Below are 72,089 nucleotides of genomic sequence, written 5' to 3' on the forward strand. Positions count from 1 at the left end.
AGGCGGTTCGGAGTCCGTGGCCGGAGAAAGATCCAGCAGTTTAACAATACGGCTCTCGTGCAAGGTAAGGTCGATATTCAGCTCGATCGCCGCTGAGGGTAAGGCCTCCATGGCGGGGTCCATCCACCCATCCATGGATGGCGCAACTGGCTCCGAATTAAGGGTCGGAGCGGCTGTCGGTGCGATCTCCTGAACATTGTCTGATGGTAGAGCTAAATCGTACTCATCATGACCGCGTGACGCACAAGGCAGAGGCTCCAATCTGTCGAAGATCAAGTCTCCGCGGACATCGGCCATGTAGTTTAAGCTTCCAAACCTGACCTGGTGGCCAGCGGCGTAGCTTTCAATCTGCTCCAGATGGCCAAGCGAATTGGCCCGCAGTGCAAAGGCGCCGAACACAAAGATCTGTCCGGGGAGGAAAGTCTCACCCTGGACTGCATCGCTATCGATGATAGTAGGAGCCATCAAGCCTAACGGCAACGACACAGAGGAACTCTCAATGAAAGCACCAATGTCGGTGTCAAAACCAGCGGATCTCGGGTAGGGGGTCCCGAACTGTGCGTCTATGGCGGATGGTAACATGAGGCAGGGAACACGATGTTTTACCCAGGTTCGGGCCCTTTTGATGGAGGTAAAACCCTACGTCCTGCTTGATTAATATTGATGATATGGGTAGTACAAGAGTAGATCTACCACAAGATCGGAGAGGCTAAACCCTAGAAGCTAGCCTATGGTATGATTGTATGTTGTCCTACGGACTAAAACCCTCCGGTTTATATAGACACCGGAGAGGGCTATGGTTACACAAGGTCGGTTACAAAGGAGGAGATATACATATCCGTATTGCCTAGCTTGCCTTCCATGCCAAGTAGAGTCCCATCCGGACACGAGACGAAGTCTTCAATCTTGTATCTTCATAGTCTAACAGTCCGGCCGAAAGATATAGTCCGGCTGTCCGGAGACCCCCTAATCCAGGACTTCCTCAATCACTTTTGCTAGCATCATAAACAACAACTCTTTCTCATAAAATTCATCTTGATAAAGTAGCAGTCAATTTACTAGTTATGGTTCAAACAGTGCATTCTCTTGAAACTTAACAACCTATATTCTTAGTCCAAACATAACTCATTATGTTGTCTTCCTTGTCCAACTTCAACTAATTTGATCAAGGTTGAAAATAATTAATGGGTAATCACAATCATAAAAGATGTCCAACATAATATAATTGTATGTAAAATTTCTCTTTCATATACTAATCATTCATGAATTTCTTGTATGACCAATATTGTGATTGTCAACTTCAATAGATTTTACTTTATAAACTTAATGTGAAACTACTACTGGGCAATAAACAAGTATACAAAGCACATATATTTTCAACTTCATGGTATTCAATTCATTCAAAATTTTACTCTTAGGATATACTCCCTCCATTCCGAATTACTTGTCTTAGATTTGTCTAGATACGGAGGTATCTAGCACTAAAATGAGTCTAGATACATCCGTATCTAGACAAATCCAAGATAAGTAATTCGGAACGGAGGGAGTAAGTGAAGCAAAAGAGTAAATGACAAACTACTCAAAAAGATATAAGTGGAAATCAATGAGAAGTTAAATAACTAAGTAGCTATGTGAGGACTCTCTCTAATTTAAAACATTCAGATCTAAGTATTTTATTCAAACAACAAACAAAAATAAAAGGGCATCCAAGAATAGCACATATCATGTGAATAAATAAAAACTTAGGCTCAACCAAAACTAATCGATAGTTGTTGAAGAATAAAGGTCCAAGCTTAGATGCTTGAGACTTCTTGGAATATTAACTTGAGATGCCTTGGGCATCCCCAGGCTTGAGCTCTTGTGTCTTCTTAATTAATCTCATATCATGGTTTCTCCTAAATCTTAAAAATTTCATCCACACAAAACTCAACAAGAACTCGTGACAAAAGATACTATAAATCAACTCAAAACCTTAACATTGTCTACTGTAGAAAATCACTAAAATTATTATTTAACATTGCATACTAAATGCCTCAAATAGAATCATTAAACAAGCAAACAATGCAAACATAACAGCAATCGGTCTAAATAGAACGATCTGTAAAGGATGAAGAAATATCCATGCTTCTTTAACTCAAAAAATTCTAAAAAAATACTAAAAACTAGAAAATTTATCATAGCTTACTATGTAAAAATTTCAAGATTTTATCATGTTCTGACTATTCAGGAATATTCAAGAGATAACAGGAAACTTTCTATTTTCAAATAGCAACACATACATTTGCAAATTGAGCATGGTAAAGGCTATACTTGACACTTTTATTCAAATAAAAGATACCAACATTATTCTAAATAACAACAAGTAAATCTCAACAAAATAAAATGAGGCTCCAAGCAAAACTATATCATGTGACGAATAAAAATATAGCTCCAAGTGAGGTTACCGATAATGTTGAAGACGAAAGAGGGGATGCCCGCCTTCCGAGGCATCCTCAAGCTTGGACGTTTGGGTCTTCCTTGAATATTACCTTGGGGTGTCCTGGGTCCCCAATATTGGGTATTTTCACTCCTTATTCTCCTCATATAGATATCTCACCCAAAACTTGAAAACTTCAATCACACAAAACTCAATCGAACTTCGTGAGATAGGTTAGTATGATAAAGAGCAAATCATTCACTTTGGTACTGTCAAGAGAATATTCATAATTGTTCTTGCATAATTATTACTTTACTTTGTAATTTCCAATTTATATTGACCAATATAAGCCATAGAAACTATAAAAGCAAGCAAACTATGCATTGAAAACATAATCTGTCAAAAACAGGATAGTTTGTAATGATTTGAACAAACACCATACTTATGTTACTCCAAAAATACTTAAAACTTAGGAAAACGTAGGATTTTTTTATATAAATCATGTGTAAAAACTTCAGAATTTTATCACATCCCAGTGAATTATAGTAATTCCAGCACTGGGCGCAAAAGTTTCTGTTTTGCACAGAATCAATTCAACTATCATCCACACTATCCCACATGCTTTACTTGGCACTTTATTGAAACAAATCTATAAAACATGATTACTATAGTAGATTAATCATGTGAACACACAAAATATATATCTTTCAAAGATTCACTAAAAAGACAGTTGGCGGGTCTCTTTGTATGTCTTGTCCGAAAGAGGAGGACTTGATGATTATTCGTTCACCGGAACCAGAAGTAAAAATTGTTGTGGATAGGGATCCTGTAAAAACATCTTTTGAGGAATGGGCTAGACCCGGCCATTTCTCAAGAACACTAGCTAAATATTGGGAGGTCTCCCAACAAGCGCTTTTCTTTAATGTCTTTTTAGTTAGGCATGACGATTTCAATGATGCTCACATAATAATAGGAATTGAAACATGCAAGAGAGCATAATGAATCACCTGGGAAGCACATTTAAGCCTAACACACTTCCTATGCATAGGGATTTTGTGAGCAAAGAACTTATGGGAGTAAGAATCAACTAGCATAGGAAGGTAAGACAAGCATGACTTCAAAGCTTTCAACACATAGAGAGGGAACTTGATATTAGTGAGATATGTAAAAGCATATGTTCCTCTCTCATAATAATTTTCAGTAGCATCATGAATGAATTCAACAATATAGCTATCACATGAAGCATTCTTTTCATGATCCACAAGCATAGAAAAAGTATTACTCTCCACGTACATAAGCAAATTTCTTCTCATTCATAGGAGTGGGAGTATCATATGAAACTCGAATACTATAAATTGTTTCCACATGAAAAGAGTAATGTTCAGTAACAGGGTATTCGTAATTATGACAAGTTTTATAATAATAATTATCACTACTTTTTATAACATAAGTATCATTAAAATAATCATCATACTTAGCAACTTTCTTCTCATCATAATCAATTGAAAACTCTTCCGAGATAGTGGAATCATTACTAAATAAAGTCATGACCTCTCCAAATCCAATTTTATTATAATAATAATATTCAACACCCTTTAAAATATTGGGATAATTATTATCTAAAGTTGACGCTCTTCCAAACCTACTTGCATAAATAATATTGTAATCATCATAAATAGGAGGCATGCAATCATCATAACAAATTTGATCATTGAAAGTAGGGGGGACTAAAAAGATCATCTTCATTAAGAATAGCACCCCCAAGCTTAGGATGAACATTAATTGCAGCAAATAAATTCTCAAACATGTCATTATCATCAAACATAGCATCCCCAAGCTTGTGGTTTTGCATATCATTAGCATAATCACTCTTTTCATTAATAGCATGAATAGCACCAATACTATAACAATTACTATCATCATAATTTTCCAAGTTGGGGCCAAAAACATTTTCAAGATTATAAGAAGTGTCACTATGTTCCCAATCATAATTATCGCAACAAGTAATACGTATAACAGAATCATCTTCAATAGTTCCTTTGGACATTGTGCCATAAGACCAAAAAACAATATCATCATCAAGTGTATCATCTTCCACAATTATTTTTGATTCATTCTCATGAGGCACAACAATAATAGGATCAACATCATTTGCGATAGATACCTATTTACCTTTGCCTCTCCTTCTTTTCTTATTCTTCTTCTTCGCCACATTATGTGTGGGTTCAATCAATTTTTCTGATTGGTCGGGTAGGAAGCTCCTTCTCGTCTCCTATTTCATCACAAGAGACAATAGGAGGGAAAGTGGAAATCTTTACCCTTTCATAAGTATTCCTTTTATATTCTATTGGTTTTCCTGTCTTTCTATAGTTGGCAATATAAGCATTCTCATTGCAGTTTGCCACACAAAACATATAGATTTCATGTAGAGTAGTTTCCGTATAGTCTATGAATATGAATGCTTCAAACCAACTATTTTTATGTGACAATTCTTCACACCCCAAAAATAAACAAAATTCATTATAAAGTTCAAGGGTGATTAAGTTATTACAATATTTGGCCATGATTCGATCATGCAAAAGCATGCATTGAAAATTAAGATGACCAACTTTATTGCAAAGTTCACGAGTAATGGGATAAAGAGAACATAATTTTGTAGCAAATTCATCTATCACTTTAAGCCACCAATTGGTTTTTTCATGTTTATGCTTCTTACAAAATATATCATCCCTATAAGGCATGTCTTTGCAAAGTTTACGCACTCCACAAAAATTGACATGCTTATAAGAAACCTTTTTATCATGACTAGTGCAATCAACATTAGTTTCATGGATATTCATAGCAAGCATACTAACAACATTGTAATCATGCTTATCATTCAAGAATTTTATGCCAGACATTTTATTGAATTCTTCTTCTAACACTTTGGCACAATTTTTCGATTCATCGTTTTCAAGAAAGACATTATCAAGATAAAGCATTTGAGGCAACCTCAATTCCATTTTTGTAGTTTTCTTTTATAAACCAAACTAGTAAATAAACAATAAACTAAAAGATTCAATTGCAAGATCTAAAGATATACCTTCAAACACTCATCTCCCTGGCAACAACACCAGAAAAGAGCTTGATGTCTACTACGCAACTTTTATTCTTGTAGATGTTGTTGGGCCTCCAAGTGCAGAATTCTGTAGGACAACATCAAATTTCCCTCAAGTGGATGACCTAGGGTTTATCAATCCGTGGGAGGCATAGGATGAAGATGGTCTCTCTTAAACAAACCTGGAATCAAATACAAGAAATCTCTTATGTCCCCAACACACCCAATACAATGGTTAATTGTATAGGTACACTAGTTCGCCGAAGAGATGGTGATACAAGTGTAGTATGGATAGTACATATGGGTTTTTGTAATCTGAAAAAAAGTAAGGTAGCAAGTGATAAAACGGAGCACAAACAATATTTCAATGTTTAGAACCAAATCCTAGGGTTCATACTTTCACTAGTGCAATCTCGCAACAATGCTAACATAATTGAATCGTATAAAAATCCCTCAACGTGCGAAAAAGAATCACTACAAAGTTTCTATCAGAGAACATAGGGTGAAAACATGTATCAACCCTTATGCATAGATTATCCCAATGTCATGATAATCCGCAAGTTGAATACCAAAACATACATCAAGTAACTCGATAGAATACCCCATTATCACCGCGGGTATCCACATGCAAGACATACATCAAGTGATCTCAAATCCAATATTCAATCCAACATAATGAAACCTCAAAGAGCAAGACTCAATTCATCACAACAAGAAGAGAGGGAAAATCACCATATGATCCGACTATATTAACAAAGCCCATGGTTACATCAAGATCACGCCAGATCAAGAACACGAGAGAGAGATAGAGATAGAGAGAGAGAGAGAGAGAGAGAGAGAGAGAGAGAGAGAGAGAGATCAAACACATAGCTACTAGTACATACCCTCAGCCCTGAGGATGAAGTACTCCTTCCTCATCATGGAGATTGCCGGGATGATGAAGATGGCCTCCAGCGCTGATTTACCCCCCCCCCCCCCGACAAGGTGCAGAGAAGGCCTCTAGATGAGTTCTCTTCAGTACAGAGGCTTGCGGCGGTGGAGTGGAAGTTATTGGTTTGTTTTGGGTTTTTTTGGTATTTATAGGAATTTTTGGGGCCGGTTTCATGTTATGGGGCCCATGAGGAAGTGAGAGCTCAGTTGGCGCTCCCTTGGGGGACCCGCGCCCTGTGATCTTGTCGTGTCCTCGTGGGTCTTATGCTCCTTCCTTGAAGCTTCGGTGGTCTCTTTTTTTCCTTAAAAAATCTCCGTAAATTTTCAGCCCATTCCGAGAACTTTTATTTCTGCACAAAAAAACAACACCACGGTAGTTCTGCTAAAAACATCGTCAGTCTGCGTTAGTTCCATTTAAATCATATAAAAGTGCACTAAAACCATATAAAATTGTTGTAAACATGGCATGAATACTTCATAAATTATAGATATGTTGGAGGGTATCACTGCCTAAATTGGATACATTTGTTTTGCTTACAAATGAAGGGCCTAACATGGACAAGAAGGATGAACATTGGAGCATGATGAAGCATGGAGATGATGACGCGTGCAAAGGGAACCAGAACGGAGTTTCTGGTGGAGTTTTCAGCACTTTGGAGCCACCATAATGACATACGAGTACATGGACGAAATATACAAGATGGCCTTTCATAAATTTTGTCCATAACTTAATATAGGTGTCGCGTCACCTTATTTTTGGGCCAGGCCCATGTAATTTTGAAATACACTTAATCGGCTGGTTTTAGAGTCTGTATTAATAGGGAAAACGACTTAGGACATAATTTGGTTCCACCTTGCCAAGGATGGACGAAATTCCTCTCTGTCTCCCTATAAATACAGCCCTTTGGTTATCATTTTAGACTTGGGTTTTGTTTAGATTAAAGTTCGCCATAGCTGCAACTCGCGTCCTTCGTTTGTGTTCAACGACTAGACCAAGATGTCACATAACCCCACTTGATTAATAAAGCTTTCCTCTTATATTTGCAATATCCAGATTGCAATCTCAGTTTCTTGCTTGTTCTTTGTTTGCTTACAGGAAATAGACCCTCGTGGCTAGGTTGATGGTGCTCCAACGTGGTCAATAACCTCTCAGAGTTGGTTTAGCGATTGCTAAGGCGCGACATCTTCGCACGTTCGTAGTTGGATCGTCCAAGTCGACTTCCACAGAAAATGATAGCTATCTCATCGAAACATCATGACACCTTTGCACTGATCAATCTGAAAAAATCACTCAACCAGAAAGCGAAAAGAGATAAATAGCTCTGAATGAGGTGTTCATCGAACAAAACATAAGAACCAATGAAAGGCACAAGGGGAAATAGAAAGAACTAAACACGACGAGAACAAACCAACACAGAAAGAAAAACGAACGAGCAAAAACAAGCACCAACAATTAAGTCACAGGGCTAAGGATAGACATTAGATGTCCCTGAGACAGTTCCTACAAGAAGGGTTAGTTGGATTTCACCACCCACACTTTTGTGGTAAGTGGAGACCTCATTTGTCTCGGTCGAACAAGAGATGTTTTCTTTTGGTTTCCTCTGGAGTTCACCTGTGTAGTTCGAGTGTAATAATATGAGTATGCATTAAAGTTGTTTCCAGAAACATGAACATAATGATTTGAAGAAGTACACATTTAATCCTTCTAACGAGAGTTCAACTAGTTCCCTTTTGAAGGATATGTAGCTTCTCTCTGTGAGTGATATTCATCACCTCGAAGAGAATTGCGCTGCATGGTCAAGTTAGCAGAAATAGAGAGGTTACCGATGATGGATTTCTTCACCCAGAGTTGCTTCTTGGATGAACCTATTCTGCAGTTAGTTCTGACATACCGAGCAAATACCTTACAATTCTATTGTTTGAAGAATTTGCAGTTTGAGTCGTTAGACTCATCAATGTCAACGGGAATGGAAAAATCATATCCCGAAAGTAGTGGAGCCGAGAGTTTTGCTCTTGGCAAGAACCCAACTTGTTCGAGAATATTGCTCGAGGGTCCAGTATGTTCCATCTGCATTGAGTTTTCTCTCGAAAACCAATCCTTCCTTTCTGGGATTTTCATGCAGAATAGACTTCTTGAGCACATCACATAGAGTTTGATGCCCCTTGAGGATTTTTAGCATGTCTGTCTCAAGCAAGTTCTTCAACCTAGAATTTTCATCAGATATTGCAACAAATTCCTCCAAAGAGGGGTTAGATTCACCATTCATTGTAGTTACACCTCTTTCGGTGGTAGCAACAGATGTTTCAGCAGTGGAGTCAGCATTGTTACACTCTAAACACTTTAGGCACGGACGCACAAAATCATCAGGAAGTTTTTCCGTTTTCTTGGCGAAGAGAGAAGCATTTTCTTTCACAAGCTCATCATAAGAAACTTCTAGTGATTCGAGTTCTTGATTCCTAGTTAGGAGATCATCCGATAAACACTCATAATTGACTGAAAGAGAATTATAACGATTGGAAAGTTCATCGAGGGTCGAATAAAGAGCTTTGTGCTCTTCATTCAGCTCTTGAATTCTTCTCCATCTCTTCGACCAACAAGGCTTCAGATTTCCTAAGGTTTTTCTCAAGTCTCTCAAGAGCATCTTATTGAGATTTAGCCATTTTAACATTCTATGGAGAGACTATATGTAGGTCAATGGATTTTTCGCGTTTTGATGATACTTGATCTCTTGAATCTTTTGCCATGAGGCAGAGTGCAATAGGCTCGTCACCACTTAACGCATCATAATCGATATCTGAATTGTTTGATGATTCAGGTGACTCATATGCTACAAATGCATTGCCTTGGCCTAGATTTTGGTAGAACTCATCTTCACCTGACTCGAACTCTGAGACTTCATCTTCGGAGTCCATTGTCATTCCAGCATATACACCAGTCAGCTGAGATATCCTCTTCATGTTGGATTGGATCATATATTTGGCATGAATGTCAGTGAATGGTCTCATTGAAGAAGATGTGGATGATTCACTCTTCTTCGAGAGCTTAGTATGATGGTTTGTGTGCATGAATCTTGAGCAGTTTAGTGCATGCCATCTTTTGCTGCGCTTGACATCCAACTCCTAGATGGGACAACAGGCAATGCAATGACCATAGAGTTTGCACTTATAGCACTTCGTATTCAAAGGTGATAATCTTCTTGAAGATCTTGATGATCCATCCCAGGTGCATTATATAGGCACAAATTCTGTATCCTGAGGTTGTTGAGGCGCTTTGTGAGCATTTCAAGTCCTCTTGTGATGGAGTGTTGATTTTCGACATCATCTTCTTCTCTTGTGAACTACCATAGTCAGGAAGGATTTATCCTTCGGCTTTTGAAGAAGATTCCGATTCACCTTTTTCCTTCTCCATCATTTCTTGATGTATAATTGCTACTTGTGGAATGCATTGGGATTTGCCTAAAGGAGAAGGGTGAAGTAATATAGTAGCGAAAAGTATTTCCCTTAGTAAAGAACCAAGGTTTATCGAACCAGTAGGATGATTATCCAAACAACCTTTAGCAGTACCTACACACAAAAGCAAATACTTGCACACAACGCGGGCAAGAGGGTTGTCAATCTCCTTGTACTCATTAATTGCAAGGATCGAAATGATAGTAGGAGATATATCAATTGCAAAGTAAAATAAAAGTAAATAAATTATAGCAAGGTATTTATGGTTTTAGTAATATGATTTAAATAGACCCGGGGCCATAGTTTTCACTAGAGGCATCTCTCTCATAAGCATAACGATATGGTGGGTGAAAAAAATATTGTTGGGCAATTGATAGAATAGTGCATAGTTATGATGCTATTTATGGCATGATCAGTACATAGGCATTACGTCCGTGACAAATAGACCGACATCCATCTACATCTACTACTATTACTCCACCCCTCGATCGCTCTCCAGCATGCATCTTGAGGTATTAACTTCATAATAAACTGAGTAATGCTTGGAGCATGATGACATAATGTAGACAAATTAAGATCAACTAATATGATCAAACCCCATCGCTTTACCCTTAGTAGCGAAAATACAAATATGTGCCTCGCTACCGCTTCTATCACGAGGTGAGGACACCACAAGATTGAATCTACTACTATGCACCATTTCCACTGAAGATCTAATCATTAACTTGGCCAAAGATAACTCATAAATCAGAAAGCATTACATAGCTATAACAATCACACATAATAAAGTTCAGAATATAACTCAATTAGTTTCAATGAATAATCTGATCATAAACCCACAATTCATCAGATCACAACAAACACACCGCACAAAAGTATTGCATCATATTGATCTCCGAAGAGAACATTGTATTAAAAATCATAATGAGAGATAGAGTGTGTCATCTAGCTAATCACTATGGACCCATAGGTCCTGTGGGGAACTACTACAAATCATTGGAGGTGCAACAAGGTTGATGTAGAGGCCCTCCGTGATCGATTCCCCCTCCACCAGAGTATCGGCGGAGGCCTCCAGATGTGATTGCGAAAGAATAGAGGCTTGCGGCAGCGGAAATAATTGTTTCGGGTCTTGTTCTGGTGGTTTCTAGAATTTAGGGAATTTATGGAGTTGGAATTAGGTCAATTGTAGTTACGAGGGGCCCATAAGCTCAGGTGTCGCCCCCCTAGGGATGAGCAGTGTGAGCTTGTGTCCCTCTCGTACATCTTCTGGCCATCTCCTGAAGCTCCCGGGGTCTCTTCTCGTCCAGAAAAAATCACCGTAAACTTTCATCGTGTTTGGACTTTGTTTCATATTGTTTTTTTGTGAAACAATAAAAAATAGTCAAAAACAGAACTGGCATGGGGCACTAGGTTAATAGGTTAGTTCCCAAAAATGATACAAAATTGCATATAAAGCATACAAGATTGATAATATAATTGCATGAAACAATCAAAAATTATAGATACGCTAGAGATGTATCAATAAACAATAGCTCCATGATTTCTGGTGACTGAAGATCTTCAAAATCAGGTCTTCTTTTAATCTCACCAACTATTGGGTCGAAGGATTCATCAAGGGAGCAGCGTAGTTTGTTGACCACATCTTTGTTAGTAATATCTTCAACTCCACACTGTGTTGGGGAACGTAGCAGAAATTCAAAAATTTTCCTACGAATCACCAAGATCTATCTATGGAGAGACCAGCAACGAGTAGAAGGAGAGTGCATCTACATACCCTTGTAGATCGCTAAGCGGAAGCGTTCAAGTGAACGGGGTTGATGGAGTCGTACTCGTCGTGATTCAGATCACCGATGATCCTAGTGCCGAACGGACGGCACCTCCGCGTTCAACACACGTACAGCTCGGTGACGTCTCCCACGCCTTGATCCAGCAAGGAGAGAGGGAGAGGTTGAGGAAGACTCCATCCAACAGCAGCACAACGGCGTGGTGGTGATGGAGGAGCGTGGCAATCCTGCAGGGCTTCGCCGAGCACCTACGGGAGAGGAGATGTGTCACGGGAGGGAGAGGGAGGCAACCAAAGGCCTTAGGTATGATTGCTCCTCCTTTTCCCCACTATATATAGGGCCAAGGGAGAGGGGGAGGGCGCAGCCTTGCCCCCTCCTCCAAGGAAGGGGTGCGGCTAAGGATGGGGAGGAGTCCATCCTCCCCAAGGCACCTCGGAGGTGCCTTCCCCCTTTAGGACTCTTCCCTCTCCAAGTTTCCTTGCGCATGGGCCTCTTGGGGCTGGTGCCCTTGGCCCATGTAGGCCAAGGCGCACCCCCTACAGCCCATGTGGCCCCCCGGGGCAGGTGGCCCCACCCGGTGGGCCCCCGGGACCCTTCCGGTGGTCCCGGTACAATACCGATGACCCCGAAACTTGTCCCGATGGCCGAAACAGGACTTCCTATATATAAATCTTTACCTCCGGACCATTCCGGAACTCCTCGTGACGTCCGGGATCTCATCCGGGACTCCGAACAACATTCGGTAACCACATACAAGCTTCCTTTATAACCCTAGCGTCATCGAACCTTAAGTGTGTAGACCCTACGGGTTCGGGAGACATGCAGACATGACCGAGACGTTCTCCGGTCAATAACCAACAGCGGGATCTGGATACCCATGATGGCTCCCACATGTTCCACGATGATCTCATCGGATGAACCACGATGTCAAGGACTCAATCAATCCCGTATTCAATTCCCTTTGTCTATCGGTATGTTACTTGCCCGAGATTCGATCGTCGGTATACCGATACCTTGTTCAATCTCGTTACCGGCAAGTCACTTTACTCGTTCCGTAACACATCATCCCGTGATCAACTCCTTGGTCACATTTGCGCAAATGATGATGTCCTACCGAGTGGGCCCAGAGATACCTCTCCGTTTACACGGAGTGACAAATTCCCAGTCTCGATCCGCATAAAACAATAGATACTTTCGGAGATACCTGTAGTGCACCTTTATAGTCACCCAGTTACGTTGTGACGTTTGATACACCCAAAGCACTCCTACGGTATCCAGGAGTTACACGATCTCATGGTCAAAGGAAGAGATACTTGACATTGGCAAAGCTCTAGCAAACGAACTACACGATCTTTGTGCTAGTCTTAGGATTGGGTCTTGTCCATCACATCATTCTCCTAATGATGTGATCCCGTTATCAACGACATCCAATGTCCATAGCCAGGAAACCATGACTATCTGTTGATCACAACGAGCTAGTCAACTAGAGGCTCACTAGGGACATATTGTGGTCTATGTATTCACACGTGTATTACGATTTCCGGATAATACAGTTATAGCATGAATAAAAGACAATTATCATGAACAAGGAAATATAATAATAATACTTTTATTATTGCCTCTAGGGCATATTTCCAACAGTCTCCCACTTGCACTAGAGTCAATAATCTAGTTCACATCGCCATGTGATTAACACTCACAGGTCACATCGCCATGTGACTAATACCCAAGAGTTTACTAGAGTCAGTAGTCTAGTTCACATCACTATGTGATTAACACTCAATGAGTTTTATGTTTGATCATGTTGCTTGTGAGAGAGGTTTTAGTCAACGGGTCTGAACCTTTCAGATCCGTGTGTGCTTTACAAATCTCTATGTCATCTCCTAGATGCAGCTACCACGCTCTATTTGGAGCTATTCCAAACAACTGTTCTACTTGGAGCTATTCTAAATTATTGCTCCATTATATGTATCCGGTCTCTCTACTCAGAGCTATCCGGATAGGTGTCAAGCTTGCATCGTCGTAACCTTTACGACGAACTCTTTTACCACCTCCATAATCGAGAAAATTCCTTAGTCCACTAGTTACTAAGGATAACTTTGACCGCTGTCCTGTGAGCCATTCTTGGATCACTCTTGTACCCCTTGACTGACTCATGGCAAGGCACACTTCAGGTGCGGTACACAGCATAGCATACTGAAGAGCCTACGTCTTAAGCATAGGGGACGACCTTCGTCCTTTCTCTCTATTCTGCCGTGGTCGAGCTTTAAGTCTTAACTTCGTACCTTACAACTCAGGCAAGAACTCCTTCTTTGACTGGTCCATCTTGAACACCTTCAAGATCATGTCAAGGTATGTGCTCATTTGAAAGTATTATTAAGCATTTTGATCTATCCTTATAGATCTTGATGCTCAATGTTCAAGTAGCTTAATCCAGGCTTTCCATTGAAAAACACTTTCAAAATAACCCTATATGCTTTCCAGAAATTCTACGTCATTTCTGATCAACAAATGTCAACAACATATACTCATCAGAAATTCTATAGTGCTCCCACTCACTTCTTTGGAAATACAAGTTTCTCATAAACTTTGTATAAACCCAAAATCTTTGATCATCTATCAAAGCGTACATTCCAACTCCGAGATGCTCACTCCAGTCCTTAGAAGGATCGCTGGAGCTAGCATACCTTTTAGCATCCTTAGGATCGACAAAAACTTTCTGATTGTATTACATACAACCTTTCCTTACGAAAACTGGTAAGGAAACTCGTTTTGACATCCGTCTGCCAGATTTCATAAATGCAGCTAATGCTAACATGATTCCGACGGACTTAAGCATCGCTACGGATGAGAAAATCTCATCGTAGTCAACTCCTTGAACTTGTGAAAAACTCTTCGCCACAAGTCGAGCCTCATAGACGGTGACATTACCATCCACGTCCGTCTTCTTCTTAAAGATCCATTTATCTTAATGGCTTGCCGATCATCGGGCAAGTCCACCAAAGTCCATGGATCCGTTCTCGGATTTTATGGCCTCGAGCCATTTATCGGAATCCGGGCCCACCATCGCTTCTCCATAGCTCGTAGGTTCATTGTTGTCCAGCAACATGACTTTCAAGACAGGATTACGTACCACTCTGAAGTAGTACGCATCCTTGTCATCCTACGAGGTTTGGGAGTGACTTGATCCGAAGTTTCATGATCAATATCATAAGCTTCCACTTCAATTGGTGTAGGTGCCACAGGAACAACTTCCTGTGCCCTGCCACACACTAGTTGAAGAGACGGTTCAATAACCTCATCAAGTCTCCACCATCCTCCCACTCAACTCTTTCGAGAGAAACCTTTCCTCGAGAAAGGACCCGATTCAAGAAACAATCCATATTGCTTTCGGATCTGAATTAGGAGGTATACCCAACTGTTTTGGGTTTCCTATGAAGATGCATTTTATCCACTTTGGGTTCGAGCTTATCAACCTGAAACTTTTTCATATAAGCGTCGCAGCCCCAAACTTTTAAGAAACGACAACTTAGGTTTCTCTAAACCATAATTCATACGGTGTCATCTCAACGGAATTACGTGGTGCCCTATTTAAAGTGAATGTGGTTGTCTCTAATGCCTAACCCATGAACGATAGTGGTAATTCGATAAGAGACATCATGGTACGCACCATATCCAATAGGGTGCAACTATGATGTTCGGACACACCATCACACTATGGTGTTCCAGGCGGTATTAATTGTGAAACAATTTCCACAATGTCTTAATTGTGTGCCAAAACTCGTAACTCAGATATTCATCTCTATGATCATATCATAGACATTTTATCCTCTGTCAATGATCTTCTACTTCACTCTGAAATTATTTGAACCATTCAATAATTCAGACTTGTGTTTCATCAAGTAAATATTCTCAACATCTACTCGAATCATCTGTGAAGTAAGAACATAACGATATTCACTGCATGCCTCAGCACTCATTGGACTGCACACATCAAAATGTGTTACTTCCAACAAGTTGCTATCTTGTTCCATCTTACTGAAACCGAGGCTTTTCAGTCATCTTGCCCATGTGGTATGATTTGCATATCTCAAGTGATTCAAAATCAAGTGAGTTCAAACGGTCCATTTGCATGGAGTTTCTTCATGCATATATACCAATAGACATGGTTCGCATGTCTCAAACTTTTCAAAAACGAGTGAGTCCAAAGATCCATCAACATGGAGCTTCTTCATGCGTTTTATACCATTATGACTTACATGGCAGTGCCACAAGTAAGTGGTACTATCATTACTATCTTATATCTTTTGGCATGAAAATGTGTATCACTACGATCGAGATTCAATAAACCATTCCTTTAGGTGCAAGACCATTGAAGGTATTATTCAAAAATAGAGTAACCATTATTCTCCTTAAATGAATAACCGTATTGCGATAGACATAATCCAATCATGTCTATGCTCAACGCAAACACCAATCTCGGTGGTAGAGGGAGCGTGCGATGCTTGATCATATCAACCTTGGAAACACTTCCAACATATATCGTCAGCTCACCTTTAGCTAGTCTCCGTTTATTCCGTAGCTTTTATTTCGAGTTACTAACACTTAGCAACCGAACCGGTATCTAATACCCTGGTGCTACTAGGAGTACTAGTAAAGTACACATTAACATAATGTATATCCAATATACTTCTATCGACCTTGCCAGCCTTCTCATCTACCAAGTATCTAGGGTAATCCTGCTCCAGTGGTTGTTCCCCTTATTACAGAAGCACTTAGTCTCGGGTTTGGGTTCAACCTCGGGTTTCTTCATTGGTGCAGCAGCTGATTTGCCGTTTCATGAAGTATCCCTTTGTTCCCTTGCCCTTCTTGAAACTAGTGGTTTCACCAACCATCAACAATTGATGCTCCTTCTTGATTTCTACTTTCGCGATGTCAAACAACGCGAATACCTCAAGGATCATCATCTCTATCCTTGATATGTTATAGTTCATCACGAAGCTCTAGCAGCTTGGTGGCAATGACTTTGGAGAAACATCACTATCTCATCTGGAAGATCAACTCCCACTCGATTCAAGTGATTGTTGCACTCAGACAATCTGAGCACAAGCTCAACGATTGAGCTTTTCTCCCTTAGTTTGCAGGCTAAGAAAATCGTCGGAGGTCTCATACCTCTTGACGTGGGCACGAGCCTGAAATCCCAATTTCAGCCCTCGAAACATCTCATATGTTCCGCGACGTTTCGAAAACGTCTTTGGTGCCTCATACTCTAAACCATTTAACTGAACTATCACGTAGTTATCAAAACGTGTATGTTCGATGTTCGCAACATCCACAAACGACGTTTGGGGTTCAGCACACTGAGCGGTGCATTAAGGACATAAGCTTTCTACTGTCCGCATAATCGCTACTATCAACTTTCAACTATATTTTCTCTAGGAACATATCTAAACAGTAGAACTATAGCGCGAGCTACGACATAATTTGCAAAAGGTCTTTTGACTATGTTCAGGATAATTAAGTTCATCTTATGAACTCCCACTCAGATAGACATCCCTCTGGTCATCTAAGTGATCACATGATCCGAGTCAACTAGGCCGTGTCCGATCATCACGTGAGACGGACTAGTTAACGTCGGTGAACATCTTCATGTTGATCGTATCTACTATACGACTCATGCTCGACCTTTCGGTCTCCGTGTTCCGAGGCCATGTCTGCACATGCTAGGCTCGTCAAGTTAACCCTAAGTGTTTTCGCTGTGTAAAACTGTCTTACACCCGTTGTATGTGAACGTAAGAATCCATCACACCCGATCATCACGTGGTGCTTAGAAGCGACGAACTGTAGCAACGGTGCACAGTTAGGGGAGAACACTTCTTGAAATTTTGTAAGGGATCATCTTATTTACTACCGTCGTCCTAAGTAAACAAGATGCATAAACATGATAAACATCACATGCAATCAAATAGTGACATGATATGGCCAATATCATTTTGCTCCTTTGATCTTCATCTTCGGGGCTCCATGATCATCATCGTCACCGGCATGACACCATGATCTCCATCATCATGATCTCCATCATCGTGTCTTCATGAAGTTGTCACGCCAACGACTACTTCTACTTCTATGACTAACGCGTTTAGCAATAAAGTAAAGTAGTTTACATGGCGTTCTTCAATGACACGCAGGTCATACAAAAAATAAAGACAACTCCTATGGCTCCTGCCGGTTGTCATACTCATCGACATGCAAGTCGTGAATCCTATTACAAGAACATGATCAATCTCATACATCACATATCATTCATCACATCCTTTTGGCCATATCACATCACATAGCATACCCTGCAAAAACAAGTTAGACGTCCTCTAATTGTTGTTGCATGTTTTACGTGGCTGCTATGGGTTTCTAGCAAGAACGTTTCTTACCTACGCAAGACCACAACGTGATATGCCAATTGCTATTTACCCTTCATAAGGACCCTTTTCATCGAATCCGTTCCGACTAAAGTGGGAGAGACTGGCACCCGCTAGCCACCTTATGCACCAAGTGCATGTCAATCGGTGGAACCTGTCTCACGTAAGAGTACGTGTAAGGTCGGTCCGGGCCGCTTCATCCCACAATACCGTCGAAACAAGATTGGACTAGTAACGGTAAGCATATTGAACAACATCAACGCCCACAACTACTTTGTGTTCTACTCGTGCAAAGAATCTACGCAATAGACCTAGCTCATGATGCCACTGTTGGGGAACGTAGCAGAAATTCAAAAATTTTCCTACGAATCACCAAGATCTATCTATGGAGAGACCAGCAACGAGTAGAAGGAGGAGTGCATCTACATACCCTTGTAGATCGCTAAGCGGAAGCGTTCAAGTGAACGGGGTTGATGGAGTCGTACTCGTCGTGATTCAGATCACCGATGATCAAGTGCCGAACGGACGGCACCTCCGCGTTCAACACACGTACAGCCCGGTGACGTCTCCCACGCCTTGATCCAGCAAGGAGAGAGGGAGAGGTTGAGGAAGACTCCATCCAACAGCAGCACAACGGCGTGGTGGTGATGGAGGAGCGTGGCAATCCTGCAGGGCTTCGCCGAGCACCTACGGGAGAGGAGATGTGTCACGGGAGGGAGAGGGAGGCAACCAAAGGCCTTAGGTATGATTGCTCCTCCTTTTCCCCACTATATATAGGGCCAAGGGAGAGGGGGAGGGCGCAGCCTTGCCCCCTCCTCCAAGGAAGGGGTGCGGCTAAGGATGGGGAGGAGTCCATCCTCCCCAAGGCACCTCGGAGGTGCCTTCCCCCTTTAGGACTCTTCCCTCTCCAAGTTTCCTTGCGCATGGGCCTCTTGGGGCTGGTGCCCTTGGCCCATGTAGGCCAAGGCGCACCCCCTACAGCCCATGTGGCCCCCCGGGGCAGGTGGCCCCACCCGGTGGGCCCCCGGGACCCTTCCGGTGGTCCCGGTACAATACCGATGACCCCGAAACTTGTCCCGATGGCCGAAACAGGACTTCCTATATATAAATCTTTACCTCCGGACCATTCCGGAACTCCTCGTGACGTCCGGGATCTCATCCGGGACTCCGAACAACATTCGGTAACCACATACAAGCTTCCTTTATAACCCTAGCGTCATCGAACCTTAAGTGTGTAGACCCTACGGGTTCGGGAGACATGCAGACATGACCGAGACGTTCTCCGGTCAATAACCAACAGCGGGATCTGGATACCCATGATGGCTCCCACATGTTCCACGATGATCTCATCGGATGAACCACGATGTCAAGGACTCAATCGATCCCGTATTCAATTCCCTTTGTCTATCGGTATGTTACTTGCCCGAGATTCGATCGTCGGTATACCGATACCTTGTTCAATCTCGTTACCGGCAAGTCACTTTACTCGTTCCGTAACACATCATCCCGTGATCAACTCCTTGGTCACATTTGCGCAAATGATGATGTCCTACCGAGTGGGCCCAGAGATACCTCTCCGTTTACACGGAGTGACAAATTCCAGTCTCGATCCGCATAAAACAATAGATACTTTCGGAGATACCTGTAGTGCACCTTTATAGTCACCCAGTTACGTTGTGACGTTTGATACACCCAAAGCACTCCTACGGTATCCAGGAGTTACACGATCTCATGGTCAAAGGAAGAGATACTTGACATTGGCAAAGCTCTAGCAAACGAACTACACGATCTTTGTGCTAGTCTTAGGATTGGGTCTTGTCCATCACATCATTCTCCTAATGATGTGATCCCGTTATCAACGACATCCAATGTCCATAGCCAGGAAACCATGACTATCTGTTGATCACAACGAGCTAGTCAACTAGAGGCTCACTAGGGACATATTGTGGTCTATGTATTCACACGTGTATTACGATTTCCGGATAATACAGTTATAGCATGAATAAAAGACAATTATCATGAACAAGGAAATATAATAATAATACTTTATTATTGCCTCTAGGGCATATTTCCAACACACTGATGTAGTCTATCGGAAATATTGCTCGAGCGACCAGTGAGTTCCATGACAATTTCCTTTCAAAGACTTCAGAAGTGAGCGAACATGGCATGAAGCGTATCAGCGTGAGCATCCGTTCTTGCAACATATTCCTCATGAATGTTTTTATGGCATCCCATATTTGTTTGGCTGTTTCTAGCTACTGAATCGAATGAAAATGTTTTTGGAGATGTTGTCACATATGATATCCTTCGCTTGTGCATCCAATCGAATGTTAGCTTCATCCTTGGGTGTAGGTGCTTCTGGATGCAGAATGACATAACCATTCTCCACAATCTGCCACAGTTCTTCGTTGATAGCTTGCATTTTGATCTTCATTCTACCTTGACAATAGAGATAGTCATTTCCATCAAAGATGGGAAATCAACCAGAGTGCATGGATCTACCTGCATGCAACATACTCAAAACTCCAAGGCGGTTAGACCTTTAATAAATAGAGGCAGGCAGGCCTTCCTCTGATACCAATTGTTAGGAGCAAGAGTATATCGACTAGAGGAGGGTGAATGGGAGATTCAAAATTTATTTTGAAACTTTGAACCGAACCCCAAAACAGCAAAAAAATAACTAGGTACATCAAGCACTAAAGATAAATGCACTGAAAAGATCTGAAAGATACGGTGCTATGATGGCTAGGCAAATCTTTCGAGGAAAGACAAAATGATCGAACGGGAATAGTTGCTCACTACTTTAACTATAATGATGGTAACATGGTATGATGACAGACTGAAAAACATGGGAGAGCAAACAATACACGTACATATGAACTAAGATACATATGAACGAGTGGAAATACAAGAGAGACAAGAGGCAACACAGAACGAATGTAAACTATTGTGAGATGTTGCTCAGAATATAGCTAATTGAATGACCATGTAAAACAACAAAATAAAGAGAACATGTAAAACCACAGAATAAAGAGACGGGCATACAAGCAAACAACCTCGAGAACAACAAACTGAAACATACTGAACAACATGAAGAACACAAATGAAGAAAAAATACAACTCATATTAGATCAGAGATATCTATCGCGACTAAGCACCTAATGTAAACCACAAAAAGGAATGTGGTAGTATAGCATGCACAAGTGGTGCTCGATGGCGATAGATGATTTGGTAGACCAGTTCGCCCTTTTGCAAAAGGACTATGTCTAGTTGGAGGGACTGGTGATTGAAGACAAGAGAAAACCTCTCTCCGTCCTATTCTCCTTCACCTCAAAGCTGGCCAAACTCGGGTTGATTTCACTCGTGGTAGATACTTGTCAGCGATCTCCAAACCTTTGACAGACTTCTTCACGAACCATAATTACTCTTGATTGCTGAAGACTTTGTTTGGTGAAGACAATTACTCTTTGACACTCAAGTCGACACCTATCCGTCTAGAGAGAATGCAACTATCAAGAGTAATAGTTACAAGAACTCTAACTCAGATCTACCGTGATGCTCAACCACTGTCTAAGTTTTGGCTCTTGATTTTCTCTCGGTGGATCTTAAACTCAAATCTCTCGAGAGGGGATGGTCAATCAATCTTCTCGGAATCTTAAGTGGAGCAACCAACATACAACGTTGGTGCGGGGTGGCTATTTATAGTTTCACCCTTCCTTGATGGGAAATGACAAAATTGGACACGCAGATCAGCCAATTGGTCGAACGACATGTTGCCGACGGTAGGATTTTGAGCATAATAGTAACATTCCTTGCGGAGCAATAAATGCTAACTCCTCGGTCCGAAGGATATATCATGTAGCACCAAAGAACATCGTCTTCTACTTACAAGTAATCATTCAGAGAACAAATAGATTTCTCTCAATCTTTCATAGGTTTCGGCTAAGTATCATAGCGGACCTAAGCTTCGAGAACCTATACCCCTCTTAATAGTACGGTGGTCCTATGACTCAAATAAGAGATAGAAGAACAACAAAAGAATGCTACGTCTTCATTTCGCCTTCCATCTTCTCGATTGCAGTCATTCTTCCTCGGACAAACTGAACAAATATTGCTTTGCGTTAGCAATAATCTTAAGGGGTCAATTTCTTCACTAGAATCTTCTCGCTCTCATTACTTCTGGAAATGTAGCTCTGCCTTCTCTCCCACACAGACAATCTTCGGTGAAGTTCTTCAAACTTTAACACTGGACATAGTATTCTCCTCGGACTTGCATGGACTATTTCTCTCTATGTGCGCTAGTAAAAAAACCAGTCCATGCTTGTTTCTGTCAACAATCTCCAAAACACAAGGAGGCAAATTATTGCACCAACAATTAGTTACTCATGCTTGCCTTACATTTGACACAAAATCATAGAAGTGATAAACCTTACCTTTCTTTGTTCTAAAATAAGAAAATATAAACCTCATATGTCCTTTGGTAAACCATAGAGCCTTTGCTTTCCTAGCAACTGTGACAGCCATTTGTTGTGCTTCGTTTGAAAGTATCTATTTTTACACTTTTCTTGCTTGCATAATTAATTTTTTATCTATTTTATTTTTGTTGATACAAATGTGACCATTCCACGTAGAGGAAATATCAAGGAGATTACAAACAAAATGGAAACATGTCTAGTTGGTGTGTGATTGGGGACGAAGATAGCGCATGACAACCCAAGTAAAGCAAAGCAAAAAACTATTGTGTCATGATTTTCATTTTCATCTGTCCATAATGTGCATGATTGCTCACATATGTATGACATGAGAACACCGATAAGGATGAAATAACGTGTCACGAGCTTCTTTCCACGTCAATATCCGATGGTGCACGGCTAATGACACAAACATGACAATCTCTTAAAAGGTAAACCGTCACGTGAGAGCATAAACGGTGTGAAAACATTGTTAATTACGCATGCTTGCCTTACATTTAACACAAAATCGTACAAGTGATAAACCTTACATTTTTTGTTTTTAGTAAAATATAAACCTCATATGTCCTTGATTGAACCATAGAGCCTTTACTTTCCTAGCAACCACAAGAACCATTGTTGTGGTGCATTTGGAAGTATCTATTTTACATTTTTCTTGCTTGCATAGTTAGTAAAAATATGTATCTATTTATTTTGGGTTGGTACAAATATGACCATTCCATAGAGGAGAAATATCAAGGAGATCAAGGACAAAATTAAAATGTCAAATTGGTGTTAGATGGGAGACGAAGATAGTGCATGACAACCCAAATAAGCAAAGAAAGAACCATTGCCTCACGATTTTAATTTTCATTTCTAGATATGTCTGTGTTCACTTCAGTGATGTGCACGATGACACACGTATGGCGTGGGGATACCGATAAGGATGAAATATCATGGCACGAGATTCTTTCCATGTCGATATCCGATGACGTGCATGGCTAATGATACAAACACGACAAACCATAAAAGGTAATTCGTCATGTAAAGACACAAGCATCATCGCACTGCATCAACAAAGAAAGGGCATGCGTATATTTCATGCGATCAAACCGCACATCCACACTCCACGCCATCCAACGATAAACACTAGCTCCTTCGAAAGAATATCTGAAAATGCACCAAACCCATAAAAAAGAAAATAAGATAAAATCAGGTGCTAACTCTTAGTCATTTGAAATTTGCATGTATGTTGGTCTCCTAAATATAACCTCACATGTCTTTCGATATACCATAGAGCATTTGCTTTTCTAGCAACCGCCAAAACCGTTTGTTGTAGTGCGTTTGGTAGTATCTATTTTTACATTTTCCTCGCTTGCGTAGTTTAAAAAATATTTATCTATTTTTATTTGGGGTTGATGCAAGTGTGATCATCCCACATAAAGGAAGTATCAAGGAGATCACGGACAAAAAAATCATGTCTAAATTGGCGTGCGACGGGGGACGAAGATAGCGCATGACAACCCAAGTAAAGCAAAGCAAAAAACCATTGCGTCACGATTTCCATTTTCATCATTAGATCTGTTTGTGTTCACTTCAGTAATATGCATAACTGCTCACACTCATATGATGCGAGGACACCGGTGAGGTTGAAATATCATGGTGCGGGCTTCTTTCCATGTCGATATCCGATGACGTGCACGACTAATAACATAAACATGACAAACCATAAAAGGTAAACCTGCATGTAAAGATACAAGCATCATCGCACCACATCGACGAAGTAAGGGCACGCATGTATTTCATGCAATCAAACCGCACATCCACACTCCACGCCATCCCACGATAAACACTAGCTCCTTCGAAAGAATATCCGAAAACATACCGAACCCCTCAAAAAATAAAACAAAATCAAATTAGGTGCTAACTCTTAGTCATTTGAAATTTGCATGTACGTTGATCTCCTAAATATGAACCTTACATGTCCTTGTGTAAATCATAGAGCCTTTGCTTTCCTGGCAACTGCCAAAACCGTTTGTGTAGTGATTTTTACATTTTCCTCGCTTGCATAGTTTTTAAGAATATTTATCTATTTTTATTCTAGGCTGATACAAATGTGATCATCCCACATAAAGGAAATATCAAGGAGATCGCAGACAAAATAAAATCATCTCTAAATTGACGTCGGATGGGGGACGAAGATAGCGCATGACAACCAAGTAAAGCAAAGCAAAAAACCATTTTGTCATGATTTCCATTTTTATCTTTAGATCTGTTTGCGTTCAATACAACGATGTGCATAACTGCTCACACTCATATGATGTCAGGACATCAATAAGGATGAAATATCGTGGCACGGGCTTCTTTCCACGTCAATATACGATGACGTGCACGGCTAATGACACAAACACGACAAACCCTAAAAGATAAACCGCCACGTAAAGACACAAGCATCATCGCACTGCATCGATGGAGCAAGGACATGCGTGTATTTCATGCGATCAAACCGCACGTCCACACTTCACGCCATCCCACGAGAAACACTATCTCCTTCGAAAGAATAACAGAAAACATACCAAACCCATACAAAATAAAATAAAATCAGGTCCTAACTCTTTAGCCATTTGAAATTTGCATGTCCCTTCGCCCCCTAAATTTGACAGTCAGGGGAGTGATATTCTTTTCTTGAGAATAAATGTTACCGTGATCTTACCGTAGAGATACTACTAGATAGTTTAGGTATCCATCCACGTGTGCTTAGAAAGTGATTGAGATCGACTCTTTGCATCTCAGGGACAACTTTTGTCGACGATAGAAAAAGGAAAAAAAGAAAGAGTAGAAATCTAATCGCAACACCCTCCAAATCTACTCATCTCCACTGCCCCTATATAAACTGAAAAGGAAAGGAAAGAAAGGCAAAGGGGCCTATTTAAGAAGACCTGAAATGGGCAAATCGCATCTCGTCCCCCCGCATTAATCTAACCGGATCACAAATCAAACCAACCCACACCTCTCTCTGCCTGCCCATTTCCTCCTCTCCCTCTTCCTCCCCTCGCCGTGGGCTCCACCCGTCAGCCTACCGCGTAGTAGAGACTAGAGAGAGAGCGACAAGGGAGGGAGGGGGGCTAGCAGCTACAGAGAGAGAGAAGGAAAGGGCGCCGGAGGAAGGAGATGGGAGAGGAGAGGAAGGCAGGGGAGCAGGCGGCGGAGGCGGCAGCGCGCGCGGCGGAGCAGGCGCGGGAGCTGCAGGACGCCGCCGCCGCGCTGCTCTCGCGGACGTGGGCGGAGGAGGAGGCGCTGCGCCGCCGCGCCGCCGCGCTCAGGGAGGACCTCGCCCGCCTGCGCAAGGCCGCCGCCAACGCACAAACCGAAAAGGTAACCAACCTTGCTGCTCCCAGGCTGCCGCGCGGCTCCCCTCCTCCTTCTCCAAGTGCGCGTGCGTGCGTGCGTTGCGTGCGCGTGGGCGTGTCGGCGGGTCGCCGAGGAGATCGCCGCGCGGGTGTTTGCTGCGCCTAGGACTCCCAGCGCGGCTAGCTCGGCTCCGCGCCGCTGCGCTGCGCTGCTTCCCCGCGCCGGATCACTCGCTGAGGAAGATCTACGTGCGTGCGTGGAACTGCAGTTTGGTGCGCTGTGGAAATCTCAACTTCCCGCACTGCCAAGACGTACCCGTGGACAGGGACCCTGGACCCTGTCTCTGAATCACCGCGCCATTATATGCGTTTGACGCTGCTGGTTCATTGATCGTCACAATGTGCATGCAGCATACTTTTCTTCTGCTGATGTGACTGTGGCCTCTTTGTGTGCTTGTGGCAGGTCCACGAGGACTTGGATCGAGCGTCATGCCTCATAAGTGATGGTGACATTGCGACGATTCTCCCTAACAAGGCGCATGGTGATTGCTGCTCTTCTTCAGCTTGAGCTTGTTATTCATTTTTGTCATATTCATATATACCTCTCTCTTTTCTGAGGTTCTGTTCTTCTAATATTTTTCTGTCTTGGGGGTTTACAGGCACTTTTTTGAAGCTGTTATTGGGACCAGTGAATCTCCGCGCAAGGAAGGAGGTACAGCTCAAGGTGAAGGAGGAATACAATAGCTACAGGGTATGTGTAAAATTGTGTTATCATTGCTGAAAATCTAGGCCGCTATTCTTATTTTGAAATGAGGGCTTAGCATGATGCTGGCTGCAAGTGTGTTTGAGCCACCAATACATAAACAGCTTTGAAATTTAGTTTTCCATTTGATCCGAGTACTCTTTTAGGGGGAATACTATCCTTTAAACCTTCTACAAAGTGAAAGATGTACCTGCTGAGCAATGTCTGAGTTGTTTTGCAGATATAGATGTTAGATTTGTGGAGAACCGTGTACTGATATAGATAATAATCATTAGCTGGTAATACTTTACACTTGTTAATCTTTATTCCTCTTTTTTTTTCAGGATAGGACTGCCATAGTGTTTCTTGGTTTTCCGATGATTCTGTTGTTTCTTCGGTCATGGCTATGGAATGGATGCTTTCCAGCATTGCCAGTTCAGCTATATCAGGTATGCTCTGATGCTCGTTCAGGTAATCTGGTAACAATATGAACTGATGCTATGTTCTGAAAGATAAACTGACAGGTCAACTTATCTTATGTTTAACAGGCCTGGCTGTTACTCCTCTATACAACTTTAGCTTTGCGAGAGAACATATTGCGAGTTAATGGAAGTGATATCCGTCCTTGGTAAGGAACAATCACTAACTACTGTGGATCCATTGTTTTTTCTTAATGGTGATTCATTGCATTTTAGTATTGACCACTATTTTCATCTCTCATTTGATGCTTTGCCTTACCTGACTAAAAGATAACAACAATTCTATTCTTCAATACCTGTTTATCCACCTCTGACATGTTGCTTGCTGGCCTTCACTTGTTATGATTTTGTCTGTTCTTTTTAAAGTCATTAACTCATTATCCATATAAGGACCAGTAATGTTAGTTCTTTTTGGTGCATTTGGCACTTAACAAAAGTTCATTTTATTCTTAAGGTGGGTATGCCATCACTATTGTGCCATGCTGATGGCTCTGGTGAGCCTCACATGGGGGATTAAGGGACAACCTGATTGTGCCCGCAAACAGGTATGCTTATAGATCTTTCTCTTCTGTTCCAAACACGGAAGCATGTGCTTAGCCTGTGCTCTTTTTGCAGAGAGGTGTCGAGTTATTTCTGTGCTGGGCTGTGATGCAAGGTTTTGCCATGATGTTGCAGAACAGATATCAACGTCAAAGACTATATACTCGAATTGCTTTGGGGAAGGTAATACATTTTGATAGAGAAGGGCAAAAAACTGGTTCTTTCTGTATTCACTCTGGTAGCTCTAGCCTATTATTTTCCTTATCAGTACCTCCTTTTGTGAATAACTTCACGATTTTTATGAACTTTATTCAACTGAAATTATCTTTGCACCATCTATCTTGTCGCATGGCATGTTTAGGCACCATATGACTCTTCTACTACATCCATTTACCGGTGCAATCATCTGCTGAAACTTTAGTCGAAGTAGTTTTCTTTAACTTGAATATTTCTTTCCGGCAGGCTAAAAGGATGGACGTCGTGTGGGGCGAGACTGCTGGTGTTGAAGGCCAACTATTGCTGCTGTGTCCCATCCTTTTTCTCTTGCAGGTATGCTGTTATCTTTAAGCCTTTGACCAACAATTACTCTGTTAGTATATACTTTATTTGGCATAAAATTGATGTCATTAGATTCGTACTCAAAAGTACTTGTGTGAGTTGTGGTTATGGTTTTGTATCACATAAATCTCTTCTCTCCTACTTAAAAAACACATAAGGTTTTGTCGTCCGCTCGTCCTTCGTCCAACCTTACATACGTTCCCCCTCCTCTTCCTATTTTGATTTATCCCCTCCCATCTCATGGTTTTTCCATCCTATTTCTTAAAAATCGCCTCAACTGGCTTGCCAAATAAAAACTGTTTTCTTGGGTAAGCTAATAAATACTCCCTCGTCCCAAATAAGTGACTCAACTTGTACTAACTTTGTACTTACCAAATAAGTGCTTATCAAATTAAATCCTATTTTTTCATACAATCACATTAATATGGACAGGTAATCATAGGGTAACCTACTAGAATGTTTATGCTCCCATTATAACGCATGGGCAATTATCTAGTTACATACTAATAGTGTAAGTGCTGGTCAAATGCTCGTCTTAACGAAACAAAATACACCAAGGGGTGGGAGAAAAAAGGGAAGGAGTGAGTAATGTAATCTGGAATGTAGGGAGTATTAAATATGCAAATATCAACCCAAGCTCATGAAGGACAGATTAGTTTTGTCTTCATAGTTCACATTTGATCTTGGCATGATGTGCTAAATTTTCCTGTTTACCTGTTTGAATAATAGTATCAGGTCATTTATCTAGATCCTGTTTTACCTGTTTGAACAATAGTATCAGGTCATTTATCTAGATTGGTTTTTCTGTGCGATCAAGTGAGCATTCTCGCCTCATAACATCGAGTTATAATATTTCTCTCACAAATGTACAACGCCCGAGGCAATTATCTTGACTTCCCTTCTATTTATAGGTCTTTGAGGGTTATGTTGGATTTTTACTTCTTCGGACAGCTCATAAAGGGATCATTCCTGAGTGGCAGGTAAGGAACTTCTAGCTATTGATGCAACCAGGATTTATCATATTGGACCCATTTTATAACCTATGCATGCTGTCACAGGTTGTGGTGTGTGGGATCCTGCTTATTGCAATGGCAATTGGCAACTTTGCAAACACAGTGGACACATTGATGGTTAAGTCCAGATTCAAAGCAAAGATGAAGAAGTCCAAGAGCAAACGAGATCTTGCTGCATGCACGTCACCGACTCGCTCATCGCTGACAAATTCGGCAGCTGGAGCTTGAAATGGAGACGTTCTCATCATATGAACATTGCCCATATTCAATCAGGGGCTGTCAAAATTGTAAAGTATTAGTTTTTTTGGCCACCAGCTCCTTGTGCTGACAGTCTCTGTCAAAGCTCATACCCATGTAATCATCAAACGACTCGGTTGCTGATGGTGTCAGGTTGAGGGTAACTAAGAATAAACTGTTCATGTTTGTTTATTTATTTTTATTATGGACATCGAGTGGGCTAGATGAACTTAGGACTGTAAGGGGTAGTTAATTTTTTTCCTGGTATAGGATAGTTATTTGCGAGACTTAGATTGTCAAAATCAAACATGCAAATTTGTATATAAACTGTGACCCTGCCAATTTCTTTCTCCCTGAGACCGTGAGGTTTTTTCTTGTTGATAAGCTCTGGTACCGGTCTCTGGATTTAGTTGAATCGTCGGTCAATCCTGTGCCATGTTTGTCTAGAAGTTATGGATTGCAATAGATAGCTCAAGATGGCACCACCACTCTTGAAAAATCATCCATGGGTGCATTTTCTCATTTCAAGCTGGCGATCAACTGAAATCAGAGAACAGGTTTGCTCAAAAGTCATGTGCATTCCTAGCACAAATATAGGTATATATTAGATGGTGGTTCACTCTTGTCCTCTTTTAGTTGATTTCATTTAGTTTATTTAGATGATTTCATTTTGTCTTTAGTTGAGAGAATTGGAAGAAGAGTTGTTTAAATTTGAGATGTTGGCGTGAACCAATTGGCAACATTATCCACATTTTGATCTGAGGTTGCATGTATATTTTCCGCTTCATTAAAATGGTTATTATACTCGAGAGTTGGTTGAGGTCCCACAAAGTTGGAAGCTCTGCAAATCCTAGCGTGCCACCGCTGTGACCAGACAAATTGATCACAATGGGATTTCACTTGCCAATGTGAACATAACGGAGCTTTGTTATCTCTATCTTGGGAGTTTTAGTGAAATGTACATGGAGTAAGAGCAACTTCAACGGAGCGATTCATTTCGTCCGCAGCCGTTCGTTTGGGTCAGCGTGAACAGAAAAGACGACCCAACGCGCCGACTCAAACGGACGCGCGCCCGTTTTTCGTCCGCGGGCGACCCATTCCCGGTCCATTTTTGAGCTTGATTTACGTCGGCGCAGACACGCGACGAACGCGCGCGCTCGCCTACTCCTGTCCTCGGGCCCGCTGGTCTGTGGCACATTGGCCTCCCCTCTCACCCTCCTTCCCCCGACCAACAAGCAACCCTCGCCCCGCCTCCTCCGTCACCGACGCCGCCGTCCATTTTTGTTGGCGACTCTTCCAGCTGCCGCCGCCTCCACATCCGCCCAGCACGCCGTCCCTGCCCCTAGTCGCCCGCCGCCGCCGTTTTGCCGCCGGGGAGCAAACTGGTTCCCGTCGCCGCTTCCCCCACCGCACAACGGTCACAACTACGACAAAGGGTACTATTTGGGTGACGGTATCTATCCTCAGTGGACCATTATTGTCAAGACAATACCCAACCCTGTCGGAGAGAAAAGGAAAAGATTTGCCCGAGAGCAAGAGAGTACTAGAAAGGATGGCGAGCGTGCCTTTGGTGTTTTGCAATCTCGATGGGGCATCGTTCGGTATCCTGCTAATACTTGGAGCACGCAGGAACTATGGAAGGTGATGATTGCTTGTGTGATCATGCACAGTATGATAGTAGAAGACGAGCACCCGGAACGTCTGTACGATCAAGGCTTTCAGTTTCAGGGCGAGAATGTTGTGCCTGAGCATGGAGTAGCGGCAACATTTAAGCAGTTCACTGAGTTTCATGAAGACATGCATGATTGGGAAACTCACGTGCAACTACAAAATGATTTGGTTGAGCATATGTGGACTCATGTTGACAACCAATAGATGTATCTTCTTTTATTCGTTTGCAAAACTATGTGAAACATTTTTATTTGTATTTGGCTTGTAAAACTATACTATTTTATTGGGCGGCTAAACTATTTTACTTGTTATTTCATTTCACAATATGTTTGAATGCAAATCAATGTAAAATTGGGCGGCCAGCCGGCCACGCCTGCACATATGGGTCGGCGTGTTGGGCGTGCTGCCGACGCATATGAAAAACAGGGTGGACGCCGGGCGGGCGGACGACCCAAACGGACAAAAAACGGACGAAATCGCCGTCCGTTTGGGTCGGCCCGTTGGAGTTGCTCTAATGGTGCATAAAAATAAGATACAGTTTCTCATAGTCTACATTTAGTTGTGGTCCATTGAGCTAACCTTGCTTATTTTGCAATGATGCTAGATTATGCAATCAAACAAATTTTGTGCATATATATAAAAAATATAAAAAAGACATGATGTTCAAAGGCCACTTTAAACAGACAATCAGAATAATGAATAAAATTAAGCTTAACATTACATCTGCATTGTACTTCCATGCCAAGAAGAAAAGGAAGCCTCGCTTTTCCTGGAATATACACTTGCCCGTCAATGGGGGCCTACAAACCTGGAGTTCATCTGCAGATCTACAACCTTAAGAGAATGGGTGAAAATAATGGCAGAAGACACATTTTTACAGTGCAACAATACTTTGTTAACCACTTAATTTAATGGGTACATAGTAGTATTGCTCGGAACTGTCAGCACGACTTCTGGATGAGTCACAAACCTACTTCTATGTTCTGGGATGCCGGCCAAGCAACCGGCCTTGTACTGGGAGCAGAGAGCACTGCCATTCTGGTTGGCCTTCCGCCTGAAGAAGCTCGCCGTCGACACCACAACCACTGTGGGTACTGCCCACTGGCCTAACCTTTACTTGTTTTACCTGCAAGAAATGGTCGCAAAATCGAGTGTCAAAGATCGACAAAGGTAATTATTACTCAGCTCGGCAATCTACAAAGTGAGGCCGTAGAGTGAGTGGAGTCATGAGATGCAATTAATTTTAAGAACACAAAAACTAGCTCTAGGTCCAGATTCAAGATGCCTGTCTGAAACAGCCATTACAAGCCAAGTGAAAGAGGTGGTTAGATTTAATTGGGGGAGAATGATACAAAAGTTTCAATACCTTGACATATTCCACAAAAGGGAGTAGAAGATGCCAGCAAAACTGATAGGCAACAAAAAAGCAAAATAATCTGAGTCTTCCACTTCCATGTACAAGAATCAAGTCCAGACTGCCATCATCATGCTGAGCTTTTGGTGCAACAAGTGGAGAAAATAACCCCTGGGCAGGCTTGCAGAAGTGGTTGCAGACCAAAATGCCAAGAAACTCCCCTTTCCTCGTAACCCAATTATCTCCACTGCTACGATCCATATAAGTACCACTCTTAACCTTGCTGTCATCAGAAAGCTGGCCATGGCATTTTTCAATCGGTGACTCCAAGTTAGGAATTGTCTCTGGTGATAAAGGCAGATAATCCACCTCAAATTTGTATTGGGGCAGGGACAAAAACTTAAGAATGCCAGCGATGACGTAACGGAAGGGCCCAAGCTGCAGGCGGAAGTTTTCAGATAATTGCAGAACTGTAAAAAAAAGAGAGAATAAATTCGAGATTATAAGGTGACTAAAAACATGTCATAGCTATGGGTATGTAAAACAGAAGACAGGATGCATTAGTGCAGTAAAATCACACCAATCTGGAACTGTGGCCTAGTGGGTATTATCGTCAACCAATAAGAGGTAACTAGCATGAGTGGATCTTTAAAAGCAAATTAATCTGATATCTTCTTCTATGTCATCAAAATCATAAAGTAATTTAATCTTGTTCCTATTCTCAAGGATACAAACAGAAGTGTTCAGAAGAACATTTCAAGTTCTCAAATATCTAGATAAGAACCATGAGCATTTCTGTAATCCCACATAGTTAGCAAGATCATAGTAGAAGTTCTGTCATTCCTTCTCGCTCTTGCTGTTGTTTTGTATTATATATGATCTCCAAACATCACAAACAAAGTCTCTTCTATTCATAGTTTTTACCAACAGCCAAACCAAATAAGAACAAAATATAACTTTGTTGCCGAAGACAATACCTTCCACAAGGTTGTCTAACTAGGTTATAATACCAAGTTTTAACACAGACTAGCATCATTAGAATCAGCTATGCAATAAGAGTCAATCATCACATGCACCACTACAGAGCTACACGGACAGAAGAAGTAAACTTACCATCAGCTACAAAACCACAGTAGGAAGCCGTCAAACCGAAATGAGTAACTCCAGCTTGGATCCATTTTACAGCAAACACATCAATCGGTGTGAAACCACCCTACAGAAATATGAACTTACATATTAATATGCAGAGTCACATGTAAAATATGACAACAACACACCACCTTAGTATGTCAAATTGTCAACAGAACTCATGAAGAAAATTATCACTTTCAACATAACATCACAAAATTACCTTAGCTAAAGCAGTTGCTGCTGACACAGGATCCCTGATGCCAAGAACACTCCATACTAATGAATTATCGGAACCAGCAGGAACTATCCCAATAGGAAGTTGAAGCGCCTCTTTCAAATCGTCTCTACCAAGTAAACCATTCACAACCTGTTTAATGTATGGAAATATGTAGTTAGCAGAATGGGTACTGATGCTTCTATTTGTATATAAATAATTTGACAGGCCTGAAATACATGACAGTGGTGTGTTGTTGTCCAAAACAAGTACAAGGTGTGGACAAGTATGAGTGCTACGCAGTTCAAAGTTCAAACTTCAAACTTCAAATAATAACCGATGGAGATCAGCAGAAAGTGAAACAGGTTACCAGCTCAGTCAAGTAGAAACATATGAAAGGAGATGAAACAATACCTCATTTACGACTCCATCACCCCCAACACAGATAATGCCTGTAACGAATGGAAACATCAGTGAATTGATCAATGAAACGAAAGCACAATTGCAAAAACAGATACGCGGTTCATATTACCACCAGGGCATGTACTGAGGTCAACAGTAGAAGCAAGCACCTTTGCATGACCAGCATACGCTGTTTCAACAACCTCCATCGCGAAGCCTGAAAGCTGCACCAGATCAAAATTCAAACTCAAAAGCACTCAGGTAGCAAAATATATATTTTAACAGGCATATGCGGCCAATTAAAAACAGAAGGAATTTTTTGCTGCTGTCTTGTGTAAATTAAGTATTTCACAGAACTAAGTAGAGGCAATACACTCTCAATGGATAATGACAGAAACTAAAACGATCAGTAGCATGAAACTGAAAGGGATCTTTTTTGGTAGTTGAAACCAACATAAACATTTTCACTTATAGCAAAACTAGGAACATCTTACCTTCAGTGTTGATTGCACTTTCTTGTAGAAAACCTCGCGAGAGCTACGGAATCCAGAATTAGGATTCAGGATGACAAGGACTTTACGAATATTGTTTTGTTTCGCATTTGATTGGTCTTGCAAAACATTAAGTCCTAAATAGCTGGGAAGTTGCTCTGTGTAAGTGGTACTAAGGTCAGAGCAACAGTTTGATACAGTCCGCCTCTGGATGAGAAGGGTGGTCTGCAATCGAGTAGATTTCCATAATTTGCGAGGCAAAAGCATCTGGCCAGCTTGCGGTGTTTGTAGCTTCATGGTATTAGAATACTGATAGTAGCTTCTTGGGCAGCGTGAATTGTAGGAAAAGCATTCGTTTACAGCACTACAGGATACCTGCAATATGATGATACATACATAATATGAGAGCAAGATCTAAAGTCAACAGCATGCTCAAAAAGGAGTATTTCCATGCTCATGTCAAGATGAAAACTTAATGCAGCACCCACGTAGCAGTACCCTAATATGTTTTAATAAGATGCTACATTAGTCTTAGTGAAGTATTTCCCACCACAGCACTATGAATCAATACTCCCTCTGATCCAAATTAATTGACGCGACTTTAGTACAACTTTGTACTAGCTGCGTCAATTAATTTGGATCAGAGATAGTACTATACTTGTTTAGAAAGGAAAACAATGTAATGCTACGATGCATAGAAAAACAATGTAAAATTCAGCAGGAGAAAAGTTTGTGACCATATCAAACTCTCCATTTGTAATGAAAACTTGAAAATTCGTGGTTACACGACAATGATCCAGCTTCATTTAAGATTTAACCCAGGGAGAGGAAAGAAAGCCAGCAACTAGACACAAGAAACAGATCTCAGAGCTAGTGGTAGAAAGTCTGGCAAATGAATCACATTCCACATGCAAAATCACGAGTTAACTACCCAAAATGCAGAGCAGAACAGTAGGAGAGGAGAATTTTTTTAAAAAGAAAACTTGAACTACCCCTCCTTTTCTTCCCCCGTTCTTGGCAACCTCGAGAAAGCAAGGACATTTTCACTCATCTGCACGCTCCAGTTCCTACTCAGAAACTAAATAAATCCTAAAAGACAGCTACGCCTAGGAGATACAACAAGGAACAGACTTAGGGAAGCGGGAGGAAGGTTTTACCGGGGATCGGACGAGGCTTCTGGAGCTCATGATCAATCTGGACGCGAGGCAACAGCCCACAGCTCCAGATCAAGAAGCACCTCTCAAGCCTCAAGTTAACGGAGGGAGGGGCCGCGGCGGTGCTGGGGACTCAGCGGCGAGCGGCGGCGACGGAGAGGAGAGGGGAGAGGGGGATCGCGGAGGAGAGGGGAAGCACGGGGTGTTTATTTCGTGCCCCTTTCCTTTTGTTCGTTTGTTTTCTCCTGCCGACGATTAGCGGCCGTTGGATGAGGAAGATGGATGAATAAGACTACGATGGTTTGATTCTTTGGATGAGTGGATGTACTGTGTAGGAGAGCGATTTGGTTCATGTGGGTTTGGACTCGTGCACGTTGTCCAACGCTTAATCAGTGAGAACATATCTTCTTATTCTTTTTCAAGAACTTCCAATTTGCTCGTCAATCCTCGTGGTAGTACAAAGAACACCATAAATAGTAATAATTACATCAGGTCTATTGACCATCTAGCGACAAATACAAGCACTGAAGCGATCAAAAATCACACCGGCGTCATCGCCTCTCCTTCATCGAAGCCTGGCAAAACTTGTTGTCGTAGACAATTGGGAAGTTGTCGTGCTTATGCCCCATAAGACCAGCGCATTAGAACAGCAACCGTCACCGATGAAGAAAAGTGTAGATCGGAAAAATCCAACATGTAAACACACGAACGTATACGCACCAAGACGGATCCATGGAGATCCACTGAAGATCAGCACCGACTAAATCCCACGAGATCCGCTGGAGAGACACCTTCACATGCCTTCTGACGATGTTGTACGAATCACCGGAACAAAGACTAGGCGGGGTGACTTTATTTGAACTATAGGGAGCTACCATCGTCTCGCTTTCCTAAGCATTACACAAATTCTAATCAACCTTATAGAAAGACCTAAAAATAGAGCAGGAGCCCTCTCACCGGCAGAGGTTGAGGTCCACCGTGCCTTCATGGACCTAAGGCCACCGGAGACAAGGCGAAGACCCTCGTCTTGAGAGGAATCGGTCGCTATTTTATTATAATATACACACTAGGCTTTTCTGAAGAACTTAAAATAGTGAAAGTGCAACTATCCCTGGGTGGTTTTGGTAATTCCTAACAACATATAGCCCATTGAGCTAATGCTACTTCAAGATAAACATTTCAGGACAACTCAATGATTGGCATGGCATGGATGAGAAATGTAGATCCCTCAAAATGCCAAGGACAAAGGATTGGCTCAAACTCAAAGCTCAGGACTCTACATTTTTTTCATTTTAAGTGATTCAAGATCACATTGAGTCCACAGGAAAAGCCAATACTATCAAGAGGGGGTGAGGTGTTGGTTAATGAGTTTCTTGGTCAAAGTGTTTAGTAATATGCTCCAAAAACCCTCAACTACTTTCTCACATCCACATATGTCCTAAACCAAAAGTCAAACTCGGCCCCACCGAATCTGTCTATCCGGCGCCACCGAGTTCAGTTGACATAGCCACTACCAGAAACCCTAGTCTTTTCGGTCTTACCGATAGGGATCTCGGTCTCACCAAGATGGGATTGTAATCTCTTTGTTTCCCTTCGTAACGTTTCGGTCAAACCGAGATGAGCGATCGGTCCCACCGAGATTGCAATGCAAACTCTCTGTTTCCCTATCGTAACGTTTCGGTACAACCGAGATGAGCGAATCGGTCCCACCGAGTTTGCCTGACCAACTCTCTGTTTGTCTATTACCAAAATCGGTCCCAGCGAGTTTGTGTAATCGGTCTCACCAAGATTACGTTAAATCCCTAACCCTAACGAAATCGGTCTCACTAAGTTGACATGTCGGTCTCACCGAAAATTCTAATGGTCACATAATGAACTAAATCAGTCTGACCGAGTTTCACGATTCGGTCCCACCGAGTTTGGTAAATTGTGTGTAATGGTTAGATATTGTGTGGAGGCTATATATACCCCTCCACCCACTCTTCATTCAAGGAGAGAGCCATCAGAACATGCCTACACTTCCAATATACATTTTTTGAGAGAGAACCACCTACACTTGTGTTGAGGTCAAGGTATTCCATTCCAACCACATAAATCTTGATCTCCATCCTTCCCCAAGTTGCTTTCCACTCAAATCATCTTTCCACCAAATCCTATCCTATGAGAGAGAGTTGACTGTTTGGGAGACTATCATTTGAAGCACAAGAATAAGGAGTTCATCATCAACACACCATTTGTTACCTCTTGGAGAGTGGTGTCTCCTAGATTGGTTAGGTGTCACTTGGGAGCCTCCGTCAAGATTGTGGAGTTGAACCAAGGAGTTTGTAAGGGCAAGGAGATCGCCTACTTCATGAAGATCTACCCTAGTGAGGCAAGTCCTTCGTGGGCGACGACCATGGTGGGATAGACAAGGTTGCTTCTTCGTGGACCCTTCATGGGTGGAGCCCTCCGTGGACTCGCGCAACCGTTACCCTTCGTGGGTTGAAGTCTCCATCAACGTGGATGTACGATAGCACCACCTATCGGAACCACGCCAAAAATCTCCGTGTCTACATTGCGTTTGCTCCCTCCAAACTCCTCCCTTTACCTTCATATTCAATTGTTTTACTTTCGGCTGCTATACTCTTAGAATTGCATGTGTAGGTTGATTGCTTGACTTGTGCTAAGTTGCTAAAATCTGCCAAGAATTAAAATTGGGAAAAGGCTAGATTTTTATTTGGTCAAGTAGTCTAATCACCCCCCTCTAGACATACTTTCGATCCTACAAGTGGTATCAGAGCTTTGGTCTCCATTTGCTTTGATTTCCATAGCTTTTGGTGGTCATAGCCTTGGTTTCACAACCTAGGAGAGTATGGCGTCTAGCGAGGGAAATTACCACCGTAGAGGTCCTTACTTTGATGGTACTAATTTTGCTAGTTGGAAGCATAAGATGAAAATGCATATTCTTGGACATAACCCCGCCGTTTGGGCTATTGTGTGTATTGGCTTGCAAGGTGAATTCTTTGATGGGAGAGAACCGAACCGTGAAGCTACCGCGGAAGAGTTGAAGATGCTGCAATACAATGCTCAAGCTTGTGATATTCTCTTCAACGGATTGTGCCCCAAAGAATTCAACAAAATCAGCCGTCTTGAGAATGCAAAGGAAATTTGGGATACTTTGATTGATATGCATGAAGGTACCGACTCCGTCAAGGAATCCAAATTGGATGTGCTTCAAAGTCAACTTGACAAGTTCAAAATGAAGGATGGTGAAGGTGTCGCTGAAATGTACTCTAGGCTTGCTCTCATTACAAATGAGATTGCCGGCTTAGGAAGTGAAGAGATGACCGATAGATTCATCATTAAGAAGATCCTAAGAGCCTTGGATGGAAAATATGATACCGTGTGCACATTGATCCAAATGATGCCCAACTACAAAGATCTCAAGCCAACGGAAGTCATTGGAAGAATTGTTGCTCATGAGATGTCACTCAAGGATAAGGAAGAGCTCCACAACAAGTCAAGTGGTGCCTACAAAGCCTCATGTGATGCCCCCACATCATCAAATGAGAAGCAAACCTTCAATGAAGAATTGAGCCTAATGGTGAAGAACTTCAACAAGTTCTACAAGAGTAGAAGCAAGGAAAGAAGTTCCAAGTCAAGGTCCTACAATGACAAAAGATCTTCTAGTCGTGAGCGTAACTGCTACAATTGTGGAAGACCCGGACACTATTCAAATGAGTGTACGGCTCCTTACAAAAGAAGAGAAGATTCTCCCAAAAGAAGAAGTAGGAGAGAAGAATCACCGCCAAGAGAGAGAAGGAGTAGAGATGATCGTTATGAACGAAGACCCTCTCGGAGAAGCAAGGATTCGGAGAGGAAGGACAAATCATCAAAGAGCTACACAAAAAGAAGACATCAAGCTCATGTTGGTGAATGGGTATCCGGCTCCGACTCCGACAATCACTCCGAAAGAAGCTATCACTCCGACTCCGAATATACTCAAGATGAAGGTGTTGCCGGTCTAGCACTTGTGTCAACCGACTCCTACGACATATTTGACTCACCAAATGAAGGAATTGGAAGATGCTTCATGGCTAAAGGTCCAAAGGTAACACACCCCGAGTATGTTGATTTCAATAGTGATGAAGATGATTTGCTAGGAGATGATGATTTACTTGTTGACAACTCTAGTTATGAAAACTATGATGAACTTGCTATTAATCATAATAATCAAGATAAAACGAATGACGATGATAAGAAGAAGATTGAGCGTCTAACTAAAGAACTAAACACTCTTAAGTTAGCTCATGAAACTACCTTGGAAGATCATCGAGAACTTTTAAAGACTCATGAGAAGCTACGCTTTGAAAAACTCAACCTTGAGCAAGAGCATGAGTTCTTAAAAGCAATCAATGATGATCTTCGCAAGAAAAGTTCTTCTTACATTGCCAAGCGTTTACTCTTGTCTACTTACATGCCACAAGTTAAAACTAGCAACAAGAGTAAGAAAGATTCTTCTTCTAGTAGTAACAACAATCATGCTAAATCCAATATTGTTGCTTCTAGTAGTTCTCTTGATTCCACTAATGATTCTCTTAGCCAAGTTACACTTGAGCAAGAAAACAGCTTATTGAAGGGAATTATAGAGAAAGGTGTTTACAAGAGCCTTGCCGGGAGTAAGCAATTCGAGGAAATTGTAGGCAAGCAAGGAAGACACCGAAAGAATCAAGGTGTAGGTTTTAAACGACAGTTCAATGCCAATGGAGTTGAGTGGGAAGAAGATCAATACCCCAAGACGAAGTTTGTTCCTCAACAAGAGAAGTATGATCCTACTTCTTTCCAAGGAACACAAGCTCAAGATGATCTTCCACCACAAGACCACAAGCTAAAAGGCAAGGACATGCTTCAAGAGGAGATTGATGCATTTGAAGAAGCACCTAAGGCCTTGGTCAAGTGGGTTCCCAAGACTACATCAAGTTCTACTTCATCAAGTACGACTACAACTCCAAGGATTCCCATCAAGATGGTGTGGATCCCAAAGAAGAAGAACTAGAGAGTTCTTGAGGGTGACCCCGCCAACATACTTCACTCATATCATTTTGGCGAGGACAAGTGCAAACAACTTCGATATCTTGCACTAGTTCAAGGAGTCACAAACCCTCTTGTTGGTAAGACAAGGGACAAGGTAACCTAATGCTTTCATGGACATCATCCTATGTGAACATCACTCTATGTCTATGGATATCCTTGTTTGTTCCTTGTGGGACTAACCCGTGTAGGTATTGAAAGTGTAACTCACTCCAAAGGAGTGTTCCAAAAGATCTACATGAACATTGAGCATCTACATTTTCAACACCTACATGAAGTCATCATCGACAAAACCCAAGGTTAGTTCATCCCTCTTAGGGGGGATATCACATCTAGGGGGAGCTTTACTCCAATCAATTGAGCTAAAGCAACTCTAATGGTGTGAACACAACAATGCTTTATGTAAAAGTGGCAACCCCACTTGTGCTTAAACGATGAGTATGACCTACGATCAAATGTTCTCATTTGACTCCTAAGTCAATATACTCATATATAGATGACCTAGTCATCGCCAAATTGCTTGATAGATGCTAGAGTGATTGTGCATGCTTTGTCACATATTTCATTTGCCATCTTATTGTGTGAGCATGTTGGATGCATATTTTACTCATTCGAGGACATCCATTTGTTGCTTTGATTGTTTGGCTTTTTCTCTTTTGCCAAATGGATGGACAAGAATGCCTAAGAACTCCCTCTAGCTATCTATGCTTTCCTCGTCTCAAACTCTATTCATGCTACATCACAAAGTTTGATCAAGTCAGATTCGAACCACTCTGTGTGAGGAGCACTCGGAGTCCCCGATTCGTCATAGACTTAAACTTCCAAAACCTCTTTGTGCATTTCAGTATGACCGAGTCATCCATTTCGGTCACACCGAGATCACTAAGTTGATCTAGGTTTTCAATCTCGGTGCAACCGACTAGAACGTTTCGGTCACACCGAGTTGCAGTAACCACTTGTAGTTCTGCATCTCGGTGCCACCGAGTTGTTCCACTCGGTCACACCGACAGGGTCAGGTTATATATATTGACGGGTCAAATTTTGGAAAATTTTCCGAAACCCTTCACCCGCGCGTAACCTGCTCTGCCTCTTTGGGTCTCCGGATCGTCCTCTCGCCGGGAGCGACCTCCCGCCGCTGGTCTCCGCCGCCATCAATGGAAATCTGCTCCATCGTTGCCGCCGTAGCGAACACTCGCCGCTCTAGGGTAAGTGTTCGACCCCTTGTGCTGTCTTTTTCACTCCGATTCCTAGCACAAGGACAATGCCATGTTTCTTGCCACGATTGAGATTGATCCATCCAGCTAAAACTCCCTTGGGTCTAGATTGATTCGAAAAATTTAGGGTTAGCTCTCCGCAGAACTCATCTCGGACCGACCGAACTGTAGAAATCGGTCTCACCGATTCGGCCTTGGCCATTGCACATGCGCTTTTCGGTCTGACCGAAACATGCAAATCGGTGTGACCGAGTTCAAGATTCTGTGAAACCCTAGCAATCTCGGTGCCACCGAACGGTGACTCGGCCCTAACGAGTTCACTAGTTTAGGTTCCAAGTGCTGCTTCGGTATCACCAAATTTGTCAATTCGGTAGCTCCGAGATCACTTCTGTAGAGAACTAAAACTAAGCTTTTTGACTCAATTATTTTGCAAAACCTCTGTACTTTGTGATGCTCATCTACTCTACCTCATCTACAACCTATTCACAGGGTCTGCTGACAGTTTGCCTGCAAGATGTCTGATCAAAGTGACAGACAGAACAAATCTGGAGAACAAGTTCAGATGAGTGATGGCACTAGTCCCTCTAGCTCTTTTGATGATGGAAGCAGGAGCACTCCAAGCAACTTACCTAAGGCAGCAACCAGATCCAGGAAGAAAACCTCAGAATCTGAGGATGAGGATTATGTGGCCATTGAGGATGATGCCACTTCAAGGAAAAAGGTGCTGAAAAAGGAGTATGGCACAACTGCTATAGTTAAGCCAGGGATGCATAAGAAGGCACCAACAAAGAGAGTTCTTATGTCTAAGGCCAGAGCATCCACTGCTGAAACCTCCAAGCCAACTGAAGAGGCAGTTGGAGAAGGGAAGAAAAGGAAGGAAAGGGTCAAGAAGACCACTGCCAGAGTGCTTGGCAGATCATCCATAATGAGAGGTTCAGATGAAGAGGAAGAGGATGATGCACCAGCTTCTAAGGCTCAAAAGCTTATGGGAGATTCAATCAAGTCAGGGGCTGCTCCATCAAAGCCTAAGTCTGCTCCCAAAGCTCCAGCTCAGAAGTCTGCTCCAAAGATAAGCACTAGAAACATTTCAGCTGCAGAAAAGAACAAGGCCCCAGTGCCTGAGATTGTTGATGAAGAAGATGATGAAGCCCAAGTGCTAAGGAAGCTCAAGCCCAAGATCCCTAACCACAATGATGCACATCCTGTTGCAGAAAACATGAAAATCGGGAAGGATTCAGGACTGAGATTATGGAGACAGTCTGATCCATATGCTGTTAGGAGGAGAACTGCTGTGGATTACAGGTTTCACACTAAGGAACAACAAGACTTCTATGAGACAACTCTGCTTGACAAGAAGCCCATAGTGTGTGACATGGGATGGGTTGACTAGGAGTACATCAAGGAGAATGAAGATCACTATCCAGGTGTATATGACAGCTTCAAAGCATGTGAAGTCGATACATTTGTTGCCTAGAAGCTCACCAAGTGGAATGATGAGCTGATCATGCAGTTTTACTCCACTGCCCACTTCTACCCAGATGGGAAGATCATTTGGATGTCTGAAGGTACAAGGTACCAATCTACCATTGAAGAATGGGCTCAGTTGATCAATGCCCCAAAAGAAAGTGAGGATGACTTGGATGTTTATGCTGAAAAGAAGAAATACCATAACTCTATGGCCAACATGTACAGAGAGATCCCAGATGATGCATTAGATACTCATAAGTTTGGATCTGTCCACTTCTTGTTGTCTGGTCTGCCTACCATCAACTGGATCCTAAGGCACACATTGCTACCCAAGTCAGGTGATCACAAGATTATCAGAGGACATGCTATCAATTTGCTCCATTTGTTTGATGTGCCTCAAAAGTTCAAAGTCACGAGTCTGATTGTGGAGATAGTCAAAAGGACAGCAGCTGATCAGAAGAGAAGTTGTGGGTATGCCCCACAAATTCAGGAGCTCATCAACTCCAAGATCGGCACAGGCAAATATCTATTGGATAAGGAGCACCTGCCCATCTACCCTGAATTTGAAGACAACACTATTGTCATGAATGAAAATGAACCATCATCAGCTCAAGAACATGAGAAGAGAGAGAAGGCAAGGGCAGAGAAAGCTGCAAAGATGCCAACTATTGAAGAGGCATCTCAAGTATTCTTGAAGACCAAGTAAGATCAGCTTGGATATCTGATCCAATCCACCTTAAGGATTGAGAAGGGCTTGGACACCCTGACTCAAAACCAGGAGAGTTTGGAGAGGATCGTTGAGCAGAAATTCTATGATCTTGATGTCAAAGTGACTGAGATTCAGACTGCAGTTGAGCATCTTCAGGAGGAAGCAGAGGAGAGGAAAAGCAACCACTGATGCCTTCAAGCGAGTGCCACGAGGTCCAAGGTCTGCTGCAGTGCCAGTCTCAGATACTAGAGCTTCAGTGTCAGCACCAGCAGCTACAGCTCCAGTGCCACCTCCAGCACCCACTCCATCAACTCCAACTACTTCATCGGAAGCCTTCGTCCTTGGAGTTCTCTCTACACCACCTCCTGAAGATCAAGCCTGAGAGACGTATAGCACTATGCATTTTCAAACTTTTTGGTAACTTGTTGCCAAAGGGGGAGAAAAATGTATAGATCATAGGCTTTGAGAGAGAGTGTTACTTTTTATCTCTCTTGATATTTTGGTTGAACTACTTTATGTCCTCGTGAGATACTTGTTTGATCATGTGTTTGATAATATGCTACCCTTAATGCTTGTCGGATGATATTATCTCTTATATCCCTATATGATCATTCACTTGCTTGGTGATGAGTGCATGTTTTTAACTTCTATCATTTTGAGCGCTCCACCAAGATGTATGTGACATGGAAGAGTAACCCATGATCTTAACAATTATGCATTTGCATTCAAAAGCAAATTTTAAATAGTGCACAAATATAGGGGGGGCTCTTGCTTATCGCATACTTCTCAAAGCAATGATGTTTTTCAATCTTATTATCTTTTGTCGAAGCTTTGATCTACGTGTTGTCATCAATTACCAAAAAGGGGGAGATTGAAAGTGCAACTATCCCTGGGTGGTTTTGGTAATTCCTAACAATGCTACTTCAAGATAAACATTTCAGGAAAGCTCAATGATTGGCATGGCATGGATGAGAAATGTGGACCCCTCAAAATGCCAAGGACAAAGGATTGGCTCAAGCTCAAAGCTCACGACTCTACATTTTTTCATTTTAAGTGATCCAAGATCACATTTGAGTCCATAGGAAAAACCAATACTATCAAGAGGGGGTGAGGTGTTGGTTAATGAGTTTCTTACTCAAAGTGCTTAGTAATATGCTCCAAAAACCCTCAACTACTTTCTCACATCCACATATGTCCCAAACTAAAAGTCAAACTCGGCCCCACCGAATCTGTCTATCTGGCGCCACCGAGTTCAGTTGATATAGCCATTGCCAAAAACCCTAGTCTTTTCGGTCTTACCGATAGGGATCTCGGTCTCACTGAGACGGGATTGTAATCTCTCTGTTTCCCTTCGTAACATTTCGGTCAAACCGAGATGAGCGATCGGTCCCACCGAGATTGCAATGCAAATTCTCTATTTCCCTTTCGTAACGTTTCGGTATAACCGAGATGAGTGAATCGGTCCCACCGAGTTTGCCTGGCCAACTCTATGTTTGTCTATTACCAAAATCGGTCCCACCGAGTTTGTGTAATCGGTCTCACCGAGATTACGTTATGCCCTAACCCTGACGAAATCGGTCTCACCGAGTTGACATGTCGGTCCCACTGAAAATCCTAACGGTCACATTATGAACTAAATCGGTCTGACCGAGTTTCACGATTTGGTCCCACCAAACGATTCGGTCCCACCGAGTTTGGTAAATTGTGTGTAACGGTTAGATATTGTGTGGAGGCTATATATACCCCTCCACCCACTCTTCATTCAAGGTTAGAGCCATAAGAACATGCCTACAGTTCCAACATACATTTTCTGAGAGAGAACCACCTACACTTGTGTTGAGGTCAAGGTATTCCATTCCAACCACATAAATCTTGATCTCTAGCCTTCCCCAAGTTGCTTTCCACTCAAATCATCTTTCCACCAAATCCTATCCTATGAGAGAGAGTTGAGTGTTGGGAAGACTATCATTTGAAGCACAAGAGCAAGAAGTTCATCATCAACACACCATTTGTTACCTCTTGGAGAGTGGTGTCTCCTAGATTGGTTAGGTGTCACTTGGGAGCCTCCGTCAAGATTGTGGAGTTGAACCAAGGAGTTTGTAAGGGCAAGGAGATCTCCTACTTCGTGAAGATCTGCCCTAGTGAGGCAAGTCCTTCGTAGGCGACGACCATGGTGGGATAGACAAGGTTGCTTCTTCGTGGACCCTTCGTGGGTGGAGCCCTCCGTGGACTCGCACAACCGTTACCCTTTGTGGGTTGAAGTCTCCATGAACGTGGATGTACGATAGCACCACCTATCAGAACCATGCCAAAAATCTTCGTGTCTACATTGTGTTTGCTCCCTCCAAACTCCTCCCTTTACCTTCATATGCAATTGTTTTACTTTCCGCTGCTATACTCTTAGAATTGCATGTGTAGGTTGTTTGCTTTACTTGTGCAAAGTTGCTAAAATCTACCAAGAATTAAAATTGGGAAAAGGCTAGATTTTTATTTGGTCAAGTAGTCTAATCACCCCCCCTCTAGACATGCTTTCGATCCTACAAATAGGGTAGTTCAAACTATCTCAATATGTGTGCTTTTGCATCATCAAAATTATTGTAGTCCTTAGATTCTAGTTTGATCCACTAGCATCCGTCTGATCTACGCACGAGAATCCTCTATCATTGAACATGCATTAGTGCATTCTAAGTGTTTTTTTAACTCACCCTAGATGACTCCGTAATGACCGAGAGTATATCAACCAGAGGAGGGGTGAATAGGAGATTTAAAGTTTTGTTTGAAACTTCAAATCCCTCAGACCCAACAATGGAAGAAGGAGCGGGTACACAGAAGGTAAATAGGAGTTAGCTGCAAATGACTACGCGAAACTATTGATGAAGGCAATGATGATCTTCTTAGCATAGTAACTGAGAACGTTCACATAAACAATAGTGACATGGAAAGAAAATATATCAAGCAACATGATATACTAGATGCGAAAGGAAATCAAACAATAATGATAGAAGTGCTGCTAGAGATATTTGTCAGAGCATAACTCAACGGGCGAGCATACAAGCATATGACTTTAAGCACAACAATCTGAAATACACTAAACAATATGCCCATGAGACAGAATATAAGTAGATGCAGATAGGTGATCAAAGATATCTATCAGAACATGTTACACTAAAGATAAACTACCGAAAGTATTATAGTGGAATAGAATGACCCAGAGGTGCTCGATGGCGACATGTGATTTGGTAAACCAGTTCACTCTTCTGTAGAAGAGCTACATCTGGCGGAAGGGACTTGTGATTGAACACAGGAGGAAACATCTCTCCGTCCTATTCTCCTTCAACATGAATATGGTCAGATTTTGGTTGATTTCAGTCGGGGTAGATACTTGTCGGTGATCTCCAAACCTTTGATAGACTTTCTTCATGAACCACAATTACTCTTGGTTGCTGAAGACTTTGACTTGGTGAGGACAATTACTCTTCGCCACTCAAGCCGACACTGCTACCTCTTGAGCTTGCGTTGGATTTCACCGAAGAGGAAAGGATGATGCAGTAGAGTAACGTAAGTATTTCCCTCAGTTTTTGAGAACCAAGATATCAATCCAGTAGGAGGCCACGCTCAAGTCCCTTGTACCTGCACAAAACGATAGCTACTCGCAACCAACGTGATTAGGGGTTGTCAATCCCTTCACGGTCACTTACGAGAGTGAGATCTGATAGATATAATATTTTTGGTATAGAGATGCAAAGTGAAAAGTAAAGGCAAAGTAAAAAGCAAAGCAAGATTAAAGTGATGGAGATTGATATGATGAGAATAGACCCGGGGGCCATAGGTTTCACTAGTGGCTTCTCTCAAGAGCATAAGTATTCTACGGTGGGTGAACAAATTACTGTTGAGCAATTGACAGAATTGAGCATAGTTATGAGAATATCTAGGCATGATCATGTATATAGGCATCACGTCCGTGACAAGTAGACCGAAATGATTCTGCATCTACTACTATTACTCCACTCATCGACCGCTATCCAGCATGCATCTAGAGTATTAAGTTAAAAACAGAGTAACGCTTTAAACAAGATGACATGATGTAGAGAGATAAATTCATGCAATATGAAATAAACCCCATCTTGTTATCCTCGATGGCAACGATGCAATACGTGCCTTGCTGCCCCTTCTGTCATTGGGAAAGGACACCGCAAGATCGAACCCAAAGCTAAGCACTTCTCCCATGGCAAGAACTACCAATCTAGTTGGCCAAACCAAACGGATAATTCGAAGAGACTTGCAAAGATAACCAATCATACATAAAAGAATTCAGAGAAGATTCAAATATTATTCATAGATAGACTTGATCATAAACCCACAATTCATCGGTCTCAACAAAAACACCGCAAAAAAGAAGATTACATCAAATATATCTCCATGAGAGAGGGGGAGAACTTTGTATTGAGATCCAAAAAGAGAGAAGAAGCCATCTAGCTACTAACTATGGACCCGAAGGTCTGAGATAAACTACTCACACTTCATCGGAGAGGCTATGATGATGTAGAAGCCCTCCGTGATGACGACCCTTGTCCGGCGGAGCTCTGGAACAGGCCCCAAGATGGGATCTCGTGGATACATAAAGTTGCGGCGGTGGAATTAGGTTTTTGGCTCCTGTTCTGATCGTTTGGGGGTACATAGGTATATATAGGAGGAAGAAGTATGTCGGTGGAGCTTCGAGGGGGCCACGAGGCAGGGGGCGCGCCCTAGGGGGGGCCCCACCCTCGTGACCGCCTCTCTGATGCCTTGGCGTAGGGTCCAAGTCTTCTGGATCGCGTTCGGTGAGAAAATCATGTTCCCGAAGGTTTCGTTCCGTTTGGGCTCCGTTTGATATTCCGTTTCTTCGAAACACTGAAATAGGCAAAAAAATAGCAATTCTGGGCTGGGCCTCCGGTTAATAGGTTAGTCACAAAAATAATATAAAAGTGGAAAATAAAGCCCAATATAGTCCAAAACAGTAGATAATATAGCATGGAGCAATCAAAAATTATAGATATGTTGGAGACGTATCAGGCATCCCCAAGCTTAATTCCTGCTCGTCCTCGAGTAGGTAAATGATAAAAAGAGAATTTTTGATGCGGAGTGCTACTTGGCATAATTTCAATGCAAATCTTCTTAATTGTGATATGAATATTCAGATTAGAAAGATTCAAGACAAAAGTTTATATTGACATAAAAATAATAATACTTCAAGCATACTAACAAAGCAATTATGTCTTCTCAAAATAACATGGCTAAAGAAAGTTATGCCTACAAAATCATATAGTCTGGCTGTGCTCTATCTTCACCACACAAAGTATTTAAATCATGCACAACCCCGATGAAAAGCCAAGCAATTGTTTCATATCCTAACTTTTTCAAAACTTTTTCAATCTTCACGCAATACATGAGCGTGAGCCATGGATATAGCACTATATGTGGAATAGAATGGTGGTTGTGGAGAAGACAAAAGAGGGGAAGATAGTCTCACATCAACTAGGCGTATCAACGGGCTATGGAGATGCCCATCAATAGATATCAATGTGAGTGAGTAGGGATTGCCATGCAATGGATGCACTAGAGCTATAAGTATATGAAAGCTAAAAAAGAAACTAGGTGGGTGTGCATCCAACTTGCTTGCTCATGAAGACCTAGGGCAATTTGAGGAAGCCCATCATTGGAATATACAAGCCAAGTTCTATAATGAAAGATTCCGACTAGTATATGAAAGTGATAACATGAGAGACTCTCTACTATGAAGATCATGGTGCTACTTTGAAGCACAAGTGTGGTAAAAGGATAGTAACATTGTCCCTTCGCTCTTTTTCTCTCATTTTTTCTGTTTTTATTTGGGCCTTTTTTATGGCCTCTTTTCTTTCTCTTTTTTTGGGGCTTCTTTGGCCTCTTTTATTTATTTTTCGTCCGGAGTCTCATCCCGACTTGTGGGGGAATCATAGTCTCCATCATCCTTTCCTCACTGGGACAATGCTCTAATAATGATGATCATCACACATTTATTTTTCTTACAACTCAACAATTACAACTCAATACTTAGAACAAAATATGACTATATATGAATGCCTCCGGTGGTGTACCGGGATATGCAATATGCCAATGATGGAGTGTGTCATAATAAACGGAACGGTGGAAAGTTGCATGGCAATATATCTCGGAATGGCTATGGAAATGCCATAATAGGTAGGTATGGTGGCTGTTTTGAGGAAGGTATGGTGGGTGTATGATACCGGCGAAAGGTGCGCGGTATTAGAGAGGCTAGCAATGGTGGAAGGATGGGAAAAAGTGCATATAATCCATGGACTCAACATTAGTCATAAAGAACTCATGTACTTATTGCAAAAATCTAGAAGTTATCAAAGCAAAGTATTACGCGCATGCTCCTAGGGGGGATAGATTGGTAGGAAAAGACCATCGCTCGTCCCCGACAGCCAATCATAAGGAAGACAATCAATAAATAAATCATGCTCCGACTTCAGCACATAACGGTTCACCATACGTGCATGCTACGGGAATCACAAGCTTCAACACAAGTATTTCTCAAATTCACAACTACTCAACTAGCATGACTTTAATATCACCATCCCCATATCTCAAAACAATTATCATGCTTTAATATTTTCTTAGTATTCAACACATTCAAAAGAAAGTTTCACAAATCTTGAATACCAAGCATATTATTATTAAGCAAATTACCATGCTATGAAGAGACTCTCAAAATAATTTAAGTGAAGCATGAGAGATCAATAGTTTCTTTAAAATAAATCCACCACTGTGCTCTAAAAGATCTAAGTGAAGCACATAAAGCAAAATTATAACGCTCAAATGATATAAGTGAAGCACATAGAGCAAAACTACTTAGCTCAAAAAAGATATAAGTGAAGCACATAGAGTATTCTATCAAATTTTAATTCATGTATGGCTCTCTCAAAAGGTGTGTACAGCAAGGATGATTGTGGCACACTAAAACACAAAGACACAAATAATACAAGACACTCCAAGAAAAACACATATCATGTGGTGAATAAAAATATAGCTCCAAGTAAAGTTACCGATAGAAGTGGACGAAAGAGGGGATGCCTTCCGGGGCATCCCCAAGCTTTAGCTTTTAGGTGTCCTTATATTATCTTGGGGATTCCATGGCCATCCCCAAGCTTAGGCTCTTGCCACTCCTTGTTCCATCATCCATCAAATCCTTACCCAAAACTTGAAAACTTCACAACACAAAACTTAAGGTAGAAAACTCGTGAGCTCCGTTAGCGAAAGAAAACAAAAGACCACTTCAAGGTACTGTAATGAACTCATTCTTTATTTATATTGGTGTTAAACCTACTGTATTCTGCTACGTCTTGAGCTTGCGTTGGTTTTCCCCGAAGAGGAAGGGATGATGCAGCAGAGTAGCGTAAGTATTTCCCTCAGTTTTTGAGAACCAAGGTATCAATCCAGTAGGAGGCCACGCTCAAGTCCCTCGTACCTACACAAAATGATAGCTACTCGCAACCAACGCGATTAGGGGTTGTCAAGCCCTTCACGGTCACTTACGAGAGTGAGATCTAATAGATAGAATATTTTTAGTATTTTTGGTATAAAGATGCAAAGTAAAAAGTAAAGGCAAAAGTAAATAGCAAAACAATATTAAAGTGATGGAGATTGATATGATGAGAATAGACACGGGGGCCATACGTTTCACTATTGGCTTCTCTCAAGAGCATAAGTATTCTACGGTGGGTGAACAAATTACTGTTGAGCAATTGACAGAATTGAGCATAATTATGAGAATATCTTGGCATGATCATGTATATAGGCATCACGTCCGTGACAAGTAGACCGAAACGATTCTGCATCTACTACTATTACTCCACTCATCGACTGCTATCCAGCATGCATCTAGAGTATTAAGTTAAAAACAGAGTAACGCCTTAAGCAAGATGACATGATGTAGAGAGATAAATTCATGCAATATGAAATAAACCCCATCTTGTTATCCTCGATGGCAACGATACAATACGTGCCTTGCTGCCCCTTCTGTCACTGGGAAAGGACACCGCAAGATCGAACCCAAAGCTAAGCACTTCTCCCATACCAAGAACCACCAATCTAGTTGGCCAAACCAAACGGATAATTCGAAGAGACTTGCAAAGATAACCAATCATACATAAAAGAATTAAGAGAAGATTCAAATATTATTCATAGATAGACTTGATCATAAACCCACAATTCATCGATCTCAACAAACACACCACAAAAAGAAGATTACATCGAATAGATCTCCACGAGAGAGGGGGAGAACTTTGTATTGAGATTCAAAGAGAGAGAAGAAGCCATCTAGCTACTAACTATGGACCCGAAGGTCTGAAGTAAGCTACTCACACTTCATCGGAGAGGCTATGATGATGTAGAAGCCTTCCGTGATGATGACCCTCTTCCGGCGGAGCTCTGGAACGGGCCCCAAGATGGGATCTTGTGGATACGGAAAGTTGCGGCGGTGGAATTAGGTTTTTGGCTCCTCTTCTGATCGTTTGGGGGTACGTGTGTATATATAGGAGGAAGGAGTACGGCGGAGGAGCAACGAGGGGCCCACGAGGCAGGGGGCGTGCCCTAGGGGGGGCACCCTCGTGACCGCCTCTTCTGTTCCTTGGAGCAGGGTCAAAGTCTCCTGGATCACGTTCGGTGAGAAAATCACGTTCCCGAAGATATTATTTCGTTTGGACTCCGTTTGATATTCTGTTTCTCCGGAACACTGAAATAGGCAAAAAACAACAATTCTGGGCTGGGCCTTCGGTTAATAGGTTAGTCCCAAAAATAATATAAAAGTGGAAAATAAAGCCCAATATAGTCCAAAACAATAGATAATATAACATGGAGCAATCAAAAATTATAGATACGTTGGAGACGTATCAGGCATCCCCAAGCTTAATTCCTGCTCATCCTCGAGTAGGTAAATGATAAAAAGAGAATTTTTGATGCGGAGTGCTACTTGGCATAATTTCAATGCAAATCTTCTTAATTGTGGTATGAATATTCACATTAGAAAGATTCAAGACAAAAGTTTATATTAACATAAAAAATAATAATACTTCAAGCATACTAACAAAGCAATTATGTCTTCTCAAAATAACATGGCCAAATAAAGTTATCCCTACAAAATCATATAGTCTGGCTATGCTCTACCTTCACCACACAAAGTATTTAAATCATGCACAACCCCGATGACAAGCAAAGCAAGTGTTTCATACTCTAACTTTTTCAAAACTTTTTCAATCTTCACGCAATACATGAGCGTGAGCCATGGACATAGCACTATAGGTGGAATAGAATGGTGGTTGTGGAGAAGACAAAAAGGAGAAGATAGTCTCACATCAACTAGGCGTATCAATGGGCTATGGAGATGCCCATCAATAGATATCAATGTGAGTGAGTAGCGATTGCCATGCAACGGATGCACTAGAGCTATAAGTATATGAAATCTCAAAAAGAATCTAAGTGGGTGTGCATCCAACTTGCTTGCTCATGAAGACCTAGGGCAATTTGAGGAAGCCCATCATTGGAATATACAATCCAAGTTCTATAATGTAAAATTCCCACTAGTATATGAAAGTGATAACATGAGAGACTCTCTACTATGAAGATCATGGTGCTACTTTGAATCACAAGTGTGGTAAAAGGATAGTAACATTGTCCCTTCTCTCTTTTTCTCTCATTTTTTATTATATATTTTTATGGCCTTTCTCTTTTTTATGGCCTTTTTTTATTTGGGCTTCTTTGGCCTCTTTTTTTTTCATCCGGAGTCTCATCCCGACTTGTGGGGGAATCATAGTCTCCATCATTCTTTCCTCACTGGGACAATGCTCTAATAATGATGATCAGCACACTTTTATTTTTCTTACAACTCAACAATTACAACTCGATACTTAGAACAAAATATGACTCTATATGAATGCCTCCGGCGGTGTACCGGGATATGCAATGAATCAAGAGTGACAAGTATGAAAATTATGAATGGTGGCTTTGCCACAAATACTATGTCAACTACATGATCATGCTAAGCAATATGACAATGATGGATGTGTCATGATGAACTAGAGGATGGAAATTTGCATGGCAATATATCTCGGAATGGCTATGGAAATGCCATAATAGGTAGGTATGGTGGCTGTTTTGAGGAAGGTATATGGTAGGTGTATGATACCGGCAAATGTTGCGCGGTATTAGAGAGGCTAGCAAAGTTGGAAGGGTGAGAGTGCGTATGATCCATGGACTCAACATTAGTCATAAAGAACTCATATACTTATTGCAAAAATCTAGAAGTTATCAAAGCAAAGTACTACACGCATGCTCCTAGGGGGATAGATTGGTAGGAAAAGACCATCGCTCGTCCCCGACTGCCACTCATAAGGAAGACAATCAATAAATAAATCATGCTCCGACTTCATCACATAATGGTTCACCATACGTGCATGCTACGGGAATCACAAACTTCAACACAAGTATTCTTTAAATTCACAACTACTCTACTAGCATGACTTTAATATTATCACATCCATATCTCAAAAGAATTATCATGCTTCAATCTTTTCTTAGTATTCAACACACTCAAAAGAAAGTTTCACAAATCTTGAATACCAAGCATATTATTATTAAGCAAATTACCATGCTATTAAGAGACTCTCAAAATAATTTAAGTGAAGCATGAGAGATCAATAGTTTCTTTAAAAAAAATCCACCACCGTGCTCTAAAAGATCTAAGTGAAGCACGTAGAGAAAAATTACTTAGCTCAAAATATATAAGTGAAGCATATGGAGCAAAATTATAATGCTCAAAAGATATAAGTGAAGCACATAGAGCAAAACTACTTAGCTCAAAAGATATAAGTGAAGCACATAGAGTATTCTATCAAATTTTAATTCATGCATGGCTCTCTCAAAAGGTTTGTACATCAAGGATGGTTGTGGCATACTAACAAACAAAGACACAAATAATACAAGATGCTCCAAGCAAAACACATATCATGTTGGTGAATAAAAATATAGCTCCAAGTAAAGTTACCGATGGAAGTGAACGAAAGAGGGGATGCCTTCTGGGGCATCCCCAAGCTTTGACTTTTTGATGTCCTTGGATTATCTTGGGGGTGCCATGGGCATCCCCAAGCTTAGGCTCTTGCCACTCCTTGTTCCATAATCCACCAAATTCTTACCCAAAACTTGAAAACTTCACAACACAAAACTCAAAATAGAAAACTCGTGAGCTCCGTTAGCGAAAGAAAACAAAAGACCACTTCAATGTACTGTAATGAACTCATTCTTTATTTATATTGGTGTTAAACCTACTGTATTCCAACTTCTCTATGGATTATAAACTATTTTACTAGCCATAGATTCATCAAAATAAGCAAACAACACACAAAAAACAGAATCTGTCAAAAACAGAACAGTCTGTAGTAATCTGTAGCTAGCGCAAGATCTGGAACCGCAAAAATTCTAAAATAAATTTATGGACGTGAGGAATTTATATATTAATCATATTCAAGAAGAATTAACTAAATAGCACTCTCCAAATAAAAATGGAAGCAGTTCTTGTGAGCACTAAAGTTTCTGTTTTTTACAGCAAGTTCAACAAGACTTTCCCCAAGTCTTCCCAACGGTTGTACTTTGCACAAACACTAATTAAACACAAAAAACACAACCAAAACAGAGGCTAGATAATTTATTTATTAATAAATAGGAGCAAAAAGCAAGTAATAAAAATAAAATTGGGTTGCCTCCCAACAAGCGCTATCGTTTAACGCCCCTAGCTAGGCATAAAGGCAAGGATAGATCTAGGTATTGCCATCTTTTGTAGGCAATTATTCAATTAGGCATCTACCATCTTTATGAATTTCTTTCTTTTTCTTAATTATCAAACTTTTTGGCACAAGATCGAAAAATTCATTTGTAATAAATGGTTCCTTAATGATAGCAAAAAGATTGGGATGAATACTTATAGATTTAAGATCCGCAGTTTCCTTACTAGATGATTCACCCTTATTTTTAGGAACATACATAAGCTTGGCAATTTTAGTAGGAGGACTTGGAGTATTCTTTACGGAAGAGAAAGCGGTTCCCAAGTTTGCAATGATACCCTCAAGTTTATCAGTTCTAGTAGAATCTAGGTTTATCTTCTCATTAACTACGGGTTCCTTTTCCTTAAGATTTTTCAAAGTCATTCCTACCTTAGATCCATATTGAGTAATTTGATTGTGGATCTTTTTATCTAGATTTTCAATTGATTCAATAGTAGCAACTTTATTTTCAATAATTTCAAGTCTTTGCATAACATGCTCCAAAGTTAACATAGTTCCATTAACCAAAAGAGGTGGTGAGCCAAATAAATCTAACATAGCATTATAAGAATCAAAAGTATGGCTACCCAAGAAGTTCCCTCTGGTAATGGTATCGAGGATATATCTATTCCAAGGATTAATACCTACATAAAAATTGTGGAGAAGAACTAAGGTAGATTTCTTCCTGGTAGATCTATTTTGAGCATTGCAAATCCTATACCAAGCATCTTTTAGATTTTCTCCCTCCCTTTGTTTAAAATTTAGAACTTCACTCTCAGGAGACAACGGAGAAGATAAGAGACTAGTCATGATGACAGACAAAACAAACTAGCACTAGAGCAAATAAAGAGGCAAACAGAGAGGGGGGATAGAGAGAGAGGGCGAATAAAATGGCAAGGGTGAATTGGGGGGAGAGGAAAACGAGAGGAAAATGACAAATAATGTAATGCGAGAGATAGGGATTGTGATGGGTACTTGGTATATTGACTTTTGCGCAGACTCCCCGGCAACGGCGCCAGAAATCCTTCTTGCTACGTCTTGAGCTTGCGTTGGTTTTCCCCGAAGAGGAAGGGATGATGCAATAGAGTAGCATAAGTATTTCCCTCAGTTTTTGAGAACCAAGGTATCAATCCAGTAGGAGGCCATGCTCAAGTCCCTCGTACCTGCACAAAATGATAGCTACTCGCAACCAACGCGATTAGGGGCTGTCAAGCCCTTCACGGTCACTTACAAGAGTGATATCTGCTAGATAGACTATTTTTGGTATTTTTGGTATAAAGATGCAAAGTAAAAAGTAAAGGCAAAGTAAATAGCAAAACAATATTAAAGTGATGGAGATTGATATGATGAGAATAGACCCGGGGGCCATAGGTTTCACTAGTGGCATCTCTCAAGAGCATAAGTGTAACATCCCAAATTTTCAATTTGGAATGTTATACACTAGATCATCATTGCATATCATATTTTATTGCATTCTGGTTGATCCTAGAAATTCTACGCAACTCAAGGACCCTTCCGGAGAGTTGGGGATTTCGTTATTTCCATATTTGAGTTTTCTCAAATTTTGAAAATAGGATCATTTGATTTTATTTATTTTATCTTCAATTATTTCTATTACAAAAATATGAGAGAGGGAATAAAATGACTTTCCCAAAATAAAGAAATATTGAGGATTTAATAAAAAATCAAATAAGATTTTATTTTGGTTTTATTTGCTATTTTATTTGTATTAGGGAAAATGCGCGTTTTTCAAAATTGCATTTAGGCCCCAAATAAATGTTCATCCTGTGCGGCTTGATTTTAGAAGCCGGGGAAAATTTATTTCGGGATTTTTGGAGTCTGTTTAGTTTTCCTTTTGTTTTTTTCTGAGCGTAATTTTTTTTAAACGTCGAACCGACCTAGCGGGCCGTGTCCGACCAGGACACCCAGCCCGGCTGGCCTTATAAGCCGGGGAGCCCAGCCCAAGCCGCCCCCAAACCCTAGCGCCGCCCCGCCCCTGACGACGCCGCTGCCTCGCCTCGCGTGCCGCGCCACCGAGCCGCCGCACCGCCGAGCCGCCGCCCCGCCGCCGCGTCGCCCCCACGCCGCCGCCCGCCGGAGCCGCCGCCGCCGACCCCGTCGCCACCTCGCTGGAGGTTGACCCCGCCCGCCGGCGGTTTTCCTCGAGAAAACCATTCGGTTCGCCGTCCGGTTTTCGTTCGTTTTTTTAGATGCATTTTTTAGATAGATCGATTTTTTCCGGTTTAGTTATTTAGCGAGCGTTCGCTCGTTCGTTCGTTTTAACGTTTTAACGAACACGTTCATCGTTTAGATCCAGATAACGAACGAATCTGTTCGTCGTTTTTCTTTTTCTCGGATTAAATTCGCGATTTTTCTGATCACGATTCCTGATCCGATTTTCGTTTTAGTCTAACTTTTCGCTCGTTTATCGGTATCAGGCGATTCAAGCGCCTGGAGTTTCGTCTCGAAACCCCCTTTCTGTTTAACCAACTCAAACAAGTTTTTTCCACTGTAAAAAATTGCCCTAGATCCAGAATAGTAATCGAAGCCTGTTTCTTTTGCCGTTTGTCTTTCATTGTTTCGTTCGATTTGATTTCTTTTGCCAACCGGAGTTCTGAAGTTGAACTTTCTGGTTAGATCTCTTATTTGAGTTTTTCCTGTGCATTAGTTGAGTACTTATTGTATGCTTGTTTGTTTGCGATAGAGTACCTGGAGTGCACCGCTTGCTACTTCGAATCGCTAGGTTTTGCGGATCATCAGCAAGGCAAGTAACACTTTGATCATATCTCCTACTACCCAGTTTTATTGCATTAGATCAATCCTCACACATTGCATTGTTTAGGATCTAATTAAATTGTGGGTTTGGGAAGTAGTTGAGGTAGTACCTATTACCTGTTTATTATCAAACCTTTGGGAGTTACTTCTACATTTGCTTATTATGCCATGCTATGCTAGTAGACGTGGATTGGGTGAGTGTATCCATGACAGATGTGAGATTGTTAATTAATGGTTTATTTAAGGTGGCAACCTAAACACACATCTGGGTGGATTGAGGCACCTGGGTATTCCAGCGATTGCCTATTTTCTTTTGGACTGCCACCCAGGCCCAAAGGGATCATGAGATTATTCATGCTAGAAACTTCCGTGTGCAGCCACAAGCTACTATGGGCTCTAGCATAGTTGATTAAGTTGTGCGAACTCTTACAATGGTAGACTAGCAGATGTAGGGGAAAGTAGGTGTAACGGTCTACCCGATCGTAAGGTGCTAGCGTTTCTGAAAGACTATGTCTCGGTCATCCGTTTCTCAAACACCATGTAGTGCGAGAAACCAAACGGAGGCGATCGAGTCTTGTGGGGAAAAGTGCGCAAACCTCTGCATAGTGTATAAACTAATCATGGTTAGCCGTGTCCCCGGTTATGGACATCTTGAGTATCTAGTACCTGGATTATCATGTGAATCTCAACATGTTACTCTAAAAATTAATTTTGTTGGGTTTTGTTTAATGATGATGCTTAATTGGGATTGAGAATGCTGTCAACCATTCTCAATGTTTAACAACTACCATGATAGTTAAATAAAATCTATTCCTTTGCAGTAGGGAAAAATTGGCTTTACGCAAAACTGTAACCATAGAGCTTTCCACCAGCCAAACATGCATATAGTATAGACTATTTCATTCCATTACTCTCTATGTGTTACTTTGCCAGCATATTGCATGTGCTGACCCATTTCGGGTTGCAACGTTAATGTTGCAGACTTTTCAGACGACGATTAAGGTGCTTTTAGGTCGTGGTTCTATACTCAGCGATGCCGTTGGAGTTGATGGACTCACTTATCTTCCAAGCCTTCTGCTGTTATCGTTATTAGATGGCCTTAAGCCATATTTATTGTAATAAGTTCTCTTTTGAGACACTTGATGTAATAAGTGTGTGATTGCTACTCTGTTATAAATCCTTCAAGTACTGTGTGGTGTCAGCATTACTGATCCAGGGATGACACCTGAGCACAGAGATTGGACCATTTGAGGTCTGGTCGCTACAAGATGGTATCAGAGCACACGCTGACTGTAGGACATGGCCACTAAACTAAAAGACCTAGATCACTACTCACTCTCTTCTCTTTCTGACTTCTCATCTTTTCTACTCTTTTAGGATGGCGGATGCAAGGAACAAGTTCACACAACCGGATGAAGATACACCCTTTGGACGTCACTTGAAGGAAGTCACTAGATACCTAAACATAGGAGTACCAAGCTTCACCAGAACCTACAACGCCACTTTACCTGAAGAAGAGCGCTGGATGATTCAAGTTCAAGTCCCAGGAAGGACGTTCATGCCAGTCACTGAGCCCATAGAGTTTTCTTTTTATGCACCAACTTGGAATCTAGGAAAGAGCATGGCAGCTCACATCGCCATGGGACGCATTGGAGAAGTTTACCGCAATGATCTCAAGGATACTATCTACCAGATTTGTGGGCGCCGAAATGAGCACTAGGAGATGATAGTACCAGGAAGGATAGATCAATCGCAGCTTTTATCCAAGAGTTAAACCAACACATTCGACTTCAGGAGAACCAGATGTGCGCCGACATGATAGATCTGAAGAAGGCAAAGACAAGAATCAAGGAACTTGAGGAGGAACTCAAGGTTACATGTGAAGATTATGAAGAGGAAATTGAAGTATTAGTGGAAAAGAATGACAATCTGATCAAGAAGATTGGGATATTCATGGGAGGCCCTACACCAGTGGAAGAAGACGAAGAACCCAAGGAGATTCGCCCGGAAGACTACATCATCATCGACGACACCGACTCGGATCTAGATGATAGCGATGATGACTATGTTGATGAAGCTGGAGTAGATATCATGGAGTCTGTAACCGAAGAATATTTCTAGTAGACCACCCCAACAGTAGTAGTAGTCCACCATGTAAATATAGTAGTCCGAGCACTTTTGTGATAGTTAGATCGATTGTATGCCCTTGTTTGATTGATTGAATGAAGTGAATTGTTTGCTTTTGCCTCATGTGCATATGGGTAGTGTTTTCTCCTTAGACCCCTCTATTCTTAAATCTCATCTTTTCTAAACCCTCAGATGCCTCCGAGACGTGACCCCGAATTTACCTTCCCACCGGAGCTCACCCAGTTGATCCAGCAGCAGAACACATTGATGCAGTTGCTAGTCCAGAATCAGAATCAGGGGAACAACAACAACAACCCACCACCACCACCACCTGTTGATCACTTAGCCCATTTTCTTAGGCTGAATCCGCCGGTGTTTTCCAGTAGCACCGAGCCGATAGTAGTAGATGATTGGTTCCGCAAGACAGCAAGGGAGTTGACCACGGCAGGATGCACAGATGCGGAAAAGGTGAAGTTTGCCGCACATCAGCTTGAAGAACCCGCAGCATCATGGTGGGAGAATTTCATAGCCACTTTCTCTATCGACACTATCACATGGGACCAGTTTCAGCAGGCTTTTCGTACTGCCCATGTTTCAGCAGGACCTATGGCCATGAAGAAGCGAGAGTTTCGCAACTTGCGCCAAGGAGGATGGATAGTTGGCTAGTATGTGGAGGACTTTAGTAAATTAGCACGTTATGCCCCAGATGACGTTCTACGGATGCAGCTAAGCAGGAGAAGTTTCTGGAAGGAATGAATGATGAGTTGAGCATGCAGTTGATGGTAGCAACCTTCAACAATTACCAGGAGTTGATAGATCATGCTCTCATGATTGAAGGGAAGCAGCAGCAGATTGAGAATCGCAAGAGGAAGTATGGACAAGGGAAGTACAATTCAGGAGCTCAGGAGAAGCCATGTTTTACCCCTAGACCGGGAGGACATTTTCAGCATACCCATGGAGGAGGTAGCTCGCACAATCACAATGGCACCAAGAATGGTAATGGGAATGGAGGAAGCAACAGCCAGAACCGCACCAACCCATCGACCCCAGCCAAGAGAGACCTGAGCCAAGTCACTTGTTTTAAGTGCCAGAAGACCGGACATTATGCCAATGAATGTCCTGAATCAAAGAATGGAAATGGCAATGGAAGCTCTGGGAAGAAGCCGAACCCTTTCAACAGGGGACAGGTGAACCACGTTAATGTGGAGGAGGTTGAAGAGCAGCCGGATGCAGTAATCGGTAAGTTTTTGGTTAAGTCATTTACTGCACTTGTTCTTTTCGATACTGGTGCATCGCATTCATACATATCAAGGGAATTTGTGGATAAGTATAACCTGCCCACCAAAGTTCTTAGAACACCTATGTTAGTAAGCTCACCGGGAGCGGAGTATATGGCTAGCCAAGGATGTTTTCAAGTGCCAATAAGTATAGGTAGGCATGTGTTTCCCTCGGATTTGATCATTTTGGAATCACAAGGATTGGATGTAATTCTGGGTATGGATTGGCTGTCGATGTATGGAGGAAACATCGATTGCGCCAGTAAGTCGATCTTGCTTACCACACCAGAAGGAAGAAGGATCAAGTATGTATCCCGGCATGTGCCGAAAAGGACTCAAGTAAATTGTTTAACAGGAGTTGTGCAGGAGGAAGTACTAGTAGTGAAGGATTTCCATGATGTATTTCCAGAAGAGTTGCCAGGCATGCCACCGGATAGAGATATTGAGTTTTTGATTGAGCTTTTGCCAGGCACAGGGCCAATATCAAAGAGACCATATAGGATGCCCGCAAAAGATTTGGTGGAGACTAAGAAGCAGATTAAGGAGTTACTGGATAAAGGATATATTCGCCCAAGTTCTTCACCTTGGGGATCGCCAGTACTTCTAGTGGAGAAGAAGGATGGATCGTTAAGGATGGTTGTTGATTATCGAGGATTGAATGAAGTAACCATCAAGAAAAAATACCCATTACCGATGATCAATGATCTGTTTGATCGATTGCAAGGAGCTAAGGTATTTTCCAAGATCGATCTGCGGTCAAGATACCACCAGCTGAAGATTCGAGAACATGATATACCTAAGACGCCTTTTACCACCAGGCATGGGCTGTACGAGTATACCGTTATGTCATTTGGTCTGACTAAAGCACCTGCATATTTAATGAACATGATGAACAAAGTGTTTATGGAGTTTTTGGATAAGTTCGTCGTAGTGTTCATTGATGATATCCTGGTTTACTCGAAGAATGAAGAGAAGCATAAGGAGCATTTGCGTTTGGTACTTGGAAAGCTCAGAGAACATCAATTATATGCCAAATTTAGCAAATGTGAGTTTTGGTTGAAAGAAGTTGGATTTCTCGGACATGTTATATCCGGAGAAGGTATATGGCTAGTCTATGGTGTGATCGGTTACCATTAAGGATTGGTAACTATGTTTTTCCCTCAGACCTAATAGTATTGGAATCCCAAGGATTAGATGTGATATTAGGCATGGATTGGTTATCAAAGTATGAAGGGAATATTGAATGTGCTAGTAAGTCAATTTTGCTTACCACCCCAGAAGGGAGAAGGATCAAGTATGTATCCCGACATGTGCCAAAAAGGACTCAAGTAAATTGCCTAACAGGAGTTGTGCAGGAGGAAGTACTAGTGGTAAGGGATTTCTCTGAAGTATTTCCAGAGGAGTTGTCAGGCATGCCACCTGATAGAGATATTGAGTTTTTGATTGAGCTATTGCCAAGCACAGGGCCAATATCAAAGAGACCATATAGGATGCCAGCAAAGGATTTGGTGGAAATTAAGAAGCAGATTAAGGAGTTACTGGATAAGGGATATATCCGCCCAAGTTCTTCGCCTTGGGGATCACCAGTACTTCTAGTGGAGAAGAAGGATGGATCGTTAAGGATGGTTGTTGATTATCGAGGATTGAACGAAGTAACAATCAAGAACAAGTACCCACTACCAATGATTAATGATCTGTTTGATCGATTGCAAGGAGCTAAGGTATTTTCCAAGATTGATCTGCGATCAGGATACCACCAGTTGAAGATTCGAGAACAGGATATACCTAAGACAGCTTTTACCACCAGGTATGGGCTGTACGAGTATACCGTTATGTCATTTGGTCTGACTAATGCACCCGCATATTTTATGAACATGATGAACAAAGTATTTATGGAATTTTTGGATAAGTTCGTCGTAGTGTTCATTGATGATATCCTGGTTTATTCGAAGAATGAAGAGGAGCATAAAGAGCATTTGCGTTTGGTACTTGGAAAGCTCAGAGAACATCAATTATATGCCAAGTTCAGCAAATGTGAGTTTTGGTTGAAGGAAGTAGGATTCCTCGGACACGTTATATCTGGAGAAGGTATAGCAGTTGATCCCACTAAAGTTGATACCGTGACCAAGTGGGAAGCCCCAACAACAGTTGGAGAGATCCGGAGTTTTCTTGGACTCGCAGGATACTACCGGAGGTTTATTGAGAATTTCTCAAAGATTGTGAAGCCTATGATGGAGTTGTTGAAAAAGGATACCAAGTTCATATGGACTGAGGAATGTGAGGCTAGTTTCCAGGAGTAAAAGAAACGTTTGGTTACCTCACCAGTATTGATTTTGCCAGATCAGACCAAGGATTATGAGGTGTATTGCGACGCTTCATGTCGACGACTTGGAGCAGTGCTTATGCAGGAAGGAAGAGTGGTTTCCTATGCCTCACAATAGCTTAAGCCCCATGAGCTGAATTATGCTACGCATGATTTGGAGTTAGCAGCCGTGGTGCATGCATTGAATACTTGGAGACATTTTCTCATTGGAAACCATTGTGAGGTGTACACAGATCACAAGAGTTTGAAGTATATTTTCACACAGAAGGAGTTGAACCTCAGACAAAGGAGATGGTTGGAGCTCATCAAGGATTACGATATGAAATTGCATTATCACCCCGGAAAGGCTAACGTAGTAGCTGACGCGTTGAGCCGTAAGAGCCATGTCAACACCCTAATGACGGGAGATTTACCAAGGGAGTTAGCCGAAAATCTTCGTGACCTATGTTTGGAGATAGTCCTGAGAGGCTATGTAGCAGCATTGGAGATTCAGTCTACTTTGATGGATAAGATCAGAGAAGCCCAAAAGACTGACAAGGAGATTGCCCCTATTAAGGAGAAAATGAGCAAAGGAAAAGCTAAGGGATTTCATGAGGATGAGCACGATACCTTATGGTTTGAAGACCGTGTCTATGTACCAAATGATTCGGAGATCAGGAAGTTAATTTTACAAGAGGCCCATGATTCACCGTATTCGATTCACCTAGGAAATACCAAGATGTATTTGGATTTGAAAGATATTTTCTGGTGGACCGGAATGAAGAAGGATATTGCAGAGTATGTAGCAGTTTGTGATGTATGTCAGAGAGTAAAGGCAGAGCATCAGAAGCCAGCCGGATTTCTATAGCCATTGCCGATACCCGAATGGAAGTGGGATAAGCTAGGCATGGATTTTATTACAGGATTGCCCAGAACACGTTCAGGCTATGACTCGATATGGGTTGTAGTCGATCGTTTGACAAAGGTAGCTCATTTCATTCCAGTGAAGACTACCTATACCAGTGCAAAGTTGGCAAAGATATACATGACCAGAATCATTTGTCTGCATGGAGTTCCAAGGAGCATAGTATCAGATAGAGGAACCCAATTTACCTCAAAGTTCTGGAATCAGTTGCATGAAACTTTGGGTACCAGACTGGAGTTTAGCACAGCTTTCCATGCGCAGACAGATGGACAGACCGAGAGAGTCAATCAGATTTTGGAGGATATACTAAGAGCTTGTGCGCTAGATTACGGATCTAGTTGGGATGAGAATTTGCCATATGCAGAGTTCTCTTACAACAACATTTATCAATCCAGTTTGAAGATGGCCCCTTTCGAAGCCTTGTACGGAAGGAGGTGCAGGACCCCATTGTCTTGGGATGAAGTTGGAGACCACCAGTTGTTTGGACCAGATCTGATAAAGGAGTCTAAACAGAAAGTGAAATTGATTCACGATAGGCTCAAGGTAGCTCAATCCAGGCAGAAGAGTTATGCAGATTCTAAACGCAAGGAGACAGTTTACAAAGTCAGAGACCGAGTTTATCTTCGAGTATCACCACTTCGAGGAGTTAAGCGCTTTGGAGTTAAGGGAAAGTTAGTGCCACGTTTTGTAGGCCCATACAAAGTTTTGGAGCATATGGGAGAAGTAGCCTATAAGTTGGTATTGCCCGAAGGATTGTCAGGAGTACATGACATGTTCCACGTGTCCCAGTTGAAGAAGTGCCACGTAGAGATGGCTGATATACCGCTGAGAGATACAGTACCACTGGAAGCAATTCGGTTGGACAGTGATTTGACCTATGAGGAGAAACCAGTCAAGATTTTAGAGTATGCCAGTTGAGTCACCCGCAGCAAGGTTATCAAGTGTTGCAAGGTTCAGTGGAGCCACCACACGGAGGATGAAGCCACCTGGGAACGAGAGGAACATTTGCTGAAGGACCACCCTCACCTATTTTCTAGCCAACCCGAGTCTCGAGGGAGAGATTCATCTTAAGGGGGGTAGGTTTGTAACATCCCAAATTTTCAATTTGGAATGTTATACACTAGATCATCATTGCATATCATATTTTATTCCATTCTGGTTGATCCTAGAAATTCTACGCAACTCAAGGACCCTTGGAGAGAGTTGGTGATGAAGCTATGTACCTAGGGTAGGGTCATGGACCTGTCCAGCATACCCTCCCCAAGGACATCTTTACAAAGAATTAGAAGCAGTCGAAGAGAAATCATCATCCACTCGACCGCGGAGATGCGCTCACTCGACCACCTTGAAGACACTCGACCACCAGAAGATGAGGAACCCTCCACTCTGCAACGGTTAGGACTTAAACCATAGCATTATGAGCATTTATGACATTTTACTGTAGACGTTACCAGTAACGCCTTTCCTTTATGAGCATTGAACCCTGAGTAACGGAGGGGAGCTGGGGTCCTGGCGCACTCTATATAAGCCACCCCCTCCTCTGGGACAGGGGTTCGCACTTTTTTGTAAACTCACACACACACATATAATCCAGTCGACCGCCTCAGGGCACCGAGACGTAGGGCTGTTACTTCCTCTTAGAAGGGCCTGAACTCGTAAAACTCGTGTGTACAACTACTCCATAGCTAGGATCTTGCCTCCTCATACCTACCCCCCATTCTACTGTCAGTCTTAGATCCACGACAGTTGGTGCCCACCGTGGGGCAGGTGTCTTAGCGACTTATTGGAGAAGTTGCAATTTTTTTGATCCCCATCATCATGGTTCCAGGCAGAAGTTTGGCTGAGGGCCGCGAGATCCGTCTCGGCGCGCTCGTGTTTGTCGTCGACGACTCCGCTTGGCTTCAGGAGGCACCACTCGACATCGACGCGCTCCCCGCCCATGGGGCGACGCACTTTCACGTGTGCATCTGCGACGTCCTCCTACGGCAACCGTCGACCCAGTACCAGTCGACTCCAACGGCTTTCCCCCTTCCTGTGACCCGCCGAAGCAAGCGCACCATCCGGTCGAGGATTCAATGGTGGGTGAAGCATGTGGTGGCCCGCCAGTCGTCCACCCCTCAAGTTGTGGCGCTCGAGCCCGACGAGTCTCTCTACGGCCTGTTCGATCTGTCGGCTGGCTCCGTAGAGACTGCATCCGAGTGCGGCAGCAATGACTCGGCAGCGAAAGTCCTGATGGTCAATGGACCACGCAGTCCTCCTAGCTTCGATCGTGAAGACGGAGGTGACGGGAACGGCGATCCGTCGCGCGTTCATGAGGAGTACCGCCACGAGCCTCTCTCCTTGCAGCAGAGAGAAGAACTTCGTCGCCGAAACATGGATGCCCTGCATACTCCAATAGTTGGAGAAACGCCCGAGGCCCAGGCCTTGGAACAGGCTCGCTTGGCCAATCTGGCTGAGTGCACTCGGCTGGGGAACCTACAACGCGCACTCGATGTCGGAGTAAATAACCATGGGTAGCCTAGCCGGCTCCCCCTGGCCCTTCTGAAAAAATTACGAGCCGATCCGGCCCTCAAGAATCCAAGACACAGGGCCGCCCTCCCCTTGGCGGCTGTCTCCAGGCTGGCTATCGGAAGGCGGCCCGACTTCAGCCCTCATGAAGAAAAGTCGCGGGAGGGCCGGCTCCGAGAAGTCGGCCGCGAGAAGGCCGACTCCAAGAAGCCGGCTCCCATAAAGCGGTCAAGATCGTACCCTCGAAGTCTGCATCCACATAACGGCGATGTGACGGGGCGTGGCTACAGTGAAGCCTGCCACCCCCGAATCCCGGAGCACGCCTGGCACAGTGCGCCGTACGGGTGGCCATGACCCGTCCGGCGCAGCACTGTTGCCACGTTGACCCTGATGTCATCCACGATGGGCTACCAGTACGGCCCATGAGAGGTGGGCCTCTTCGGGCAGAGAGACACCCGAAGGCAGCCAGACCTCCCCCAGTCGGCCCAAGATAGAGCCGGCTCCCCACAGCCGGCTTGCCACCTCCCTCGAAGAAGACACCCCATTAAGGAGACAAGACGCGGTGGGGCTACAGTGATCGCCCACCGGGCGGCGGCACTGTAGCCACGCCCACTTAGGCGAAGCCCTCGCCACCAAGATTGAGCAACAGTAACCAGCCGCCGACAAGGCCCTGACAGTGGGGCCTGCCTGTCGACCAAGGAGCCGGCAGCCGGCGGGACCCACTAGCCGGTGGGCCCCAGCAGGTGGCGCAGAAGCCGGAGAGCGTAGACACAGACGGCTGGGCCCCGCGCCCAGCCGGATTACCATTGTACCCCCGGGGGGTAGGCCTATATAAACCCCCCGAGGCATCCATGCAAAGGGGGATGAATCCCTGTTAGTCCCAGACACCACATAGGGAGGAGAAGAGAGCAAGTCGTGCCCTTCTTCTTCCTCTCGCCAAACAGCTCAAGGAGCACCGTGTAGCTACTTGTTCATCTAGTGACCATGCGGAGACCCCGCAGAGCAGCAGTAGGGGTGTTATCTCCACGGAGAGCCCCGAAGCTGGGTAAGATTCGCCGGCGTGCATGTCTTCGCCTCATCCCGTTTCCAGGCACCGGAGACGTCTTACTGGCTCCCACAATGATAAGCCACCCGTTGGCATATGTCGCACCTACCACCCGACATTTGGCGCCCACCGTGGGGCCAGGTGCACCGCCGTCCGGAGACCTGTTCTGGACGGGAACTCTCTTCCTCCCCCGCGAGCGTAGCCAGCCCAGCACGCCCGATGGCGCTTGCCACGACGTGCTACAAGGCGTCACCAACATCTGTGCGGCGAGCAGCCTCGCCAATCTCCTTGACAAGACTCTCATCTCTGACGAGCTCGCCTCCGACGCGGGCACTGACCACCTCGTCAACCTCCTCGGCCAGCTCCACATCTCCGGCAAGCCTGCCGTGGACTTGGAGTTGGTTGGCTCCACCGATCCGATGCCTGTCGACTCCGACACGGCCTCACTCGACACGTTCCCCACCAACGTCGCGATCTACAACGACCCGCTTCCGCGGGCCGATGGCTACGACGCTGTCACCACCGAGGTGATGGTCATCGGCCACGGCGGCGCTTCTGACGAGAGCGCCCACGACGCCCCGCACGCGGCGGTCCACGACTTGTCCATCCCCCTCCCAGCTGATGCCGACGTTGAAGCACTGGAAGCTCGCCGCCTTGCCCTCCTCGCGGAGGGCCGGAAGTTGGTTTCCATGAGACGCCTCGTTGAGGCCCACCGACGCGAGGCCGACCGCGCCGCCTTTGGCACACCCCCCAGGCGGGCCTAGCCGGGCCGGCGTTGTCAGACAGTGCGGCGCTATCGTCGCCGATATGCTAGGAGTCGACCGCCCAGTCTACGCTACTCCACTCGAGAACCTGCGCGCATCCCAGGCGGCCGTAGACAAGCTAGATGGACTGGGGGCCGAAGAACTCCCCCACATGACCCGACGCATCCAGCAGCTAATCGATGCAGCCGCGCAGCGGCACGAAGCCGACGCCCGCGCGGAAAACTCTCCCCCGCGCCGAGATCACGGCGCGATGTCCCGGACGCTGACTACGGGTAAAACCCGCGCGCGGCGCGAGAAAGAACCGGCTGCCAGCCGAAGCCGAACCCGAATCTCCATCGAGCGAGACGCAAAAGGCCACCCCCGGGCCGTGGAGTGGCGGGGCAACCTGCCTCCGCCCTGGCCCCGTGGAGAGAGATATCCCACCCCGCCGCCTGTTGCGCATCCGATTCTCAGCAGCCGGCTAGGTTGCCGCGAAGGAGTCGGCAAGAACGACGCCCGCCATCGGATCGACCGCCTGGCGCGATCCCTGGCGCTAGAAGAAGAAGACGATGTCGGCCCGCCTTGTTTCGGCCCCCGCATCCGCGACGAGCCTTTCCCCAAAGGGTTCTCGCTCCCAAGAGACACGCCCAAGTACAACGGATCTGTGAAGCCGGAAGATTGGTTGATCGACTACTCCATGGTGGTTAGCATAGCCAACGGCAACAGGCGCGTTGCCATGAAGTACGTGCCCCTCATGCTGCAGGGCACGGCACGGACCTGGCTCAACAGCCTCAAGCCATACAGCATCAATAGCTGGCTAGACTTCACAGAAGCCTTCGTCCGCAACTTCACCAGCACCTACAAGCGGGCTCCCAAGCCCAGACAGCTCTCCTTGTGCGTACAAGGCCCCGCCGAGTCCACTCGCGACTACCTCACGCATTGGGCCGAGCTCCACAACTCTTGCGAAGGGGTGCACGAGGTGCAAGCCATAGAATACTTCACTGCTGGGTGCCGAGAAGGCACCCTCCTCAAGCACAAGCTCCTCTGTGACGAGCCGACTACCCTCGACGAGCTTCTGATCATAGCGGACAAGTACGCCACCGCCGACTGCTCGATGAAGACCGAACTCCGGGTAGACGCGTCCGGAAAGGTACTCAACCCGGCGCCCAAGACGCCGGCTGGGGACTCCGGCCGACGCCCACACCAGAACGACCACAAGCGCAAGGGCCCGGTGCTGCCCTCCACCAGTCGGCAGGTGGCCACAGCCGAAGACGAGCAGCCCAAAGCGCGGCCTGCACCCAAGAAGCAGAGGGGCGGCAAGCCGGCTTGGCAGCCGGCCTTCTCCTACGAGCAGACTCTTGACGCCCCGTGCAAGTTCCACAGCGGCGCGAAGCCGTCCAACCACACGACCCGGAAGTGCCACTGGCTCACCTGAATCTCTAAAGGCGAAGGGCTCGCACCGCCTCCGCCTGCCGGTCCGCCGCCTCCGGCTCCGCAGCCGCTGGCCGCTCGGCCCGCAGTCGGAGCAGTGCACGATGAGTTCCCCGATGAGCATGCCGCCTATATCATCTTTTCAAGTTAGCCCGAAGACCGGCGTAGCAAACGCCGAGAGCACCAAGAAGTCAGCATGGTTGCTGCCAACCCAACCGAGCACATGCATTGGTCGGAAAAACCTATCAGCTGGAGCCGGACCGACGACCCAAAGGTGATGCCGTCTCCTGGCTCTTATGCGTTGGTTTTGGATGCCACCCTTGCAACGGATAGACGCGTTGCCCGATTCTCCCGTGTGCTGATAGACGGCGGGAGCAGCATCAACATCCTGTACCGTGACACCATGGAGAAGCTGAATGTCAAGACGAAGCAACTCATGCCTACTCGGACTGTGTTCCATGGCATCGTACCCGGCCTGTCCCGCGCCCCCATTGGCAAGATCAAGATTGATGTACTTTTCGGGGACAAGGAGCATTTCCGCCGGGAAGCGATCTGGTTTGAAGTGGTGGACCTGGAGAGCCCTTACCATGCATTGCTTGGCCGACCTGCCTTGGCCAAGTTCATGGCAGTTCCCCACTATGCATACCTCAAGATGAAGATACCGAGCACCAAAGGCGTCATCACCATAGCCGGCGATTACAAAAAGTCCTCTGAGTGCGCAGCAGCCAGCAGTCGGCTGGCCGAGTCCCTTGTGATTGCTG

General features: G+C 43.1%; 2 protein-coding genes across 3 annotated transcripts; one reads left to right on the plus strand and one right to left on the minus strand.

The window, feature by feature from the left end:
• Window positions 1-25,515: 25,515 nt before the first annotated feature.
• LOC123147384 (transmembrane protein 120 homolog) lies at window positions 25,516-29,815 on the plus strand. The gene is made up of 10 exons (XM_044566620.1): window positions 25,516-25,922; window positions 26,361-26,439; window positions 26,557-26,648; window positions 26,984-27,088; window positions 27,188-27,267; window positions 27,573-27,663; window positions 27,734-27,841; window positions 28,121-28,207; window positions 29,128-29,196; window positions 29,275-29,815. Exons 1-10 carry the CDS (start codon window positions 25,719-25,721, stop codon window positions 29,455-29,457), a joined length of 1,098 nt encoding a protein of 365 aa, XP_044422555.1. The 5' UTR covers window positions 25,516-25,718; the 3' UTR covers window positions 29,458-29,815.
• Window positions 29,816-31,833: 2,018 nt separating this feature from the next.
• On the minus strand, window positions 31,834-36,163 carry LOC123147385 (sphingoid long-chain bases kinase 1). 2 transcript variants are annotated; one of them, XM_044566622.1, is made up of 8 exons: window positions 35,887-36,163; window positions 34,733-35,104; window positions 34,372-34,462; window positions 34,251-34,288; window positions 33,843-33,989; window positions 33,605-33,704; window positions 32,504-32,961; window positions 31,834-32,263 (listed from the first exon to the last, which is right to left on the minus strand). In XM_044566622.1, exons 1-8 carry the CDS (start codon window positions 35,914-35,916, stop codon window positions 32,114-32,116), a joined length of 1,386 nt encoding a protein of 461 aa, XP_044422557.1. In that variant the 5' UTR covers window positions 35,917-36,163; the 3' UTR covers window positions 31,834-32,113. The 2 variants fall into 2 exon arrangements, with proteins under 2 accessions (XP_044422557.1, XP_044422556.1); XM_044566621.1 differs by having other exon boundaries at window positions 34,369-34,462.
• Window positions 36,164-72,089: the final 35,926 nt, after the last annotated feature.

The sequence above is a fragment of the Triticum aestivum genome, chromosome 7A (assembly GCF_018294505.1).
Source record: "Triticum aestivum cultivar Chinese Spring chromosome 7A, IWGSC CS RefSeq v2.1, whole genome shotgun sequence".
Lineage (NCBI taxonomy): Eukaryota > Viridiplantae > Streptophyta > Magnoliopsida > Poales > Poaceae > Triticum > Triticum aestivum.

Bases quoted from the DNA above. Each gene is read 5' to 3' on its own strand.
- LOC123147385 (XM_044566621.1), bottom strand. From the start codon at position 35,916: ATGAGCTCCAGAAGCCTCGTCCGATCCCCG. The intron at 35,105-35,886 runs GTAAAACCTTCC...ATCATATTGCAG, and splicing joins GAAGCCTCGTCCGATCCCCG to GTATCCTGTAGTGCTGTAAA. The intron at 34,463-34,732 runs GTAAGATGTTCC...GATCTGGTGCAG, and splicing joins AAGTGCAATCAACACTGAAG to CTTTCAGGCTTCGCGATGGA.
- LOC123147384 (XM_044566620.1), top strand. From the start codon at position 25,719: ATGGGAGAGGAGAGGAAGGCAGGGGAGCAGGCGGCGGAGGCGGCAGCG. The intron at 26,649-26,983 runs GTATGTGTAAAA...TTTTTTTTTCAG, and splicing joins AGGAATACAATAGCTACAGG to GATAGGACTGCCATAGTGTT. The intron at 27,268-27,572 runs GTAAGGAACAAT...TTTATTCTTAAG, and splicing joins GGAAGTGATATCCGTCCTTG to GTGGGTATGCCATCACTATT.